At 31.4% G+C, this 72,089-nt stretch overlaps 1 protein-coding gene and 1 long non-coding RNA gene across 7 annotated transcripts; one reads left to right on the top strand and one right to left on the bottom strand.

The window, feature by feature from the left end:
* Window positions 1-13,381: 13,381 nt before the first annotated feature.
* Window positions 13,382-18,329, top strand: LOC143064221 (uncharacterized). The gene is made up of 3 exons (XR_012975205.1): window positions 13,382-13,452; window positions 16,312-16,399; window positions 17,518-18,329. It is a non-coding gene; the product is annotated as an uncharacterized LOC143064221 (long non-coding RNA).
* A 6,780-nt stretch (window positions 18,330-25,109) lies between these two features.
* LOC143064220 (ral guanine nucleotide dissociation stimulator-like 1) lies at window positions 25,110-70,996 on the bottom strand. Of its 6 annotated transcripts, none has more exons than XM_076236880.1 (16): window positions 70,834-70,996; window positions 52,286-52,378; window positions 45,045-45,250; window positions 43,511-43,579; window positions 40,808-40,992; window positions 40,243-40,376; window positions 39,617-39,838; window positions 39,133-39,236; window positions 36,721-36,805; window positions 36,179-36,268; window positions 35,411-35,652; window positions 34,667-34,735; window positions 31,420-31,534; window positions 31,005-31,148; window positions 29,635-29,746; window positions 25,110-28,746 (listed from the first exon to the last, which is right to left on the bottom strand). In XM_076236880.1, exons 1-16 carry the CDS (start codon window positions 70,858-70,860, stop codon window positions 28,601-28,603), a joined length of 2,043 nt encoding a protein of 680 aa, XP_076092995.1. In that variant the 5' UTR covers window positions 70,861-70,996; the 3' UTR covers window positions 25,110-28,600. The 6 variants fall into 6 exon arrangements, with proteins under 6 accessions (XP_076092995.1, XP_076092997.1, XP_076093000.1 ...); XM_076236882.1 differs by having other exon boundaries at window positions 52,291-52,378; window positions 70,834-70,995; XM_076236885.1 differs by lacking the exon at window positions 70,834-70,996 and adding an exon at window positions 59,128-59,293 and having other exon boundaries at window positions 52,291-52,378.
* Between the last annotated feature and the right edge of the window lie 1,093 nt (window positions 70,997-72,089).

The raw sequence follows: 72,089 nt of genomic DNA, 5'->3' as shown, positions 1-72,089 counted from the left end.
CTAGCACCACTGTTGAAAAAGTTATGCCCCTTTTTTCAACAATTTCCTCAGAGGAAAAGTACTTTTCCTCAAGGGAAATCAAATTTCCCTACAGGAAAAAGATTTTTCCTCAAGGGAAATTGTTTTTTCCTCAAGGGAAAAAGATTTCCCTTAGGGAAATTGCTGCATAAATATTTCCTTTGAGGAAATTCTATTTCCTTTGAGGAAATTCTTTTTCCTTTAAGGAAATTTGCATCTTCAAATTTTCTTTTGAGGAAATTTGCGGTTTCAAATTTTCCTTTGAGGAAATACTTTTTCCTGTGAGGAAATTTGTAGCTTCAAATTTTCCTTGGAGGAAATACTTTTTCCTGTGAGGAAATTTTTGACAAACACTTTTCCTTGAGGGAAAAATTCAAGACAACAAATTTCCTATAAGGAAATTTCTGAACATCAAATTTCCCTTAAGGAAATGTTTTCCGCTATTTTTCCTCTATGGAAATTTCATAACAGTACAAACAGTATAAATATAATTTTTTCCTAGACTGAATTATTGATACAAAAGATAACTAAAACTTTAATACAAATTTTCATGGTGAGTATTAAACATACAAAAACAAAAGGCTGACTGTTTAACATGTTTAAGACAATACAATAATAAGCAAAACGCTATGAATATCATACCATTTGTGATGTTATTAATATTATGCTCATATTTGCATATTAAATAAAAAAAAACACTTTCCATATTAAATTAACTTGTCTTTTGTTTCAGCTGCTGTGTACAATTAATCGACCCCCTAAATAACAGTTCAGTGCATAAATAGTTTCATCCACAAGACATCTTCCTTCAATTGGTTGAATAAATTTTGGCAACTTGTTCTTCAAACATCTTCTCTGTATACATGGTATATTTGATATGATGGAGCCATGTACATGAATGGATAAAGCAGGTGTTTATTTCAACAACAAACATGACAAAGATACTATTTTTTTTCTTAATTTCTCCATAATCCATCAGTGAATATGTAGGTTGTTACATTTTACACAATTGTGTTCTAGTGCATCTTTGATAGTACTCCATTTTGTTTATAGCAATTTTGTAGAATTTTTTCTTTTTCTTTTTCCAGAAAAACACACAGTTCATTTCACATTAATTAATCCAATTATGTAGAAAACTATTAACAATTAAGTGTCCTCTTCAGTATAGACCTGCAGGTTGATGATCATAAAAACCGATATCTGACCTATAAATACACAAAATTAAAAAAAAATGTTATAAATTGAGAAAAAAACAGCAATATAGATAAGCTTATTTTATCATGTTTTAATGAAAATTTTGAGAAACTTTCATTTGATATTCTTACTTATGAGTTCTCTTATTTAGCATGTTTAGTGCTTTGTGTCCAAGATTTATTATCCGTTGTTTAGTATTTTAGTGCCTTGCAGTGATATTTAAAGTTGAGCCACTTGCAATAAGTTGTTATAGAATGTTCATGACATATGTTGTGTTATTTAAACCACTGTCCTATATTATGGTAAGGTTGATTGTTGTTGACTTTGAACATGTTGAACTAAATTGGATTGTTTAAATCTTTTCATGTTGGGATCTTTATTGGCTGACCTATATTTGGAAGTGTTTTCTCATTATTGAAGGCCAGCCCATCATTGGCCTTTAATTTCTTGCATCCACTTCATTGAACTCTGGTGGATATTTAGTCACTCATTTACCATACCACATCTTCTTATTTTTATATGAGTCATCATTCAAAGGCAATTAATTTTATTACTGTAATTCAGAAATTATCGAGAGGTTTTTAGTAATGCGAATAATGTGACTGGGTGAGTATCGCAAAAATAAGAACTCATATTTTGATAACAAAAACATAATTATATATATATTTATAGATCTTTATGCAGATTTTTGTTTGTAATCACAATAAGTTGTCCATTCGTGAAAAATCACAATAATAAATGCAAGCAATAATTTCTGAATTTACATGTGCAGTATATAGAAGTGGTCTTACCATTTAGGTCTTGTTGTTCTGTTTTTCTTGTTTTGCCGCTCAATTCTATTGTAACTGTTTATATTGTTCATTATTTTTCTATATTTCTTGTTCTAAACATAAAAAGGTTAAAAACTATTATTAAACATCAGTATGTGTTTTTCTTTATATATACAATAATATTTAAAAAGATTGGAATATTTGTGCTATTTCATTTTACAGACTTTCTGCCAGTCATCGCTTTCAAAGACTTTCACCCTGGTCAATAGTTTAAAAAACAAACATTCCCATACTTTTTCTTCGTGTTCGTACTAACTTTTCATTGGACAACAAAGACATGATTCAACTATTATTCTATGATTTGTTCGCTTGACAACGTTAAACTCTGAAATATTGTTTACAGTATAACCTGTGTGTCTCACTTGTCAAAATTTCAAATTAATATATATATTACTTACAGAAGCAATTAAACAAGAGGCTCTCAAGAGCCTGAAGTGCTCACCTGACATGTATGTTCCATTTTAGCCATGTTACTATAAACATGATAAACATGATAAAGTGACTATGTTTCTTGACGTGAAAGGAAATAAAATACAAACTTTATACTAGTTACTCTGAAACTCATTTAGTCCAAGTTTGGCTGTAATAGATTCCGTCAAAGGAGAAGATTCTTTAGAGTATTAAGCAAACTAGATGAACAAATTGTGAAAAATTGTCTTTAAAAGGCAATAACTCCTGATGGGGTCAATTGACAATTTTGGTTGTATTAATATCATATTTGTAGACCTTACTTTGCTAATTATATTTGCTGTTTACAGTATATCTTTATCAGAAATAAGATTCAAGATAATAACCAATAAAAATGCTATGCATGGCTAAGCTTGATACGACCGTACAGGTTGAACCCTGAACAGTTGGGGCAAGTATGGACACAACATTCAAGCTTGATCATGTGCGACATGTTGATACACAGCTCTGAATTTTAAATTTGGATTGTGATTTAATAGTTGACACAGCATAGGTTTCTGACACAGAATGAATGTGGTCCAAGTAATTAAAAAAATTAAATTGACAATTAACCTCTAATATGGTCCAATATTCAAAATCTTAATACATGGTTAGATGCAGCATATCAACATGATCAAAGAACCCCAACAATTCATTTTTTGATGAAATCAAATAAAGTTCAATTTTGGACCCTTTAGACCTCAATGTGGACCAATTTGATAACGGGCCAAAATATTAAAAATCTAAATGAATGGTTAGATTCAGACAATCAAAAAACCCCATATATTCAATTTTTGTTGAAATCAAATAAAGTAAAATTTTGGACCCCGATTTGGACCAACTTGAAAACTGGGCCCCTAACAAAAAATGTAAGTAAATATTTAGATTGAGCAAATTAAAGAACACCAGGAATTTAAATATTGTTAAAATCAAAATAAGTTTAATTTTGGACCCTTTGGACCTTAAGGTAGACCAATTTAAACAGGACCAAAAAAATTAAGAATCTAAATACACAGTTAGATTTGGCATATCAAAGAACCCCAATAATTCAATTTTCTATAAAATCAAACAAGTTTAATTTTTGACCCTTTGGCCCCTAATTCCTAAACTCTGGACAAAAACTCCCAAAATAAATCACAACCTTCCTTTTTGTGGTCACAAACCTTGTGTTTGAATTTCATAGATTTCTATTAATTTATACTACAGTAATTATGCGAAAATGAAATGTCTTTGGACGATGACTACATGATACCAATATATGATCGCAAAAAACTTTTTGCAGTTGTATAAAAACTGCAATGTTTCCTTAAAATTACCAATCTAGTGGCAGCAACCCAATAATAGGTTGTTACATTTGTCTGAAATTTTATTGTTGATAGAACTTCACCTATATTGAACAATTAACTCCGTGTCAGATTTGCTCTAAATGCTTTAATTTGGGTTTTGAGATAAAAGCCAAAACTACCTTTACTCCTATAGATGTTTTTATTTAGCCATGATCACAATGTTTTTTGACGAAACAGAAAGCAAAACAAAGACTTGGTTCAGTAGTTTTAGAGGAGAAAACCAGACAGACGACAACGAACAATGACAGACACCAAGTGATGGCAAAATCTTACTGTTCCACTAGACATGCTAGAACAGTGAGGTAAACATGGTAACATTGCACTGGCTCTATCCAAAAAAAATTTTTTACAGTGCAGTGTACTACTTTTGGGACAGAACCATATCAACATTGGCGGATCCAAGGGGGGGTCCAGGGGTTGGAACCACCCCTTTTCTTTTGTCGAGCAATGCATTTGAATGGGAGCATACAGTTGGAACCCCCCCCCCCCCTTTACTATGGGTTGGGACCCCACCCTGTTAAAATGGCTGAATCCGCCCCTGATCAACATTATAGAAAAATCTATAAGCTATAACTCAAAATAAGAATAATATTATTTTTAAAGGGTCTAAAATTAAGTTTGACAACTTCAGACATACTAATATTTTACCTTTTCAAACTTTACCAAATTACTAATTTACCTGTTTACCTTAAACATGTTAAAAAAATTGCCACATTTCATCCAATTTAATTTCATCCCTTAATTACTTGCTATTTCATTCATAATATTTAAAGAAATAAATTTGGAAGGAGTATGATTTTAATTTGCAAGTTATACACTATCCAAACTAGAGACCTAATAGAGTATATATATAATACTCGACTAATTTTAATCAAACTTGGCTTGAACTAAAATTTAAGGGAATAGATGACAGTTTACCTACAATGACCTAGTTGCATTGCAATAGCATATACATTAAAGACTATATGGTCATTCTTATGTTTAACTTTAAACTTTGGGTGTTCATTTTTTAATGTTTAAAGCTAACAATTTCAACTACATGTATCAAGATTTGATCCTACATTATTTAAGTATTGCAAAAAATAGCTTTTTAAATGGCTCTATATATAATTGTGTATGTCACATGTATGTACATGATGTATATTAATGTAAAGCATCTGAAACTCATTAGCCGTATCATATTTAATTCAGTTCTTCAAAAGGCAAATTTATATGAGCCTATGCCTGAAAATAGAGATTTCTAATTAAGGGGAAAGCCCCCATCCCCCCCCCCCCCCCCCCCCGCCTCATCCCCTGTCGTGTGAAAAATTTTGTTGATTATATAGGGAATCACTGAAGCATGACTGGAGCAAACACCCCCCCCCCCAAAAAAAAAATGAAAAGTTCTGGATCCACCCCTGTCAATCTTACACTCAGAGTTGTCACACAAAATGAATGATACCAAATATTCATATGATTATATTTTAGGTAGTGTAGGTGTAAGGAGGAAATCATTTGATTTGTAGGGTGAAAAAGGTGAATAATCTTGCTTTGTAAACTTGTGCTATAAATAAAAATTACCAATCCATTAAAAAATCCGTCAGCCTAATCTCTTCCAGTATAATAAATTATTGTCTGTTTTCGAAGTTATAGTGGGAGTAGTTAGTAGTCCAGATAATTATGACGCATTGCAAGGCATTTTTTCTATTAAGGAGAAGTGTTGACTTATAATTTGGGGGAATGGAACCAATAAATTGATCGGATCCGATATGATCTTCCCAGTAACGGAGCACCGTTGAACTTTGAGGTAAATTTTATTAGTGTCGGTGGTCTCACAAGTAAATCAGAGTGAATATTGCACATTAATTAGCAGAGAAGAGACAATTATCAACTTGTGTATTATTCATTTTCTCGCAGTTATTTACGTTAAATTAGCTTAATTATATATCCCAAAACAGGTGCTCGGATCTAGTACTAGTATGTGCATGACTTTTAAATAACAATTATATTTATATTTTGTGGCGGGTCGAAGGGGATGGAATCTGGGGGTTGGACTCCCCTTTTTGTGAGCAATCATTGCATTTAATGATAATCTCGGGAATCCTCTCAAGGTCTTATATGCAAGCTCAGATACAAGGTGAAAGGACGTACGTGCCGTTGGAATAGGTCACCTTTTCAGGCTTTAAAATATGTGAATAGGTCGAAAACGGGAAAAGATAATATTTTAACCTACACAATATATGAAAAGGTATACACTTTTGAAATCTAAATTATATGAAAAGGGTGGGGTAATAGAAACCCAGCGATAACGACACCCCTTATTAAATGGAGACATGTAGTTGGAACCCGGTGTGTAGAAATACCGCAAAGGACTTCTTAGTGCACTAAGAAGAAAGTTTTTGCACTAAGGACACGATGTTTTAAGACCACAAAGAACATGGATATAAGAGGATATGAGTATATAATTTTGAAGTAAAATTACTTTTTCAATCAGCACGTGCCACTCGGCACGTGACCAACGGCTTATTGCAAATTCCCAATCATCAAGTTCAATCAACCATATCCAAATAACAATCGTCTTCTGATCGTTACTAAGGTGTGTTCTCATTTCGCCTTAACTGTGAATTCCAGGTAAAAAAGGTAAAAGAAATATACTAAGGCCAGATGGGAATTGAATTAAGGTGAAATGTGGATTTAGATAAAAATATCGGCGTTTTGCATTTGCGCCGATTTTTTCTTTCATTTGCGCCGATTTTTGTTATCATTTGCGCCGATTTTTTTACAGGTAAATAACAAGTAAATTACAGGTGAAATGATATAAGAAGATGTGATATGAGTGCCAATAAGACAACTCTCCATCCTAGTAATGTTATTTTCATTTATCATTAAAGAACTTTTCCGTTGTATATATATTATGAATTATCAATCATAACATGTATATAACTGTTGTCTCCTGCTTAAAATCAAGAAGTAAAAACCTAAGATAAAAGCACTTTATTTATACTAAAATGACGAATTAAAAATATATGTACAGCATTCAAATCCATAAAAACGGAATACATTCAAATCATAAATCTGTTCTTGCCGAGTATGTATAGGCAACACATCTAATATATTTCTTTCTTATGATTTCGTCTCTTCTATATTTGGCGTAATTGTCGATAACGAAGGCCATCTTTTCTTTGTCTGGCATACGTACTGGTGGGGGTATTTCTAGAGTTCGCATTTTCTCACAAGGAAGCTATTAAATCAAGAGTTACAAATGGTGAAGTTGAAATCATCCCTTCGTTAATTTTATGGATGCCATCAAGAATTGGTTGACCGTTATGGAATGTGTACTTGTACGTTGTCTAAGAATGTATGACATTTGTCATCAGAAGGAGCGGAGCGTCAGACAATGTCAAACGTGAAGCAGTCATCGATTTCATTTAGGGAAAGGGATGGTAATCCGAAACATTGGGATAGCCATTTACCAAATGCAATGTCACTTGATTTGTCTTTATACTCTGTGCTCAGTCAATATAAAAGTATGAACTTACCTGTAACTAACCTGTAAATCCAATTAGGAAAAAATATAAAATCGGCGCAAATGAAAAAATGAAATCGGCGCAAATGAAAGAATGAAAATTTTCAAAATCGGCGCAAATGTCAAACGCCCAAAAATATTAAATAAACAAATTAAACCTCTGTGTTTTTATAGCAATTTAAACAACATGTAATCAAGGATTTGTATTACTATACAAATCCTTGATGTAATTAGGGAATTGTTTCTTTTGAAAAATTATTTTTAATAAAAGTCACCATTTTTATGATTTTAAAAGTTGTGAAACCAGGAAAAATCTACAATAAAGGCATTTTTGAGTAGGAAAGTTGCATCTCTTGAAATATTGTTTGTTTAACATTTAATAAAAGTTAAAACTTTTTTTTATTTTAAGCAGTTAATGTAGAAAAATTCTGAATAATTTAATTATCCTTTACATTATGCAACACATATACAGTTTAAAAAAACCAAGGATTAAATCCTTGAAAAAACAGAAACACATGTTTTTCCACAGACTTGTTTAATTATATAACAGAAACTTTAATAAAAAAAAACCGCAATGAAACAAAAAAAAAAACTGTGCTAATTACAAATGTATATATTAATTGTTTAAGGATTCAGCAGAACCTGGTGTCTTGTCTACTTTAAAAAAATATTTAACTGCAGACTATATATAATATGTAACTGGATGATATTTCTATGTCCATTTATAAGTAAAATACGGAAAATCAAGAACAAAATTTTAACTAAATTTCTTTCTCGATACTAAGCTTTTGATCATAAACAAGCTTCTGTCCAAATTTAGTACAAATCCAGGATAGTTAAAGAAAGTAATTAAAATTTTGAAAATTTTAACCACAGAGAGAATGTTATGTTTCCTGGCAGAAAAAAAACTAAGTCCATTTATAAGAAAAATACTAAAAAAATGGAATATTTTATTTTACAAAATTTACTTCTGTATACTTACTATCTTATGATTATAAACAAGCTTCTACCCAAGTTTGGTACAAATCCAGGATAGTTAAAGAAAGTTCATATTATATTATTTTTTTATAACTTTAACCACGGAGTGAATGTTATGTTTCCTGGCAGAAAAACTAAGTCCATTTATAAGTAAAATACTATCACTATAGTAATATTTATTTATATCTATGTAAATAATTCTTGTGCTTAAAGTATAAGTGCTTTTCTCTTATGAGATTCTTTTTTAGTTTGCTAATTTAAAAATGTATTTTTTAAAAGGTGAGCCACTCTTAAACGAATTATTCAAAAAGTGAGACATTGGTAAGACACACACAAAAAAAACCCATCTTTTAAAAAGTATTTCAAGGCAGATTTTGACATTAAAATAAGAAATATCAAACATAATTGCAATACAAACAAAAAATAACTGAATTCCATTGTTTACACAAGTCAGGTTAAAGTCCGAGTCATCTTTTTCCCGCAATATTTTAAATCTCAAATATCTCGACTAGAAGGTCCATAACCGATCAATATTATTAGGTTATTTTATTCTTAACATATGCTCTTACATCTTATAGTATCAATTTTAAATTCTTGATTTATTAATTTTAACCTTACCTCACCTAAATGTATCCTTAAGCTGTATTGCTTTCAAATAAAACTCTTATAATCTTTTATTAGTATTTCGGTTGAACAAAATTACTGTTCTATAACTAAAATTTGACCCAGATTTCAGATTTCAGAGGAGAAAATTTTTGTAAGAGCTAACGACGACGGACGAAAAGTGAGTTACAATAAGAATAGAAAATACGCTAATACATAGAAGTAAAACATATAATCGCCAGAAATATAAAAAACACCATATAACTGCATTGATCATGTCTATAAAAATATTTCAGGTCTGTAAAATCATCACTTTCAATCAAGCATATAAAAAACAATTTCTTCTACTTAAAATATTACATCAGGTCTTGTCAACCACACCAAAGCAGTACTTTTACTTGGTTTTTTTAAGATATATAAAGAGGGGGGGCAAGGGGTTTAACTGTTATGCTGTTATGGGGCAATTTAATTCTTTGTTATCTGTTATTTTGAAAATATATTTGCTGTTAGCTGTTATTGTCTTATTCTTTGTTAGCTGTTATTGGGCTTTTAGTTTTTTTGTTATCTGTTATTGTGATAATGTATTTGCTGTTAACTGTTATTGAAAATTGGAATGTTAGCATTTTTTTTTGACAGTCAATATTCGGTATAAATTGAAGAACTTTGGCCATTGGGGTCTACCACTACTAATATGTTTGTCCCGTATTCAGAGAAGGATGCCATTAACATATACCCATCACAGAAGTGAGGTCCAGGACAATTCAAGTATATCTTATGATTATCCTTTGTAATAAATTCCATTTTTTTTTTTTATGAATGTGTATTTAGAATTATCTTAATTTTTTGTATGAGAATAATGTTCCTTGTTTTCCGTACGAACATATTAAATTAAAACAATTCTTAATATGACAAAAAGGAAAACATATGGCCAGGAATATCTGACAAGGATCTCAATTAATGACTAGGTCCTAACAACCACTTAACCTTTTATATAATATGGTACATAGACTCAGCTCTGTAATTCTTTTCAAAGCAGAACCAAATGCATTGTACAATGAAAGTTCCAACCATGTTCTTGGGTCCGAAGCTGCACATAACTCATTACAAACAAAGATTTATTTCGTTTCAAGCCATTGTTTCCCTACTAAACTATGTATTCTACTTACTAGTACACTTGGTACAATCAAAAACCTCAGCTGATAAAAAATTGTTCAAATAAGGCCTTTGAAAATAGTGGAATAAATTGCTTTTAGAGTGTCAAAATTCGTTCAAAGTACTTGATAAATTGAATGCTTATAATTGGTGCTTTTGATTTTTCTACCCTATATACCACTTTGCCTCATAGTTTTATTAAGAAAAATTCACACACCTCATTAAATGGTCATTTAGAAAAAGTCAGAATATTCAAACTCTTTTAGGTCACTTTTTTTATTAGCAACAAAGGGAGCTTCAGTCAATATATATAAACAATACACCAACGTTTCATGAGAACTGCTGAAAACATTTTTGTGTTAATGTCTGAAAACTGGAAAATCACACCTTTTTAATTAATAAAACCTGTTAACTCGGAAACGTAAAATCTAAAATTTATAAAAATTGAAAGTTACCTCATGTTAATAGATATAAAAAATTCACCAAAATTCCTTGCTTTGTGAAAGCATTTTTGAGATATTATCAGAAAACTGAAAAAAACACCAATTTTATTGAATAAAAACCCATTACCCAGAAACTTAAAATCTAAAATTTATAAAAAAAAAAAAAAAAAAAAAAAAAAAAAGGGAGCTCACGTCAATAGATATAAACAATTCCTCAAAGTTTAATGCAAATGGTTAAAGAGTTTTTGAGTTAATGTCCGACATGTTGACAACAGACGGACAACAGTATACCATAATACGTTCCGTAAACGAGCGTATAAAAAATATTATAATATATTGAGTAGTAATTTAAACACATTCTAGATACATAAATTAATACTAAAAACATAGTCATAAAAAATGGAATGCATTACAAAGGATTATATCGTAATAAGAAATACTGATTTGTCAAAGACCGAATTATTTTAATATTTCATTTACTGTTATCTGTTTTTGTCGATTTTAATTCCTTGTTATCTGTTATGAGCCAAATCAATTTGCTGTTTTGCTGTTATTGGGACCCCCCTTGCCCCCCCTCTATAAACTTATCATCATCAGGTAAAATACTAAAATCACCATTACTTCTTTTAACTTCACACTGAGACTACTATAACTACTATAACACATAGTCTCAGCTTCACAAAATAAACTTTTACTTAAATCTGCATATATTGTCATGTTTATAATAATATTGTCTGTATGCTATATGCCCTTCTGGGGCCTTAATTTGGTAAATAAAAATATTCTATTCTAATCTATTCTATTCTATTCTAAAGGACAGTCTAATATAACATGTTTCGCATCTTCAATTTTACATGTGTAATCAGTATACAAAGTTGAGCGAACATGAATTTCTATCGATTACACAGGTGACAATCATCTGATTGAGGCACGTGTCGATAAAACAAAATAACTTTCTAATTACAAAAGATATGATCATAAAATTTGAAATTATGTATTTTTACAAAGTCTATTTCTATATGTCATGTCCTTTGTGACAGTTGTATCATTCCATCAGGTTCTTAGTGCACATTTTTCTTCTTCAAGTAGTGCACTAAAGAGGTCATTTGCGGTATTTCTACGGACCAATTGGAACCCTTTACCATTGCTGGATCCGCCCCTGATTTTACATGAACATCAAGTCCCGGGTTTCTGTTGGCATAACGGTAATCACGAAGAGGGGTAATTAAAAGCACGAGGAATTATAAATATACAACAGGGGTCGAGTGTATGGAGGAATGGGAATTAAAATTGTCACTTCACGATGATCGAAAAAAGTATCTTTCACGTTATTCTCATCATCATGTCTAAAACACTCTGTATAATGAGGTTCAAGGCGAAAACAAGTACTAATAACATACACGTTGTATGGACAAACCCTTAGATCCCTCAACAAAAATTGTTTAATTCATGTCAAATAAATTATAGCGCGGAAAGGTGAATTTAATTTAATTTCAAAACTAAATATTTGTTATATTTTTAAATAAATTTATAAATCTTAATTAGGCATGCGTGAGTCAGTGGCGGATCTAGATTTTTTTATAAGTGGGGGCCCACTGACTGACCTAAGAGCCCCGTCACGCGTCAATGATTCTCTATATAAGCAACCAATCTTTTTCCCCAAAAGGGGGGGGGGCCTTGCCTCCCCCTAATACCGCCTCTGTGAGTTCCATTTCATGAGACCTACAAGGATTTCTATAAAATAAATTTAAATTATAAATACAATTTTCAATTTTTTCCCGGTATAGATAAAACATATGTATATAATCTTTTTGGGAAATAATACGATTTGGTTGAATTATTTCACTTCATAATAATGATAAATCCGGTAGTTCTTAAATTTTTAATTAAAATGAATATTTCGATCTCACGATAAACTTTTTAAAGTGTAGTGACATGGTCAGTCACCTGATTAGTTGCATGGCTGATTACCATCTTACAGGTGACCCAGTAATTTTCCACATGACAGTATAGCGTGTATCCTCGGTGTGTGTATAACTTATTTTCCCGGGGAACATCCTGTCCACGTGTAATACTTATTATATATTGCAACAGATAACATTAAACCAAGGACGTATAACTAATATACGTCCTTGATATAATAGATCATAATACATTCACAGTAGCAGACATAGATCATACGAGAAAATAAGCTCTTCAAAGCTCTGTCAGATTGGCGGCACTTTTAACAGTTTCTCGACGCGTGCCAAAAAAAAAATGCAGTACCGGGTTACAGGTGCTCATTGACAAATAATCATTTTTCGATTAACATGATCAAGGACGTATAACTAATATACGTCCTTGACATGATTAAATGATCTTAATTCTACATTGTCGTAAATTTTAAAGTTATAAAATCTAAATGTTTAAGTGATTTAAAATGTTCATTAATAATGAGTATTTTCGATTTTTCTGTGAAATGAATGAGGCTTAGGTCGTCTAAAAGTATATATACATGTGTATTTGGCTACTGACTGCATAGTAAACTATTTATGTACCTATTAGGGGGGGGGGGGGGGTTGAGCGGGATGCGGGATTGTCGAGGTGGATTTTTTGTAAGCGTGTCACATGAAAGTCAAATTATTGTGCCGTAAGAACGGAAAATGAAGTTTAGCGGGACACGGGAAATTACAAAAATATCAGAATTTCTTACTTACATAGTGTAAGCGGGATGCGGGAATCTAATAAAAAAAAAAGTAACTAAGCGGGATCCGTGAACAGAACCCCCAATGAGACCCCCATTAGTTGTGGCTTATTTTGGTCTTTTAAGTTAGTTTCTTTCCCCTACATTACTTGATCGTTTTTGTAAATCAACAGCACTCCAGGCAGGTCTGACAGTATTTTACCAAGAAATGGACAAAATATTCAAAAAGAAGGCTTAGAAAATTTAAATATTGGTATGCACACATACTAACCTGTCAGCACAGACAATTATATTTTTGTTAACGCGCCAAACTTGTTTCTTCCACAGTGCGACAATCTTTACAATGTTGATGGTGGTGAAAACCTAGTCCAAATAATTGTGATGTCTTGCAAGAATATTTTATTTCTGGGACGCTTTCCTCCGACGAAGCCGAAATGTGAAACCAAATCAACAAGAAGTCTAACATTTATTATAGAACTGAAAATAAAATGGAAAATGGAAATGGGGAATGTGTCAAAGAGATAACAACCTGACCAAAGAGCAGATAACAACCAAAGATCACCAAATGGGTCTTCAATGCAACGAGAAAATCCCACAACCTGAGGCTGAGGTGGATCCAGCCATTTAAAGGAGGGGTTAATAACCTAGGACAAATGGGGGGGGGGGGTCCAACTACATGTCCCCATTCAAATGCATTGATCGTCAAAAAAAAAGGGTTCCAACCCTCGAACCCTCCTGGATCCGTGCCTGTGAGGCATGCTTTAGCTTGCCATTAAACAAAAATGTATACTAGTTGAGTGATAATGGACGTCATACTAAACTCCTCAATATAAAAAAAAAGAAACTAAAATAAAAATCATACAAAGGTCACAAAGGCCATAACTTCTGGCTGCTGACTTGGGAAAAGTGCAAAATGCAGTGGGGTTAAAAGCCTTTACTGTAAATTCCTGAAATTACAATTATATAAATCATCTCACATCTTTTTGCATTTCTTAAAATTGGTCATATTAATAAATGCGTGCAATATTTTCAGTCGCACAATTAACACATGTGGTTCTCAAAACTAAGAGGTGTCTATGCTATTTATGACAACATTTTAATCAAGTATTTACAAAATATATTTAGTACTCTATGATTTTTAGGTTTTTAAGCATAAATATAGTGGGTCAGGATCTGCCAACTCTCACTGACTGACTGAGTACATGAATTCAACACTAGTTTTTGGGTGATGTTGGTGTTGCTTAGTGTTTTGTTTTTCTTTTCTGCATCTTATGTTTTGCCTTGGCATTGTCAGTTTCTCTCTCTTTTTTTTTTGTAATGGTTAAATAACAAGAGAGAAAAAAGAAAACAAATGTGAAAAAATTTGCTTAGTTCAGTAGATATTAAGGACAGAGATAACAAATAGTTAAATAAGAAAAAGAAAATTCCTTTTCTACAGTCAATTGTCTGATAATCTAAAAGATAGCCTGATTTGCTCTAATTCTCCAGTGGCGGATCCAGAAATTTTCATAAGTGGGGGCCCACTGACTGACCTAAGAGGGGGCCCACTCCTGTCACGCTTCAGTGATTCCCTATATAAGCAACCAAATTTTTTCCCAAAAAGGGGGGCCCGGGCCCCCTGCCCCCCCCCTAAATCCGCCTCTGTTCTCCTGAATTCTAGTAGGTATTTTATTTCAACTTTTTTGATTCAAACAAACCATGTCTTAGATAGTCTTGGAATTAAAATACATTATCCATAAATTTTTTTATAATACTTTGGTGAATTATCTATTGATATAATTAAGTTTCTTTTTTTATTTTTAAAGATTTTGAATTTTGCAACTTAAAGTTAGGGATTTTATTCATAAAAGGGGGGGCTTTTTCCAGTATACTATTAATAATGCTTTGAGCAATTTTCATGAAACTTGGTGAATTATTTTTGTATAACATAATCATGATAATTTTCCTTTCAATTTTAAAAAATTCTGATTTATGTCATTGTACTATTGGGATTTGGATAGTCTCAAGAATGCTTTCACCAATTTTTATGAAACTTTGGTGAATTGTTTGTATATCTTGACATAAACTCCCTTTTCATTTTCATGACCCATAGTGGAGGGGGCATTAAGTTTAACACTTGATCGTCTGTCTGTCTGTCCCAAAGTTGTTTTTTGTTCTCTTACAGTACTTTAGTTTGCCTCAACCAAATTTAATTACCCTTTTACAAAAGCTTGTTATCACAATACTCAGATCAAGTTTGAATTTTGGTGATGTCAGTATTACTGTATTAGAGTTATGCCCCTTTACAAATGGGGAAAAAATGCTGAATTTTTGGTTTCCCGTTCTCTAAACTTTAGTTTGTCTCAACCAAATGTTATGAAACTTATACAAAATGCTTATCACCACAAAATACAGATTAAGTTTGAATTTTGGTAGTGTCTCTTTATCTATTCTAGAGTTATGTTCTTTAAAAATGGAAAAATGATAAATTTTTCATTTCCAGCCTCTAACTTAAGTTTACCTCAACCAATATTTATTAAACTTTAAGACAATACTTTTTACCACAAAATCAGATCAATTTCAAATTTTGATAGTAAAACTTTTACCGTTCTTCAGTTATGTTCCTTTAAAACTTTGAAGAATATGCAAACTGGAGTATCATCCACTATTTATCGTGTATATCTTTGTATAAGATGCAGAGTTAAGGAACTTTAGTTGTTGGAAAGTTATTTAAAATCTGTCTATTTTCAAACTTTGGAAGGTTTTAGAAATGTATTTGTTAAAAAATCACAGCCATAAACTTATCATGCTTATAGTCACATGAGATATCTCTAAATGGAGCCAAATTATCTTCATGTTTTATGCCAATGAATACCACTTTGTGTGCATGTCCTTTTTGTTTGGAGGGGGGGGGGGGGGGGGTCTTATTTGCGCAGTGCTCATAGTTGTTCTAGTTAATCATTTAAATTCATTTAAAGCATAAAGACGAACTAAAAGGGCAACAAGCTGATCAAGCACTCATGGTACAGATTTTTATTAAACACACATTAATATACATCATGTACATTAAACAGCAAAAAAAATATTGATGCAAGATGTCATTCAATAATAACTTTTACTCTTTTATGTATAGGACAAGAACTATAGAAGATACAGAGAAATTATAAACAGCAGAAATGATAGGCAATTTAAAATTTGCAGAAGCCAAGTAAACCTAAATGGTAAGGCCACTTTTATTTTTAAAAAAGTTATTGAACTTGAAAGATGATTATCATGATTACTATAAAAATTAAAAGATGTGGTATATTAAATATGAAAACTATTGATCATGGCTTTGAGAAAGCAATTGTAGGCCCGTGACGACCTTCAATAATGAGAAAATCCGTACCCTATAGTCAAAGTAGGCAGCTATAAAAGACCTTCAGATGAAAAATTGAAACAATCCAAACTGTAAAACTAATTGCCTAGTTTATAACAAAATAAATTACAAAAAATAAATATGACCAGTATGAAACAACAACAACAACCACTAAATTTTAGTGTCAGACTAAACTGACAAAAACTACAGGCTCTGAACTTTGGACAGGCACAATCATGACAATAGGAATATGGCAAGGTTATATAAAAATAAGATGTGGCATGATTGCCAATAAGACAACTCTCCACCAGACAACCAATGATGTAAATTTCCTGCAAACACAGACTGGACTACTGTAAACCAACTAATTTTTCACGATTACTTTATTTTGCGTTTTATACATTCTAGTCTACATCACATATATTTATTTTTTTCGTGATTTTCAAGTTTACTTAATGTGTTTTAATAAATGAATAAGGAAAGATACATATGAAAAACAGTCCCGACAATTTATATGCACATTATATTTCTAAATGCGAAAATAAATTGCTTGTGAAAATAAATCGCTCGTGAAAATTAGTTGGTTTACAGTAAGCAAGAAATTTATACATTTCCCTTAATTGAAAAGACACAAAGTTAAGTACTCACAGTAACTGACAGCTTAAGTTAAAAATCCATAAAAACTAATGCATGTAATAAAAAAACAGGTTTATGAGTACTCAACCCTACCCTTACTTTAGACAGTGGTTTAAAGCTCAACATATATATATACACTGTATATATAATATAAAGAACAAACTGTCTCAACTTGAAAGATTGATAAATGCACAAAATCAACTAATATAAGAACTATAGACAAAAGCATTCACAAGTAGGAAAGGAAATATATTTAAAATGTTAATAAACATGACAAAATAAACTTTTATTGCTGTTTCTCTCTCCATTTATAACATTTTATTTGTTTATTTTGTGTATTTATAGGTGATCAGACATCTTGGTTTTCATGATCAATAGGTCATTACTGAAGAGGAAACTTAAAGTTGAAATTTATCTAAATAGTGCGCAATTGGATTAATTTGAACTGGAATGTGTGCTTTCCTGCAAAAAAGAAATAGGAAATTTCATCATAATCACATGACAATGCATGATAATGGCCTTAAACAAAATGGAGTTCTATCATAGATACACAAAAACACTATTGTATAAAAGCAACAACATATTATATACTGATATATATTAGTCGAAAGAAAGGAGAAATGCAGAAAAAATACTATTTTGTTGTTGAAAAAAGGAACACCAGTTTAATCCACACATTTACATCACTCCCTTATATCAAGTATATGGAAGAATATCATTGAAGAACAATTTGCAAAAATGTTTTCTCTTAGAATTGAACGAAAATGTTTAGTGAATGGAATAATGTATTCACTGAATTCTTACGTAGTGGATTGAATAACTGTACACAAGCTGAAACAGAAGAAAATTTTAATTTAAAATAACAGGAAAAGACTTTAAAGTGTTTATTTTATTATTTAATCTGCAAATATAAACAAATTCTTTAGAACACCACAAATGGTATGACATTCAAATTGGTTGCTTATTTATGTTTTCGATTGAAACAATTACAAAGAAAACAAATTCCTTTGCTACACATTTTTTTTATAAATCAAAGTTAAAGTTATATAAAAAGTAAGAACAATACCTGTCATACCTAGACCTAAACAAACAGGCTGTATTAATTTTCAATGTCATTAAAATGTTGAGTCAAACATTTATTAAAGTTTTAAATATCATTTGTATCAATTATGCAGTCTTGTAAAATTATATTCATACTGTTTGTATACATGGTATAGTGAAGAAATGTTTAACTAGTAAAAATAAGGGAAAACATTTCCTTAAGGGAAATTTGATGTTCAGAAATTTCCTTAGAGGAAATTTGAAGAACAATGATTTCCTCAGAGGAAATTTGTTGTCTTGAATTTTCCCTCAAGGAAAAGTGTTTGTCAAAAATTTCCTCACAGGAAAAAGTATTTCCTCCAAGGAAAATTTGAAGCTACAAATTTCCTCACAGGAAAAAGTATTTCCTCAAAGGAAAATTTGAAGCCGCAAATTTCCTCAAAGGAAATAGAATTTCCTCAAAGGAAAATTTGAAGCCGCAAATTTCCTCAAAGGAAAAAGAATTTCCTCAAAGGAAATAGAATTTCCTCAAAGGAAATATTTATGCAGCAATTTCCCTAAGGGAAATCTTTTTCCCTTGAGGAAAAAACAATTTCCCTTGAGGAAAAATCTTTTTCCTGTAGGGAAATTTGATTTCCCTTGAGGAAAAGTACTTTTCCTCTGAGGAAATTGTTGAAAAAAGGGGCATAAGTTTTTCAACAGTGGTGCTAGAGCCAAAAAATTTTAGGACAAATATCAGGGAACCAATACCAACCAAGTTATCAACTTCATTTTGACTTAACTCCAAAATTTAAGGTGACAACTTTTGCACTCAGCGGAATTGCAAACTTGTCCCGGAGACTGTTTTTAGTTCATTTATATGTTCATGAGTTTATAGTCCGAGATTACTCTGACGTCCAACGGCTGTTTTGCCAGACAACCTGGGGCCGTAGTCCGAGATCACTCTGACGTCCAACGGCTGTTTTGCAAGACAAGCTGTGGCCACTGTGACTACTCTACATATGAGAAATAAAGGGTGGTAGGTAGTTGAAACTTACATAAATGAAGAAATGAAAAATGAATAAATTAATTCCAAGTATGTTAGTCGGCAACAAAAGCGACGAAGCAGCTCATCTATCAGTATGGACCGGTAAATATCCACTTCTTTATATGGGACGAGCTCTGACATCCCACGGCCCAGCTTGTCTGGCAAAAATGCCGTTGGATTTCAGAGTATTCTCGGACTAAGGAGTTCATTTTCACTGAACTAGTACACAATTTTATTAATCTCCGGGTGCGGAATTTTCTCGGTGCGTTGGAGATCTATTTGGCTGTTGTCTGCTCTTTAGTCGGCTTGTTGACTTGTCTCTTTGACATATTCCCCATTTTCATTATCACCGAATTGTATCGACTTCATTTGAACTTTGGTACCGTTGAGAGTTGTCTCATTGACAATCATACCACATCTTCTTTATTTATGTCCGATAGAGTTTTTACCGAAGGTTGTCATTCTGTATGTCGAGAGAAAAAAATATCGTGAAAATTCGTGATGACGTCAGGCTAATTTTAAAAGTAATGTCGACTTATGACCGAGTTTGAATGTCCCTTTGGTACCTTTGGCCTCTATTTTACCATGATAATTCGTCTAAAATAATTTTATGGTCCTCGCGTATATACACGAGGTTGTCGTGTCGAATAGTTAATTTAATTTGTCGTGCGAAAGAGGACTTCTTAACCAACAATTAAAGCTGTTGTATTTCCAAGTGAGCTAAAAGTAGGCCAACCAATTACCCGACAACTGAGAGTCAATCTGGGACATTCTTACTACTAATTTCTAGAGTTGTAGGAAGTGCTCTGTCAATTAGAGATCTCTGAAATCAGAAGCCCGCCGCCAGGATTGTCTTGCTGTGTTGAATACCCATTGGTGGCTGTGTGTTGTGTTCTGTTCTTATGTCTGGATGTTGTCTCTTTGACGTTTTTCCCGTTTCACTTCTCAATTTTATTTACTAATGAGCTCATGACTAAAATCATTTTGTTTTTGATTTTGTATTGCTTCTAATCTTTCTGTTAATCGTCCTGAACATTTAAGAAATAGCTGGCATTGGACGTTTATCAACCAACATTCAAACAATCTTTCTTTTTATTTAATATAGTTTATCCCCATAACACAAAAAAAAAATGATAATATCAACATGCAAGGGCAATAACTTATATAAGAAGTTAACTGGCAATTTCGTAAATTTGTTTTCCAATATATAGCTATTTCTGGCAGATAATTTTTGCTGCCAAGTTTGCACACTTTCTCTCTATCTTTTATATGTTTTGCTCTAGACATTCAAATAGGTATAAAAAAAAATGGTATTAAACAAAGGACAATATCTCTTATAAGGAATACACTTGCTATAGTCAGTAGTTTTACATTATTTTCATTTTGTCAAAATGGGCAGTATTATTACTGTCAGATTTTCTCTATTACAGTTTTCAAAATGAGACAAAACTTGCAATTTACCCATACATTTAATTTTAAAAGTGTGGACACAGATCAGTGTGGATAGTATGTTTGGATGTTTGACAGTGTTTTCTGACAAAAGGAGTTCTCTGGTTTTTCCCATAGGGTTCTTTACCATTAACTGTGTTGCACAATGACAGCCAACCTGAGCATTAGGAGTGTTGTTTATTTAATATTTAGTTTTTATGTTCAAGACTGTAAGGGACGACATCAAAAGTTCAATGAAGGATAAAAAACTTAATTCATATAATTTTTTCACTGACCCCCCTACGGTACCCCCCTATTAACTTAATTTGAGAAAAATTGATTGACCAATAAGGATATATGTAAAATCGATGTCAATTTATACAAAACTTGCAATTTGACCCCCTACCCCCAAACTATTTGAATTAAGTTTGTTTATCCTTCATTGATTTTTTTTTTATGTCATCCCTAATGAAAGAGACAATAATTGCATTGACAACCAAATGATTATGATAGAAAAATATCATGTTATGAGAATAGCAAAACAAAAAGGTACAATAGCAATTCAAGGGAAAAGTCTATAATAACAGAAAACTATCCATTTGGGCAATATTGTAGCCCTTATCCTGCTTACAATTTTTACTATTTGAAGTTTCTCTCCATTTACTCTAGTTTCCATATTTTGTTGCTTTATCACACCACCACAACACTAGTAAGAATCTGAATTATTTAGTACATAGTTTTTCAATTGGTCCTGCATATCTGTTGTTTTGGGATATACATAATACATTGAAGTCAATCAGACATATGTACTGAAAGTTTTTTTTTAAATGTAACTCAATTGTATTGCTTTTGACATCAACGACGAAAACTTTTCAAATAACCATTAAGGGGAAATATCAATTGATATAAATTCGGGTGGAAATACTGTGGAGAGGCAAATGTCAACCAGATGCTCCGCTGGGCACAGCTTTTTACGATCGTAGAGGTCAAACGCTGTTCGGAGTTTAGTAATACGTCCATTATCACTGAACTAGTATAGATATTTTTTTAGATGCCAGCTGAAGGAAACCTCCAGGTGTGGAAGTTTCTTGCTCCATTGAAGTCCTATTTGTAACCTTCTGCTGTTATATGTTCTATGGTTGGGTTGTTGTCTCTTTAACACATTCCCCATTTTCATTCCCAATTTTAATGAACTTAAATATTAATAACCCCCCCCCCCCCCCCCCCCCAAAAAAAAAAAAAGAATTTGAAGAAATTTTCTTTTTAATTACTGAAATCTGAAATAAGCAAAAATGTACCTCCTCCTTTCCCTTATTTCAAAAATAATCTCAATTAAAATTTCTAATGGAGTTTGCATCAATAACTACTCATTCAAATACGTCATAAAATATTCAAATATAAAATGACATACAGTCATGATTAAAATTTATATTAAATATAAGTAACTTCTAAAAATAAATTTACAGCTCATCATCTTAGGACAATCATCATTTCTAAATAATTTTCAAGCAGTGTAAGGGAGGTAATCAAACATATATATAACAGTATTCATTAAATTGAATTGGCTTACCTCCCTTACATTGCTTTTAACATTTTCTAAATTGTCCTTTAGCCAGACAAGAGTGCACAGCTGAAATGTCTCGCCTTCTTAACTAATCATTGATATTATGTTGATAGTCTTAAATATCAAGCTTTATTACAACTGTCACATAATCTTAACCAAGAAAACTAAACATTGACCAATGAATGAGGAAAATGAGGTCAAGGTCAGATGAACCATGCTATCTGATCATATTTTTTCATTGAAATCAATTATTGAACAATACAAGACTAAACATAGGAAAGTTTATGCTGCATTTATTGATTTAAAAAAGCCTTCAATTGGATAATTGGATTATTTCATTTACTATTAACACATGGTATTCGAAAGAAAATTTTTAACATAGTTTTTCCAATGTATACCAAAACAAAGAATAGAATAAAATTTAATGATGGTTTAAGTACATCTTTCATATCTGAAAGAGGTGTTAAACAAGGCGATGTTCTAAGCCCTTTGCTATTTAATATTTTTATTAATAACATTGTTGAAAATTTAAAAAGACAATAGCACAGACCCTGTGCTAATTGGTGATAATAAGATTCATTGGTTTTTTTTTATAGGCCAATGACTTGGTACTATTGTCAAGTAGTCCAGAAGGACTACAATGTAGTCTTGACACTCTAGCTCAGTTCTGTACAGATTGGAAGCTGGAAGTAAATTCTACAAAATCTTTAATTCTAATGGCAAATCATTTCAACTATCAACAAATATTATATTGAGACAGTTGATAAATATTGTTACCTTGGGACAACTTTAAAATGCAATGGTAAATTTAACCTTGCCTCCAATTTATTGCTGGAAAAGGCTAGAAAAGCTCTATTCAAAATAAAGAAACCTCTTAGTCTTAACAATGTAGACTTTTAGAAAAACTTTTTGATACAATGGTACTTCCAATTTTATTATATGGTAGTGAAATTTGGGGTATTGAATCAATTAAAAAAAATACTGAGAATGAACCATATGAAAAGTTTCATATAAAATTTATCAAAGAAATTCTTGGGGTTCACTGTAAAACTTCCAACCATGCATGTCGCAGTGAGCATGGTAGACTCCCCTTAAAAGCTAAAATTTTGTTGTCTTCCATGAAATTTTTAGATCATTTAATCTCATCTAATAAGATCTTAGCTCATGACATATTTATTCAAACAAGAGAAAACAACCTATGGACAAGTAATATGAAGAATTGTATTCTCGTATTTAACATCTTTTAATGTACCTATTACACCTATGCTTGCTCAAATAAAACAACGAATTCATGACCAAATTTTACAAGAACAGAATTCATATATTTGAGTTAAGCCTTTTTCAACTGATTTTTATAGTTCGTTCTTATGTTGTACTGTTATACCACTGTCCCAGGTTAGGGGAGGGTTGGGATCCCGCTAACATGTTTAACCCCGCCACATTATTTATGTATGTGCCTGTCCCAAGTCAGGAGCCTGTAATTTAGTGGTTGTCATTTATTTATGTGTTACATATTTGTTTTTCGTTCATTTGTTACATTAATAAGGCCGTTCGTTTTCTCGTTTGAATTGTTTTACATTGTCTTATCGGGGACTTTTATAGCTGACTATGCAGTATGGGCTTTGCTCATTGTTGAAGGTCATATGGTGACCTATAGTTGTTAATGTCTGTGTCATTTTGGTCTTTTGTGGATAGTTGTCTCATTGGCAATCATACTACATCTTCTTTTTTATAAGTTTAATTTTGGACCCTTTGGACCTTAATGTAGACCAATTAGAAAACAGGACCAAAAATTAAGAATCTAACTACACGGTTAAATTTGGCATATCAAAGAACCCCAATAATGCATTTTTTGATGAAATCAAACAAAGTTTAATTTTGGACCCTTTTGGCCCCTAATGCCTAAACTGTTGGGACCAAAACTCCAAAAATCAATCCCAACCTTCCTTTTGTGGTCATAAACCTTGTGTTAAAATTTCATAGATTTCTATTTACTTATACTAAAGTTATTGTGCAAAAACCAAGAAAAATGCTTATTTGGAACCTTTTTTGGGCCCCCGCTTCCTAAACTGTTGGGACCAAAACTCCCAAAATCAATCCCAATCTTTCTTTTGTGGTCATGAACCTTATGTTAAAATTTCATAGATTTCTGTTCACTTATACTAAAGTAATTGTGTGAAAACCACGAAAAATGCTTATTTGGGCCCTTTTTGGCCCCTAATTCCTAAACTGTTGGGACCGAAACTCCCAAAAATCAATCCCAACCTTCTTTTTATGGTCATAAACCTTGTGTTTAAATTTCATAGATTTCTATTTACTTATATTAAAGTTATTATCTGGAAACCATCTGTCTTCTGACGACGATGACAATATAATATCAATATACGACCAAAGTTTTTTTTAATTATGCAGTCATATAAAAACATTTCATTTGAGTATTCAAGATGATATTTGCACTTAAGTTTTGATCTTCAGAGCAAGTAGTTATAATACTCCAGTTTCATCTAATAAGATATGATGCCTTGTGAAGGGAGTATGTCAAGCTTTCTGAACACTATAGAACCCTTACAAAAACTATTCAAGGGGTCCGCAGGTTGTATGTTGCATGGAAAAATTCTGCCCCTATCCAACATACCCTTGTATAGAAGAAGAAAGCTCTTGCCCTCCATTTCAACCAATTATTGTCAATCTATTCAACTCCTAGATATGCATGAATTATTTGCCTCTGAACATTAAGTAAACAACAAATTAATTAAAAGGCTGAAGGAACACACAGTTATCAATTGCTATGATGAAATTTTTGTTTTCTTAATGTTATTTTGCAAATATGACAAACTTTTGAATCAGGAACTTTTCAGAATTTATGATCAACAAAGCTTCAATAATGATTTTTTATTTGCTTGTTTTTACATAACATTTATATGACAATACACAAAACAATGTAACATATATAAACAATCTAAATCCTACCTTGTCTACTGTTATCACTCAGACATCACAGAGAGTATTAGAACAGGAAATTTAAGTATAACTGCATTATCATAGAAACAATAGAAAGGACAAAGAGCTGCAATTTTCATTTGATATTTTTGGACAATTTTTCCGAACAGATTTGTTGCGAATATCAAACATTTACTAGGAAATGTAAATATAATAACTCATTAAAATGTCTTAGCTTCAAGATCAGATTGAAAAACAACAACATTAACATGTAAACTCAATAGTATTTATGCATATCAATAACATATCAAATAGTATGTTAAAATACATTGTTTGGCAATTTCTGTATAAATAAAAATAAAACTAATTTTTATTTCTATGACAGTTTTTTTTAGATTGCTTCATGAGTTATTTTAAAGAGTGAAAGTTATCAAATCTGCCTCCTAGAGACTAACATGAACATAAAAATAAGTCACCTGACTATCACAGTATCACATGATCCATCTTGATTTTAACACCATACAATTTCTAGTATAACAACTGGGTAAAACTCATCATTTGCAAAAGCAATGTTTTTTTTTTTACTTCAAGGTATATCGGAATACAATGAAACAATTTTAGGTATCACAATTATCAAAAGAAAGTAGAAATAATGCTTTTTGATATGCTTAAATAAACTACAATGCCTATTGAATATTCTTTTACAGAAAGGTAAATCATCTATTATTAATTATTATTTATATTACAATATCCCTAAATGAAACATACAATGACTTATACCACAGAAATGTTGTATGCATACTTGGGAAAATGTTACAAATAACACAAATAAATACAATTGCTGCCTTAACAATATATTTTATAGTATTACTTGGTTTTCGGATAATTCACAATTTTGATAATAAGATATATAATATAGGATTTTGCATCCAAGTGAGCTACTTATGTAGAGTGTTGTAAGTTTGAAGACATTCTCTTTCACCTTTTAAATTTTTCAAAAATTGTATTTATAGTTGTTAATTGTCAAAATTGGTTTTATTCAAAATGTCTTGATCAATGCATAAAAATTAGCAAAAACTAAAATTACGTATTAGCAGTATTGTTTTTCTATTGTTTTTTTTTTTAAATATTGTGCTTATTTTAGAGAAAACTTTAAAACTTGTTTCTACAAGTGTATTTTCCTAAACTATTGCCTCATATTTTGCAGAAAAATTACTTTCCAATGTTAGGAAAAGTTAAACTCGTCTACTAAAAACTGATTTTTAAATGCAGAGCAAAATAACAAAATTCTGCCAAAATAAAATATGTTGTATGTTATGGAATACTTTTGCAATATTACAGATTTAATTTTCTGAGATAAAATTCTGTAATTATGAAATCATAAACAAAAAAAAATAGTATAAAGCTGAACTTTCATTATCTTGTTAATAATTATGTCACCTGAAAATATAAAGACACCCCTTTTTTAGTTCAAAATGTTGAACCCTGCAAGTAATCTTAAGTAACATGATAAAATGATGATTGATTGTAAAATAATATATAAAAACTAAATGACTAGATAGAAAGCAAGTTATTTCATATGTTACATCATATCTAAAAATAGTAAAAATTACAAAAAGTCGGGACAACTATATAAATATCACAACCACAAAAATGGCAAGTCAGGCAGTATAAAAAGAGCTCAAGTTTCTAAAACAAGGTTAATCACTATGGATTATACCATACAATATTGCAATTAAGATTTAATAAAACAATGATATTATAAGTGTGTGATTCGTACGAAATTCAAGATAAGGACAGACATACCTTGAATTAAAATTGATTTTTTTTGTAATGGAAAGTATGATAAATCTACATTACCCTGTATGAAGGTTATTATATCACTAAATAAGAACTTGTCTTTCACTATAATGTTAAGATAAAATGTGCTCAGTTGCCTTACCAATGCTTAAAAAAAAATCAACACTTATATATAGGACATTTATAGTATTCAATAATTGTTGGTTCAATTAACATGGCCTATTTTAATATGGGATAATATTATTACAGAGACAAAAGTGTGATTAGTATATAAACCATCCATAAGCTGAAACTAAACACAGATACACTTATTATCACCAAAGTTTCACAACTGTTACCTAGTAACAAAAATAAAACAGCACCACATGTATATCATATTGCACTAAAATTAAGTAGAATGACCAAAGTTTTATGAAACTTAAGTAAGTCAATCAGCACACATACTTTAATAATATTGATCATTTCCATCTGTGACATTTGACACAGGTGAGACAAAAACTGATGAGTATACAGTAATGAGACAGCTATTCAACAATTAGAACTTAACTGAACAGGTTAAGGTCACCAAATATTCTTCAACAATGAACAAAACCCTCACACCAAATGAGAATTTCACCATATTTGATATAAAAGTTATTACATATGACTTTAAGGAGATCATCTACGGAATTTATTTACAACATCCAAACATTTTCTGCCATAGTTGATGTATAATAAGGGGATACAAATTTGTCACAAGTATACTGTTATTTGTGACTTTTTTATTCCACATCATACCTGGAATGACTTACAAGGGAAGTAACTCATACATTTATATTTGATTACCTAAGTGCAATTTAACACTGCTGTCTTCAGTTCTTTTAAATGCACATCCTTGTTCAATCTGTCTTCTTTAGTTGAAGGTTTTGGACAACTTGAATAAAGATTTGATTAGAATAATATTAAGAAAGATTGATCGTATATAGAAATTCTAAACAATTTTCAGAAATAAACAGATAGAGCATCCAATATGGACTTTTTCCAAGTCTTAAATTGTGCTTAAATTTATTTTGATTACCAGTTCTCATTCAGTTTCCAAATGTTAACCAACAAGTAGAAAATCGTTTTCATATTTGAATAAACCATAACCCTATTATATTTTTGGAACTTTTAATGTAGATACTTAAACAAAAGATATCAAAAAACATATTCAGCATATCATTATTGTTGGCAGTTACTACATTTCCATCGGTTTTAAATAACTATAAGTTCATTCTAAATTGCTTTATATGTTTATGCAACAAAAAGCCATAGATATCATTATGAACACATTAAATTGTACATAATGGTTTATATAAGATGATCTTGAAAAAATTAATGTACATGAACTGCATTTCGTCTGTTTTCCAATTAAATGACAGAAATTGATAGGAGGATCTATGTATGGATCTACAAAAACACCTCTGTATCCTTCAACATATTTCTTTTAGTCTGTCTGTAACTAGACATCTCCCAGAAAAAAATACCAAGAAGAGGGTATGATCTCTACATCTTTGAGAATAGAGCATCCTGGGAAAGTGCAGCATCCATTTTCTTCTTTTTGTAATGAGAATATTTCTAGAATATTATTCACTGTTTAATGTCAACTATCAAGTAATTCTGAATTTCCGTCGTCCTCTTTTACGATGTAATGACCTAGTTTGTTGATCTTCTTTAGACCTTGCAATAAATTTAAGTTCACTTTCTGTATTGTTCATTGCATAAAATACATTTGCTTTATCTGGTATAAGAAACTCTGCAAAAGAAAAAGAAAACATTAATCTCTGTTGCAAAAAGTTATCAATACTATCTGATAACCTCAGGTGGACTTATAAATATATTATCAATACTATCTGATAACCTCAGGTGGACTTATAAATATCCATTGCACAATACAGATTATTGGATATAGACACTCTTTCTATAGTGATTTTGGACAAAAGTACACGTTCAAATTGCAATAGAATAAATTATTATTTCCAGATGTATCTCAATTTTACAAACAATGCCATATTAACAGGTGGATAAGATATGTATGAAATAGAAATGGTAGTGAAGTTGTTACTATAATGTGATAAAACATGTTGAAATTGGCATATTTGACCTAAATTCATTTTATTTTTTTCAGAATTAGAAATGTGCCCTGTTTTTCCCAAAAAGATATTTTACCCACATTGACATCTAAATATAGATCATCCTGTAGAAATTTTTTTTGTTGCTACATTGACTTTTGACTTTTCTTCAAATTCAAAGAACCCAGAAAAATGCATATCTTCTCCCCTTTTGACAATTATCCAATTTTCTAAATGGGTATAAACTAGTTACAAATATATTTCTAAATCTTACCAAATAAACTCTAATGCAATGTCAAAGGTGGTTTAGTGTGTTTTTCCAAAGTTATGTAAATTCAAAAATTATAACACGCATTTATAATTTTGATTTTGTCATTTAAGACTAAATTGTGATTTAAATTTTTGCTATATTGATAAAAAATTGTGATTAATTTATATAAAAAGTTTCAAAATGAGAGTTTAAATTATTGAGATTATAACCCTGTCACATTTTCGCCATAATAAAAACATCACAATCATTTCTGAATTTTCAGTATTGAATATCATTTTTTTTAACTTTTGTCTAGGCTTACCTCCATCAGATAGTTGTTGTAATAAACAGAATTCATCATGTCTACCATGAATTATTCCATATTTGTCTAGCACTTTATCTATCACAGTATTGGTATGGTCTGTATTTCTTAACTGTCAAATAAAAGACAAAAACATGTATTTTAATATTCACTTTCACAAAACCATTTCCTTATATTCATGACGAACATTTTTATTGAAAATCAGTTAACAAATAAAAATCTTATCTTATCTTTTAATGTCTCAATTGTATAATACTTCAAATTACTTATCAGACTTCAGTTTTATAACGCCATCTAAAAAAGATAACACAACTTATAATAAGACAGGACAGGAAGATGTCGAGTGATTAATCTTAAAACAAATCACACGGTATAGCTGACATATATAAACTCTGAAACCAAATTTCAGAAATCCTTGTATTGTAGTTCTTGAGAAAAATGTGACGAACTTTCTACTTGGCTATCATCTGTAAAATCATACATGTGTTTGGTAAGGCCAAAAAAAAATATATGTCTGTTTCCTGTTTCCCGACCAACCCTGACTCAAGGCCCCCAACCCTAGATCTTTTTATTCAATTCCGGGAAAAAATCGTTTCAGGTCCGGAAAAATTCGTTTCCCGTCCGATCCTGATCCTTATTGTACTATAACCAAACAATCAAAATGGCTGCTCCCAGCACAAATGTGATACAATTAAAGTTTAAAAAATGTCGGCACTGGAAGGATTATTCAATTAAAGCTTCTTTAAAGAGATTAAATGATTTTAGGGTACAGGACCCTAACCAAACATGACATTTAACCATCTGCAAATCTGACAGGGAGTACAAAAAACATATTGTAGTTCCTTTGGAAAATGTGACAAAAAATTTCAAGAAATGATACAAATGTTTGGTAAACAGGAAGTTGTTGAGTGATGAATCTGAAAATGCATTAAACGGTATAGCTGACTTATATAAACCATGAAACCAAATTTCAGAAATCTTTGCATTGTAGTTCCTGAGAAAAATGCGACAAAAATATTCATGGGACAGACAGACTGACAGACTGACGGATGGATGGATGGACAGACAGAGGTAAAACAGTATACCCCCTTTTTTAAAGCGGGGGTATAAGGGGGTATAATGACTGCAACAAAATAGCACAATAAACACCAATCGAATCAGGTATTATACCCTAATTTAAGTGCACATACTGATTCTGTTTCAAGCTTATGAATGTGTGCATCTCAACTGCAAATAGTTTTAATTAAACAATTTTACAGCAACTTGCGTGTTAAAATAGATGTTGCAGTCATTATACCCCCTGACATATTTTTACATAGTAAACAAATCTTATTCTAACTCAAACAAAAATCAATTGTATGAGTACTTACCATAATACTTTTATAAACATGAGTATTAGTATAAATTCCCGATTCTAAACTGACACGTATCACACATGAGTCAGAAGATTTAAATGGAGTTGGTGGGTCACTGTCGTATGATACTAATGATGAGGTTGATGATGAATGAGACATCTGAAAATAGAGGGGACATATAAATTAGAAATATATTATAATTAAGGCAACTTTTATGGGCTATTTCCTTAAATTTCAACCATAACATATATCATATTTATTTACAATATTAAAACAGTTTCAAAGTAATTTTTGAATATTTTCATCCAAAGTACTATTCAAGTCATGAAAATCAAAGGGATGCAAGTTTAGGATATTCACTAGGGCTTCTGTAGCTTTTTTGAACATTAAAGTATCAGAGGTCAAAGGCAAAAGATTTAAATAAACTTACCCCAGGAGTAGGTGAGACAGGAGAATCTAATGAACTACAGATACTGGATTGATCATCAAGTCCACAAGAAAACATAGCTAATTTTGATCCGTCTAATTTTGGAGGACGACTAAGACTGTAAATGTAAAATATGAAATATTTGTCATTAAAATATCAAAGTATCAATCTATCAGAGAAATAAATTATGAAACTATATTTCAATCTTTTTTGTGTAAATCTACATTTTTAGAAGTAGTATGTTAAAAACTGTAAAAAAGTTGCAAAATTTGCGAGTAATAAATTTAGAAAGTTTATACTGCAGTTGCAATTACATGGAAGGGAAGAAGAATTTTTCCTAAATATTTAACAAGATAAAGAATAACAGGAAGAGCTATGCAACTTTGATATAAAGTTATTTCAAAATTTATTGTGAAAATCAGAAAACAGAGGGGAAAATTTGCTTTAAATGCTTTAGTTTCAGAGATATAAGCCAAAACAGCATATTACCTCTTTGTTCTATTTTAAGCCATTTTAGCCATATCGGTTGGACAAATTTTATAAACTGGATACTGTTACACTGATGATTGATGCAAAGTTTGGTTAAATTTGGACCCATAGTTTCAGAGAAGAACATTTTTTGTAAAAGTTAACAACTACAGACACAAAGTGATGAGATAAGCTTAATAGGCCTGGTGAGCTAAACAAGAGGCTCTCAAGAGCCTGAATCGCTAACCTTAATTCTTTTGGTTAAATCTCTCATCAATGATTATTTTGGCTTTTCAATTTATTTAAATGTTTTTTGGATCGTCCTATTTTCTTCAAAAGCCAAAAAAAATAATCATTTTCTCCTATGTTCTATTTTAGCCATAGGAGCTATGTTTCTTGACATACAAGGAAATAAAATATAAAATTTATACTAGATACTCTGAAACTCATTTAGCCTAAGTTTGGCTGAAATTGATACAGCAGTTTCAAAGGAGAAGATTTTTTAAAGTAAGTCAACATGATGAACAAATTGTGAAAAAAGTCTTTAAAGGGCAATAACTCCTTAAGGGGTCAATTGACAATTTTGGTCAAATTGACTTAATTGAAGATCTTACTTTGCTGAACATTATTGCTGTTTACAGTTTATTTCTATCTATAATTATATTCAAGATAATAAACAAAAACAGCAAAATTTCCTTAAAATTATCAATTCAGGGGCAGCAACCCAACAACAGGTTGTCTGATTCATCTGAAAATTTCAGGGCAGATAGAAATTGACCTGATAAACAATATTACCCACGTCAGATTTGCTCTAAATGCTTTGGTTTTTGAGTTATAAGCCAAAAACTGCATTTGACCCCTATGTTCTATTTTTAGCAATGGCGACCATGTTTGTTGATAGATCATAACTTCGGATACAATTTACAAACTAGATACCCTAAGGAACATTCAGTTAAAGTTTGGAATTATTTGGCCCAGTAGTTTCAGAGGAGAAGATTTTTGTAAAAGATTACTAAGATTTACGAAAAATGGTTAAAAATTGACAATATAAAGGGCAATAACTCCTAAAGGGGTCAACTGACCATTTCCGTCATGTTGACTTATTTGTAAATCTTACTTTGCTGAACATTATTCCTGTTTACAGTTTATCTCTATCTATAATAATATTCAAGATAATAACCAAAAACAGCAAAATTTCCTTAAAATTACCAATTCAGGGGCAGCAACCCAACAACAGGTTGTCTGATTCATCTGACAATTTCAGGGCAGATAGATCTTGACCTGATAAACAATAATACCCCATGTCAGATTTGCTCTAAATGCTTTGGTTTTTGAGTTATAAGCCAAAAACTGCATTTGACCCCTATGTTCTATTTTTAGCAATGGCGACCATGTTTGTTGATAGATCATAACTTCGGATACAATTTACAAACTAGATACCCTAAGGAACATTCAATTAAAGTTTGGAAGTATTTGGCCCAGTAGTTTCAGAGGAGAAGATTTTTGTAAAAGATTACTAAGATTTACGAAAAATGGTTAAAAATAGACTATAAAGGGCAATAACTCCTAAAGGGGTCAACTGACCATTTCTGTCATGTTGACTTATTTGTAAATCTTACTTTGCTGAACTTTATTCCTGTTTACAGTTTATCTCTATCTATAATAATATTCAAGATAATAACCAAAAACAGCAAAATTTCCTTAAAATTACCAATTCAGGGGCAGCAACCCAACAACGGGTTGTCTGATTCATCTGAAAATTTCAGGGCAGATAGATCTTGACCTGATAAACAATATTACCCCATGTCAGATTTGCTCTAAATGCTTTGGTTTTTGAGTTATAAGCCAAAAACTGCATTTGACCCCTATGTTCTATTTTTAGCAATGGCGACCATGTTTGTTGATAGATCATAACTTCGGATACAATTTACAAACTAGATACCCTAAGGAACATTCAATTAAAGTTTGGAAGTATTTGGCCCAGTAGTTTCAGAGGAGAAGATTTTTGTAAAAGATTACTAAGATTTACGAAAAATGGTTAAAAATTGACTATAAAGGGCAATAACTCCTAAAGGGGTCAACTGACCATTTCTGTCATGTTGACTTATTTGTAAATCTTACTTTGCTGAACTTTATTCCTGTTTACAGTTTATCTCTATCTATAATAATATTCAAGATAATAACCAAAAACAGCAAAATTTCCTTAAAATTACCAATTCAGGGGCAGCAACCCAACAACGGGTTGTCTGATTCATCTGAAAATTTCAGGGCAGATAGATCTTGACCTGATAAACAATATTACCCCATGTCAGATTTGCTCTAAATGCTTTGGTTTTTGAGTTATAAGCCAAAAACTGCATTTGACCCCTATGTTCTATTTTTAGCAATGGCGACCATGTTTGTTGATAGATCAAAACTTCGGATACAATTTATAAATTAGATACCCTAAGGAACATTCAGTTAAAGTTTGAAAGTATTTGGCCCAGTAGTTTCAGAGGAGAAGATTCTTGAAATAGTTTACGACGACAGACGACGACAGACGACGACGGACGCCAAGTGATGGCATAAGCTCACTTGTCCCTTCGGGACAGGTGAGCTAAAAAGGGAAAAAGTTCCTCAAACAATTCCATATTAGTAGGTGCACAACTTCATTATATGTGCATTCTTCCTGTGGAGTTTCAGCAATCAGGGTAAACAATTGTAGGATGAGTTGGTAATAACACATCTATTCAGAACCACAATACTGTAAGACAAAATAACAGTAATTACATGTTACACTTACCTGGATGACTTCTTTTTTAATCTAGTGGCTCCCTCTTTTGGTGGTTCAATAGAACAAGATAAATCATGACTGAAAAAGTAAAATAATAGAATCACTGAAATGTCAACATTTGTTGCATTATAAATCATAATGTGCAAATGATCATATCTATTATGGTATATGAACAAGAGAGAGGAAGTACAGTAAGTGTCATATTTGGTCCTGAATATTAAGTTTGTTGTGTCAAGTTGACAAACAGACATATTAATAGTGGAACAGAACTATGTTTGTCAAACTTTTCTTACAAAGCCTGGTCACTCACACATAAAATAAGCCAAAAATAGAAAAGGAGTATGGATTTCAACAAAGTTTAAGTTAAGATTGATTGATTTATTGATTGGTGTTAAATGTTACTTTCAAAACTATTACTATTATGCTACTTTGAGGTGGTCAGTTTTTATTGGTGGAAGAAACAAAGAGTTCAGGTTTCAAAAAACTAAATATTCAAGTCAGATATATAATATGTCATCACAAACAATTTTAAAAGTTCTTTTTTTGTGGAATTATGCGGTTTCCAGTCCTACAGATTTCTGGTCCAAAATTACCTTTTTATTACAACTAGTGGGTTGCCCAGTATTTTGAAATATCAGGTTTCAAACCGTTCTTTTCCTTTTTTAATCTCAATCACCCATCATATGACATGTGAACTATAAGGCTATGGAAAACTTATTCTACATAATTTTTCACTGGGATATTATTATTTACCTTTCAGTTTCATCATAAACTCGGACGGCATCAAACCAGATCCATACTTGTTTATCTTCTGTGAAATTATAAATCTGTGCAGCAGATTGTAAAAGTTTGATTTGGGCAAGAACTTCAAATTCTTTCCGTCGTTTATCAAAATTGATTAACCCATCTTCAGTTTTGTCTGATATAGCACTATCTATCATTGTTAAGTCAGTTAAAAATGTTCCTAAGTATGGGACCGTTCCTTGTACAATACCCTGAAAATCAATTCATTTCTTTACAGTATATTCAAGAAGATGACAAAACAGATTAATTATATAAAACTGTATTAGGAGTTACTAAGATTACATTTAAAATTGTATTTGTAATCAGACTGAAATGGAATCTAGTGTAAATCCACTTCATTTAAATTTTAGTCTCATTGGCAATAATACCACATCTCCTTATTTTTATATTGTGTTAAGAGTCCTTAAATACCTGTGCCCTGTTGCTCAAAACTCAAAAGCTTTAGATCTAGTTCTTTTCTTCAATGGTGCTTAATACTTGAAATTGCCAAAGATGTCATTTCAGTGTGTTACTGAATCTTTTTGTTTTATTTCTTTTGAAAAATTATTTAAGTTTTGACATGTTGCTTTTTGAACTTTGAGCCTTTCTTGAAGTTGATAAAAGTTTGATTTTTTTTACAAGCATCAATGAGTGCTATAACATAATCTACAATAGATATTTTAAAGAGTACCGGTGTGACTACTTTATCTGATACTACATGACTTCAGGAAACCTTACATTGTCAATCCATGATTGTCTTTTCTGCATATTCCTTCTCCTTGTTGTTTTACTACTGGTATCTACCTCAGGGAACTTGGCTGTTGCTTCCTACAAAAAGGAGAACAATATTCAACCAATTGTTATTGAAAAATAAGAATAATATTAAAGACAATTGCCAAATAGCAGTTGCAGTCTAACATGAGACTGTACAGAATTGAAAACTTTATAATCTGTACTGATTAATTTGATGTTTTATTTTTCAGAATATATATAGATTGGTTTATTACAGTTGAATAACATTATCATGCCTCATCTCAAAATAATTCATAAAAGGCAAATCCATGGTGTCTTCAAAACAACTCAATTGAAATGATTTTTTTAAGGAAAAGTTTGACTTAATTCATTTCTATTGAAAGTGATGATACAGTGCTTATAATTTTGCTTCAATTTCTGAAAAGTTATATTAATTTATTCTCTTACACAACCTGTCAAAATATGAGATAAACTTTAAATTTTTTGAAATGCAATAACACCTGACTACAATTTCAAGCAATTCTTACTTTCATTAATAATTCTCTGGAGGCTATCTGATTGTTTTCACTAGAAAAAATTTCTGCAAGCCTCTGGAATAACTCTATACTCTCTCTGAAAAGCAAGATGGATTAAATAAGATTGAGGGTAAAATAAAAGTAAACCACTCACACCACAGCTTCCACTATCTATATAAATTTAATCATTTCTAAAATGTCTTAACCAAAAATGTGAAGATATTCAAATTAGCAGAGGACATTTCAATGAGAGGTTTCTATCAATAATATTAAGAATTATGTATGTTTGAAGTATCCCTTGTTTATGATTTAAGTTTGGTACTGACATGTAAGGGCATATGATACAGTTTAGATCCTGTATTTACATTTTGATAAAAATTTCCAAATAGACTATTTTTTACCTGATTTAATTAAGGAATGACTGTAATATTTTTTCTGTCTATGAAGAAATAACATAAAAAATTTGGTGCACACTGAATAACGCCCGTAGCAGGTTATTTAACAGTGTGAACCACATTTTTTATGTTATTTCGTCATAGACAGAAAAAATATTAGTCATTCCTTAATTAAATCAATAAAAATCTATGAAAAAACGTTGATGACGTCACGGTCACATGACTAAATTATGTCTATGGGCTCATAACAAAATAACGTCAGCCAATCAGAAGACGCATTACATCCAAAATTAAATTATTCAAATACAGTTAACTCTCGTTGTCTCGAACTCGGTTGACTCGAAATTTCGGATGAGTCGAAGTTTTCACGTGGTCCCGAACTTTATTCCATACAAAAGTATATAATTCGACTCCTGATGAGTCGAATTTGGATGAGTCGAAATTTCGGTTGAGTCGAACTAAATTTACGGTCCCAAGGTTAGCAAAAGCATTCAAAATTCATTTTTTATCTCGAAGAGTTCATCTGACAATACACGTGTAATTAAATTTCCGGTCACTGACCACTGTATTGTTTTATGACATGCTATTTCCATGAGTGTTTACCTAAGATTATCTTTTATATAATTTTTATAAGTAATTAGTGATACATTGTTAATGTTCATGAAAAAGTATTTAAATTGTTTACAAAACAATTAATTTGTGATTTACACTAATGAGCTTGGGTGTGTATAAAGTGAGGATTATGGCTTCCGTAGATGATCACCTAAAAACTACTCAAATGGCGTCTTTAATCTTGTTATATATTCTTTTGAAAAGAAAGAGTGAGATAAAACAAAATGAATAGAAATCAAAATTTTCTTAAATCTCTTGTATCCGAAAGTAAACAATTTTGTCAGCTATTAGCGACCTGAATTACGAAACTATCGATTGGAAATTACTCTCTTGGAAAAGCCAAAGGATTTTTTTTTTAATTGAAACAATTGAATAAGTAAAAATAAAAGTCATTATAATAATAAAAGACTGTGACATACAAATACATCGATCTGATACTAGAATATCGATCCCCTTGCCATATTCACCCGGATTTATTTAAGCTTTACCAAGCTAAGCAAGAGTTGTGTCCCTTAGATTGTCGAACTTCCGGTGTTCGTTTGAGTCGAAATACGTGTATCTCAAAAATATTTCTCTGGTCCGGCTGACTTCGACATAACGAGAGTCGACTGTATGTAATAAAAAATATACCTTCATGTGCTACTTTTTGAGTAAAATGAGGTCGAAATTTCAGATATTTGCTCAAAGTTCTGATTTGTGGACGTATTTTTCCTTCAGAAAGAAAGACATAACTTTTTTATTTCAAAAGATAAACACAAATTGTTTTTTGTTAAATAATTTGTAATTTCTGTATTTTATAAGTATCCTAAAAATTTATATATATTTTTTATTCAGAAATAACTCATATTAATCAAATGATCATGAATGTATAAAAAAAACATAATTTTTTGCTGTATGTTTATCAAATTAAAAAAAATTGCACTATTTACGTTTTCATGAAAATTGGCACACATAATCTTCTTGCGTAATCAAACCAAATGGCATTTTAAAAAAGAGGGGTCTATGAACGCGATCGTTTTCAAATTAAATCAGTTTGAATGATAAAAATCAGTCAAAAACTGCATCTTTTCCCGAAAGTCACAGTTTGACTTAGCGAAAATAACATTTTACATTAGCAATGTAATTACCTCCCCTGTAACTGTATCGTATGCCCTTAACAGTATTGACAGTACAAAATCAAAGGATATCAAGGATACTGGTTTTTGGTGGGTTCATGTTGCTTAGTCTTTTAGTTTTCTATGTTGTGTCTTGTGTACTATTATTTGTCTGTTTGTCTTTTTGTTTTTAGCCATAGAGTTGTCAGTTTGTTTTTGATCTATGAGTTTGAATGTCCCTCTGGTATCTTTCGCCCCTCTTTTTTAATCAATAATATGTAACGTGATACGTTTATATGTGCATATAATTACTAATAGCTTACTTTGGAAGAGACGACCAGCATCTCCTTAACCTGTATATAGAATGAGCCTGAAGTCCTGAGATTATAGCCTTTAGAGAAGAAAAGTTCTTCAAATTTCTCAACTCCTGTCAAAAGAAAACACTTCAATTCAGTCACAATTAAAATTATAGATATACCCTTGCAATTGCAAAAAAAAAAAAATTGTTCTTTACAGTAACAAAACAATTCTTATGGGGTGTAAAATATATTCTAGAGATATTTCTGAATCTTTCATATCTTTCTTAAACTCTTTTTTATCAAAGAGAATGAATTAACTTAGTTGGGAACAAGTGTGTAGAAACAATTGTTCAAATATCAAAAGTCAGTTCCAAGGTTCTTGAAATATATGGATGTTAAATTAGAAAAGATCACAGCTAAAAAGTTGGTAGTATAAGAAAATTAGGATATGAATTTTATGTTTTATAGTTGAAGGTTTCTGTATTTTATTTGATAGTGAATTTCTTACTTGAGCAGTCTCTATCCACTTCTGTATAATCCTAGCACGTTGTGAGGCTCTGAGCTCAGGATTTTTCAGAATTGTAGCAATAACCCGTAAAGAAACTCTGTTAAACTGTTCTATTGTTGCCAATACACTTGAAGCCACATTACCTCCCCTACCATGCTTCCTGTCTCTACGAGCCCACACAGCACCTAGACATTGATGAGGCACAACCATTTTGAATAATTGCTGAAATACGAAATAAAAAATCTATTACAGGTATAGTCAATTGGAAGCCAACTGAAGGTCATTCAGAAGTATTTCATTACAATTTGGTTTTCAATGTTTAAAATTGTTTTGTCAATCTTATTCTTCTAACTTAACAAACTTTGGCTGAGATTTTCATAATTTTGTAATTTCCAATTGATTCATTAAGCCAGTTTAAAATGTGACAGCAAGCTACTAAAAATTTGAATAATTGTTTAAATAGATTCATGGTGAACAATTCTGATTTAAAAAAGTCCTCAAGAATAAACAGACTGCAGATTAGTTCTGGTGTTCTAGACTTAGCTCTTTAGAATTTATCTGTTTGTTTGTAATATTTGCGACTGCAATGAACCCTTATCAAACCTACTAAACTGCCCAATACTTACTGCATCTTTATATGTCAACTGTTCTGCTAGTCTCTGATTGGAGATATCCATTAACTGTAATGGCTTAACATAATCCATATCCATCATGTGATCTACCTCATCACATAAAGAGAACCGGAATTCTATACCACCATCTTAAAATACACAAAGTTACAAATAATTCAAACTTATTTCATTTTAATTATTCAAGTATCTTGAAGTAATATAATATACAAACTGGCATGCACATTTAATAAATCACGACTGAATCATTTTAAAATAGGACAAAAGACAATATGTTTGTAAGCTCAAATTGATCTCTTTCCAAAGTTACAATCAAACTCCAATTTTCACTTAGAATCATTATCATCAGCACAGGGATACTGTTGTTGCTACTTCAGGTACATGTATTTTCACTAAACTTCTTTAAACAGGACAAATCAAGATTAAGCACATTCATATGTTCAATAAAGTAAACTTTGTAAAAGACTATATGGTCTTAATGTATCAGACCTGCAGTTGTCACATTTTTTTTATCCCTATCCTTTAAATCCTAATAAGACTGCTAACATCACTTAATAAATACCTGATCTATTTGAAGCCTCCTTTTGGAATTTTTCTAACTTGTGTTTGGCTCGTGATGACAAGTCACTGTCAGGTAGGTGGCGTTCTGAGAATTTCATAAGAGTATGTAAGCATTGATAGTCTGGATCTTCTCGAAAATCATCAGGATATGTATCCAACCATACTGATATTACAGATCTTATTGTTCTGGAATGAAAAATACTATACATTATATTATGCGTTGTGTCAATATGAGTAAATATATGATCATATAAAAAAATACTGTAGACCATTGTAATTTTTTTATTTTTTATTTATATTTCTGTTATTTAAAAAATTGCAATTGGATAGTTTTCACAAAAAAAAAAACTGAAACCAAATTTGGGATGTACAGACGTTTGGATGGATGGACGGATGGACAGACATATAAGGTAAATGCCCCCTCTGCTAAAGCAGGGGCATAAAAAATAAATAAAGAAGAAACTGTTAAAGAGGGGTATAAATTGTAAGTCTTACAAATCTAACAATCAGATCCTCCAAGAGATGACAATATTATCTTTGCTATCAAGGTAACAATATTGTTGGTTATACACATGGTATTTCTATCAGGTGTAATGTTATCTTAATTCTCACCATACACACACACAAAATATCAATTTAAAAACATTCAACAGCAAACAAATGGCCTCTTTGTTAAGCTAGAAACCCCATAGACAAGTGCTACCATAGGATTATCACAATATATGGGTAGACAATTCATAAAACGAAATGTTAAAGAAGGTATCAATTTTTGTAGAAAACTTACATTTCAGATTTTATTGAACTTATAAATAAAAGTAAAAATATTCCTACTTTTTTTGTAAAAACAAATTTCTTTAAGCAATCTAAATGGTGTATACAAAATAGATGAAATGGGAAACGGCATATTTGTCCTATCTGATACTTAGGTGTTTAAAGAATCGGAAATTGAAATAAACCCTTTGAGTTTTTTAATCTTACATCATAAAACACATAAGACTCAATATTCAAACATGTTCTTTAAAGTTTTCATGTTTCAGTTCTATAATGGATAGAAAATGCTTTTAACATCCTTTCTGGAACTTTTGAAGTGATCTTCAATATAGAAAGGGTTTATATTTACCAACAAAGTAACTGTGATAAACATCTTACATTATATACTTATGTAAACACAAGCTTTGTACATAAATCTCAGAGGATTCATTAATTAATCATTAATTTGAAAGTGTAAAATGGTACTGGTATTGCCAATAGAAATAGGTAGTGATGAGTTATAATGAGTAAGACATTGAATCATCACTAACAGGCTTGTAGCATCTGCTGGTTAATACTATCTGTCAGTGATTAATATTCATAGGCCACACAAATAAGTTAAGGATTATGTACCCTTCTGTTGATTCAATGTTAAACATATGGAAATTTTATAGAAAATCCACAGCCTTTATCCTTGTACTTTCATATTTGGCAATTTGATGACTGGTAGCTATAAGATTAGTGCATGTAGAGCTAGCATTGATGTCCTTAAAACAAGTATATTAATGTAGTTATTAGTTAAAACAAATAAAAATATGGACCAAATCAAGTACACCTTTGAGGGTGCACTCGACTTTAGTGCCTCAGCACGATGTATTTTGGAATTTACAGGTTGGTTAGAACATTTTGTAGAAAATGAACACTAGCACATAATAGAAAAGCAAGAGAGTAATCTATGTTTCAAATCTTATAACGAAAATCTCTGTATTAAAGGCTGTGGATTTTCTATAAAAATCTTGGTTTATTTGCCACAAAATATTCTTTTTCTAGTAAATGCAATGAAACAGTAATTACTTATGCTTTCCATCAAGTTTCCCCTTGGTATATGTACTTAATGGCCTATCTCTTTTATTCATTATATCTGTAGTTTTGATACAATTGAAGTTTGAAAAATTCGTAAGAAAAATGGCTACAGAAGGGGTCATAAACCTTAACTTCTTTCCTGTTTAATACTACCGGTACTTTAAATTAATTAAGTTTTTTTGGTAACAATTTTCATGAATTTGCATTTTCGTGGGTATTCGATTTAATGGTTTTGCCATGTCTGCATACATTCCTAATTTGTAATTGGTTAGACATTGGAATTCATAGCTCCCAGATATCCACAAAATCTATGAAAATTGTATCCAGCCATTGAATAAAAATGAATTCACAGTATCTGTCAGTGATTAATATTCAAAGGCCACACAAATAAGTTTACTTCCTATCTATCACTAATCAGTGATTAATATGTCAAGGCCACACAAAAAGGTTTACGTCCTTTCCTGAAGTACAAAATGAGGAAATTTCTACTGTTTAAAGATGATAAATCTTTATTGAAGTTTCACTTTTGTTTCATATACTTGAAATTATGCCTGATCACATACAACACAATAATACCATTCATAAATCTATAAATTCTTAATGTTTTCATTGGCGTTTGTTTTTAACTTCATCTAAAAACTACCTCGACCAAAACATTTAACCTGCCCTTTTGTTGACTGTGAAAGTGGGGTCAAAACTTTGCCATTAAATTTAGAAAGATCATATCATAGGGAACATGTGTACTTAGTTTCAAGTTGATTGTACTTCAACTTCATCAAAAACTAACTTGACCAAATGCTTTCACCTAAAGCAGGACAGACCGACAAACAGACCAAAAATCATAATGCCGGTAAGTGGTGGATAAAAATACCTTTGCTGACTGTCATGTAATTCCTTCTTTTCTTTGCTATCAGTACCAGTTTTTCTCAACCATTTAAATCTATAAAACACAGGTTAGAGTTTATATTTTCGGATTGTACATACAAATGTATAATGAATGTATTAAGGAAATTCAAATTCTAATTCTTTATTAACTAATCACAGGGCCATAGTGACTAAATTATGAGTAAAAAATATTCTGTGTACTAGTAGCTAAGTAAAATATAATAGATTCTATGTCATGACACTTTAAAACATGGATATAAGTAAATGTACAAGAACAAAACAGAGGAAAATTAAACAAAAATAACAAAAACATCTTTCAATAGAAATTAAATTTAGCTAGTTTACCATATGTACTGGTGCCATTACACAATAACAAACAGGTGCAGCTTGAGAGTAGATACATTGTTAACTTCTCTAGATGTTTATATTATTATGTAAATAAATATACCATCTCTTGGTATATTTATTTGTTATCATGGAAACAATTAGGTTGCCAAAACACAGGAAATATTTTTTTCTGTTTTGAATGTTTGTCTTGATATTGTTACTATGGGTTTGTCTGTTTGCAATGGCATTAAGTAAACAACAACAAAACGTTAAAACAGAAATGATGACTGATGGTATCATCCTGTTTATAAAACATTTTTTTGTGTTTTTTTTTTAAATATTACAGCACCAGAGTCATTAGTTATTATTTTGAATAATGTATAATTGAATTTATATGATGCATTGTAGTGTTAATTTATTTTAGCAAATCAAGCAGACTAAAAATGTTGAGTAATGCATGACATTATAGCGAAAAAATGTGAACTACCAGGGGACATTTTAGTGCAGACATTATAGCACAGGATTAATACTTAAGCGCTAAAACTTAAAAATTTTTCACTAAAGTGTCATGACAATGCACTCCTACATGAACTTGTTGAAGATAGGAAGTATAAAAACAAAACTTTTCTTTTCTCTTAAAAAAACTTTGGTCTACCTACTCAGTAACAATTGAAATGTTTTTTTAGATACCTCCCATTATAACAATTCATCATCTTTGGTGTTAAAAAGTTTAAGTTTCATACTGGGGGTTATTGGTGGTAAAACATCTAAGAATTGAATGCTTCTTTTGTAACTTCATTGGGTGTAAAAGCATTGACCGAAGAACATTTTGTATAAAGCCCCAAGTGTTTCATTCCAAAAATGTGCACACGGTCAACGCTTTTACAACCCTATGAAGTTACAAAAAGCATTCAATACTTATGATTACTTTTTTTAGCTAGGATCATGAAAACAGTTTTCATTAAGTTTACCTGTGCACTTTATTGTGGGACCTCGTGTCATCATGAATGATAAATTTCAGTGTAATGCAATTGCTTAAGGAATAAAACGAGATTGCAGTGTAGCCAATCAGAATAACGCATTATCATGAAACATACATCTAATGTAATTATATGATAACAAATGACAATGTTCTGGCCTTTATATGGTTATGTACACAATACACAGTGAAATAAATGGTTTTGGTGACTTACCTGTCTATAAGTAAATCTAAAACCTGTTTGGGTGTTGCAAATGTGCGGAAAGTAGCCAAGAAAACATTAACATAAGTCGAGTCCAGCTCTCCTTTTACTGTCACTAAGCTTTCCACTAGTTTTTCTAATCTCCCTGCTTTAATAACTCGTATTTTCTGTGTCTCCCACATGAGATGTGAAAATTCTTTACCTTTTTCATTTTCCAACTGAAATACAGTATTTAACAAAATTATTATATTTTCAAAATACAAGAACTATGAGATTATTATTCAAGGTACTTGCCACTTCTTGTACATTTTGTTCTCACAATCACTTAGAAGAGTGTTCATTTGATATGTAAGCAAAAATATCTTTGGATTCAACACGAATCAAATTCAAGTTAGGGTTCCCTTTCTATTTTAAAAAGGAATATAAAACTTATTATGTATATATGGAAAGGAGTTTCATAAAAATATTCCATAAAATGCTAGGAGATATAATTAAATGTTAGAAACCATCTTTTAATAGATACTGAGAGATGCCCCCCCCCCCTTTTTCCATGATATTTTTACAACTATTTAATTATAATTAAATCATGTAATCAACATGATAAGTTAATAAAAAAAATTTTTAACTTTTAACTATGCTTACTGTACTTATGCAATAGACTATATAAAACAAAAGATGTGATCTGATTTACAATGAGGTAACTGTCTAATGGAGTCCAAATAAAATAGATTAAATGTAACTATATTGATCCCCATACATCCTTCAATAATGAGCTAGACATAACAGTATATTTTTTTTGATTTTTAATATTTTAGACAAACAGGTAACATTCTGGATCATACAAATGTACCTGTTACATTGAGAATGAAAACGGGGAACGTGTACAAGAGACAACATCCCGACCAAAAAACAGAAAACATATTGTAATGAAAAACAATAGATTGAAGATGAACAGTATGTTCTATCTTAATTTTCTCTGACATCGTTAGATGCAAGAATAGAATCATCTTGATAACAACCACAACAGTTATTTTGATTTAGAAAGTAAAAAAATTAGATTTCTGCTGGAAACTGTAAAACATTTTAAGAATAAAAAGAATGATTTAAAGCATTTAGTGATGAGGTTATCATGAAAATCAGAAAAAAAGGCTGCATTAGTGAATGTAAATGATGTAATTATCACGTAGACAAGATCTGTACCCAGCAACATTGTATGTTACTTCCAAGGCTGCACCTAGGTTTAAGTTGCACTTCATATTTACTACAAGAAAGTATAGAAGAACTCAGAGCTTATTTTTTGGGGAAAAACTGGATAACCTACTGAAAAATTATATTCTCAAAATTTATTTTCTGTTGTGATGTTAATTTTATAAATCAATCTGACTGGTAAAGTTAGTTGAAACTTGAGTCAGTTTAACAAAAATACTGACTACTAAGACTGATAGTAAGCGATGAACTTACAATCAATCTTAGTCATAAGTTTTTTTGTGAAACCGACTCCTGGTATTTAGAATAAGATCATCCAGCAAAATCAGGTTTAGTTGTATAGACATGATAGAAGACCTCAGTTAAAATTTAGGCTACTGTAATAATGACCATGTTCTTGTGGTTTATATATTAACACAGAACAAAATGGCTTTCTTTTGCTTTCAGTTTTATTTTGATTGCTTGTACCAGTTTAACACAAGACTTAACAATACCAAATATTTAATCTAATAGCTGTATGCAGAGCAAAATCTGAATTAGAAATTTTATTTTTCACAATTCATCATTATGTACTGCTAGTTTAATAATGATTTCATAATTTTTCACGATTGTAATACTTCCATGACTTTGAGGTTTATTTTTATATTTTCTTTATTCGTCTTATGAAAATGATATGCTTTTAAATAAATGGAAAAAACTCTTACTATGTAAATACAAACCTTTGATCATTTCAAGTTCAAATTTGTATAGCAACACAAAATTTTAATAACAACTTGTTTACTTTTTAAAATAACTTAGGGCATCTTGTTAACTTCACAATGCCTGTAGTTATAAAACAATTATATGTTAATACAAAGGCTACAGTCCTCCATTTTGAAATACCTCAGAAAACAAACAAGTCTTGGTCTTGCCCAAAGCAGTTTATCTCCACCCATGTGTTGTTTGCTATTAACTGTCTTTCATTGTTTTAAATTGAGATTGGAAATTGGGAATGTGTCAAAAAGACAACCCGACCTAAGAGCAGAAAAAAGCAGAAGGCTTCCACTTGGTCATCATCACAGTGAAAAAAATTCTGAATCCAGAGGCTGGCCTTAGCTGGCCCCAAATAAAACTAGAGGCTCTAAAGAGCCTGTGTCGCTCACCTTGGTATATGTGAATATTAAACAAAGGAAGCAGATGGATTCATGACAAAATTGTGTTTTGGTGATGGTGATGTGTTTGTACATCTTACTTTACTGAACATTCTTGCTGCTTACAATTATCTCTATCTATAATGATCTTGGCAAAGTAGTTTCAGTGGAAAATGTTAGTAAAAATTTACAAATTTTATGAAAATTGTTAAAAATTGACTATAAAGGACAATAACTCCTTAGGGGTCAATTGACCATTTTGGTCATGTTTACTTATTTTTAGGTCTTACTTTGCTGTACATTATTGCTGTTTACAGTTTATCTCTATCTATAATAATATTCAAGATAATAACAAACTAGAGGCTCTAAAGAGCCTGTGTCGCTCACCTTGGTCTATGTGAATATTAAACAATGGACACAGATGGATTCATGACAAAATTGTGTTTTGGTGATGGTGATGTGTTTGTAGATCTTACTTTACTAAACATTCTTGCTGCTTACAATTATCTCTATCTATAACAGTACTTTCTGTGGAAAATGCTATTGAAAATCTTCAAATTTTAAGAAAATTGTTAAAAATTGACTATGAAGGGCAATAACTCCTTAGGGGGTCAATTGACTATTTTGGTCATACTGACTTATTTTTAGTTCATGGACATCACATTAAACTTCAAACCATATAAATGAACTGAAATTAAAAAAAGATTCAAAATTAACAAAGAATAGAGACTCCAGACTATGATAATTATTTGGGGGCAAATTCCTGTTAACCACATATTTTTTTTCAAAATATCAGACAAACAAAACCTCTCTACAGTTTTATTGTAGGTGTAATCATACTCAAGAATCAGAATATTTTCAAATTAAATTGAGTGTAACAGTGGAAGGTGTAGATATATCATTTCACAATTAAGGTGCTCTATGCTTTAATTTTCTACCCTGTTTCTATTGGAAATGAATTTCTCTAAAGTTTTGTTTAAAAATGCCTTGGTTCACACTGACACTGTTGGTTTTTGGGAGCATATATACCATACATATAAGATGTAGTACAAATGTATTAATCTTCAGAACACAAAACGTCTGATAAGTATGATAGGAAATTTAATTCAATCCTTATCAAACTTGCAATAGAGGAAAATATTAATCATTTTTTTCAGATAGAAGGAAGTGGAATGAACATCTTATCTCTGAAATGAATCAATTCAAACCTCTAAAATCAATGACCTTGTGCATTTTGTGGTTATATAACTATAGAAGTTAATGCAGACTGCCATTAAAATGTCAAAAAAACAACTTTTAAATATAGCATTACAGCACTAAAAACAATAAATCATGAACTTTTACTAGTTCAAGGTAGAATAAAGTGGCTTGTACTCTAGCTAAAAATATCTTGCAGTTGCCAAACTGGCACTTTTGATTCTGTTAAACCTTTTTTCCTCAAAATTTCTTTCTTCACACAAAACATTCAAAAACCCCCAAAAATTAGGCCAACCTTAAAAATATGTTTGTTTGCAGTTTTCCGACTGTACCTTCAGACTGAAGGGTCGGTAGGTAGGAAAATATTTTATTTTATCGGCCAAAATACAGTTTAAACAAGCAGTTACACTAAACCAAGTTTCTTGTGAAGAAAAAAAAACATTTTAAAACAACAAACACTGGACATGCTGAAAACCAACATCAAATGAACAGGCATTTTCAGATAAAAAACTTTTTAACCAAAACTGAAACTTTAACATAGTGTCATTATCCAATTTATGACATAAAATATGGTATAATTATTAAATACTGGAACACTTATAAACAAGGAATGTCATTATGACTAGAACTGATTTAAAGAAATATATTCAGACATGTATGCTTCTTGACTAGAATGTTTTCATGAGTAGAGTATTTTCATCAGAAAAATGTATATATATTATAGATTTATAAGACAATTATTAAAGAGTGTATTTTTAATAAAAAAAAAAATAACCATTGAATCTTCCTCAATTGAAAAAAGGCAACTTGAAAAAAAAGTATTAAGACATCCGACTGTTTTCATATTTCTAACAATATTTAATTATATGTGATAAGGTTATATTTTTGCCAGGCTTTAATGAAAACAAAAGAAATCTAAAGTTTGGGGTGAAATCCATAGCACCCCATTAAAAGTAAATGGTATGTACTGAAATGTTTTTAATGCATAAAAAAATTGGCGGCATAGCTCATAAGGACATGTTTTAATTGAATTCACACAGTTTGGGTATATTTAATATTGTAAGAAAGAGAATAATTGCAATGAGTGGGGCAGCCCCCCTTATGCCAAAGGAGCATACTCATTGCAATCGAAGATAGATTTAATATAGAGAGAGTATATTTATTTTTCAAGCTAACCATTCATTTTCTCTACATCTTTGTGTAGTTAGGGTTGCTTCTTATTGATTTGGCATGAACTATATCCATTAACATTTCAAATGAGCCCTTCCTCCGTACAGGCGTGTTTACAGATATCCATGAAGATTTAAGTCACGGAGGAGTGGTTTCATCTTTGTCGTCTTCACAACGATTTGTAGAAAATATGCCATACTTCAAGCTGCTGTCGAATTATTTAACCACTGAAATTGGTTCCATAAAGTCAGGCTCCACAGATTCTGAACCCGATTTGTTTGAGACAGAATGGTTATCGTGTCAGTTATGAATATCCGCTGCATCATCGTCAATGATATCATCACACATCATTACATGTGCCTGAATCTGTATAAACAGTTTACTAATAAACTTTTTTGTTTGTTATTTGTCTTAAAATTGACACGAGACGACAGCGTAAAGTACTCCTCTGTGACTTCATGGATACCTGTAAACAATTTCCATGTGCTTTATCATTAAATGGTCACATGAACGCTTGACGGGAAGCTAAGAAAAACCGAACTTGAAATGCGTAATTGACCCAGACTTTAAATCATTTCCGGAAAGGACCCAAAGTTCCGGATCGCGTCAATAGAGGTATTAAAAAAAATTTCTTCAAATTTAAAGCAATAAAATTTTCACACTCGGGAGGATTTTCAAGGGTCGGTCGGTAAACTGCAAACAAACAATATTTTAATTTAAGCCTTACATTAATTGATTGGTGTTAAAAGTCGCTTTACATTTCAGTACCATTGCACTATTTCGTGACAGTCCTACCTTTGGTAGGAAAACTGACAATCTTAAGTCAATTAAGACTGGAGTCAAACGCACCTGCCAAGTGCCTGATTTTAACTCACAACCTCAGTGTTGACAGGTTAGTGATACAGTTGTTCAATTATTACTTAGACCATTAAGCCAATAAGGCCTCTAAATTTACATTAAAAAGAACCATTAAGAATATTTGGAATCAGATGACTATTTTTGTTTCAATTTCATCAGCAATCATCCTTAATATAAATGCATCATATAGTATTATTAAATTTTTGTCTTATTTTGTAACTTCCAATCTCAAATATCAATGTAACTTGCTCAAATATCAGTTACATCTTGTGAAAAATAAGATGTGAGGAGGTCAACTAAAAGATGTACAGACAACATCCAAAGCATATAAGACATAAGCACTAGATGCTCTTAAGAGCCTGTGTCACTCACCCTGGTCTATGTGCATATTAAACAAAGGAAACAGATGGATTCATGACAAAATTGTGTTTTGGTGATGGTAATGTGTTTGTAGATCATAATTTACTGATCATTCTTGCTACTTACAATTTTCTCTATCTGTAATGACCTTGGCCCTTTAGTTACAGAGGACAATATTTTGTAAAAACTTACCAAAATTTACCAAATTAAAGAAAATTGTTAAAAATTTACTATAAAGGGCAATAACTCCTTAAAGGGTCAACTGACCATTTTGGTCATGTTGACTTATTTGTAGATCTTACTTTGCTGAACATTATTGCTGTTTCCAGTTTATCTTTATCTATAATAGTGTTCAAGATAATAACAAAAAAACGGCAAAATTTCCTTAAAAATTACCAATTGGAGGACAGCAACCAAACAACCAGTTGTCCAATTCATCTGAAAACTTCAGGGCAGATGGATATTTACTTGATAAACAAGTTAACCCCTTGCAAGATTTGCTTTAAATGCTTTAGTTTCAGAGTTATAAGCCAAAATCTACATTTTACCCTATGTTCTATTTTTAGCCATGGCGGCCATCTTGGTTGGTTGGCTAAGTTACCGCACACATTTTTTATACTAGATACCCTCATAATGATTGTGGCTAAGTTTGGTTAAATTTGGTCCTGCAGTTTCAGAGAAGATTTTGGTAAAAGTTTACAAAAATTTACGAAAAATTTGAAAAAAATGACTATAAAGGGCAATAACTCCTTAAGGGGTCAAATGAACATTTTTATCATGTTGACTTATTTGTAGATCTTACTTTGCTGAACATTATTGCTGTTTACAGTTTATCTCTATCTATAATAATATTCAAGATAATAAGCGAAAACCGAAAAATTCCTTAAAATTACCAATTCAGGGGCAGCAACCCAACAACCGGTTGTTCGATTCATTTGAAAATTTCAGGGCAGATAGATCTTGACTTGATAAACAATTTTACCAAGATTTTTGTAAAAGTTAACGACGACGAACGCCAAGTAATGAGAAAAGCTCACTGGGCCCTTTGGGCCAGGTTAGCTAAAAAAGACAAAAATTTAAAACAGAAGACAACAAAAACGTGACAAAGCAACATTAACATTAGTATAAAGAAAAGAGGATAAACAAGTATGGTCTGAAGGGTAAGACTTTCCTGCTCCACTACTGAGTCTGTATGACATGTACAAATCTGATGCTCTGTGAACTCCATCTTGATTGACATTTCTTAAAAGAAATGTTGCTGAGACTTCTTCAGATACAATATTAAGTATTACTTTTTAATTGAGTAAAATTATAATAAATAATGATATTTACCGCACCGAATGAGTGGTATGTGATTTTCTTGAGATAAACACTGTACACTGCTCCTTCTTCTCTCTCCTCACGCCAAAAACGTGTAATGTCATCCTGAAATAGATTTTACAACATAGTTTTACACAAATGCAAGAGATTAATTTGGTTTTAACTGTACAGTTATATATAATTAGACCTCAACACTCAGACCTCCGTCACCTGTTTATGAAGTTCACCCTCTGGATAAAACAAAACTTACCCTATAAGAGAGGTGACATTTTAATTGTGGAGGTTTAAAATGCAAAGGTTCATGTATTACTACTGAATGACTAGAAGAGTCTCACCAGACGAGATACTACAAATTATTTTATTTTCATGGGTACCATTTTTTATGGATTGAGGAAAACTTGCATTTTCATGGATATTTGATTTTGTAGTTTTGCTGAAGTCTGCATAAATTCCTAGAGATAATCTGTAAAGCTTTGGACATTGAAATTCTTGGTTCCTGGGTTACCAAATAATCCATGAAAATTGCCATCCAATGAATAATGATGAATCCCCAGTAGATTTTTGCCTAATAGATGTGACCTTTATGGCAGGTTTAACTGTATTCTTAAGTTAAATAGACCTGTGAATTAAACTAATTGTGTCTTACTGCAAGGATCAAAACTGATGGTAAAATAAAGACCCACAGAAACCCAAATGTAACTTTTGGCAGTTAAGTTGTAGGTGTTATATCTCAATATTCAAATACAACACACTAAAACAAATTAAAAGGAACTTTAATTTCTATTTACATTATGTTTTAATTAATTTTTAGTGATTTTCAAGAGAAAGAAGATTTTCTACATACATTAAAATTTATTTCCATAGACACTTATATGTACCATATGTATCAAGGTTCTCCTTGGCAGCTTTTTATTAATTGGTATATTGCCAAAACAGTCTGCATTAAGTAAAAAGCATAATAGGAAACCTCAAAATCATAATTGGTGTCAGTTGCTTGATAAGCTCTCAAAAAGAAGATTTTTTAAGTATGAAGTCAATGTATGACCAAATTTGTTATCAGAACACTCATTTGTAGAAACTTCCAAATAAACATATCTCTTCCACTTGAAATGAGCACTTCGGAATAAGATCAATAACTGAATAATACAAATAAACTGTTGTCCTAGGAATGCATGATACACCTTTCTTTTGCATATTGAAATTGATGCAAGAATAAAATGAAATATAAAAGTAGTAGCGGATCCTTTTGAACAATCAATGCATTAGAATGGGGACATGTAGTTGGATCCCCCTTTGTCCTGGGTTAGGAACCCCCTTTTTAAAATGGCTCCGCTCCTGCAAAGGGTTTCTAGTCTGAATTTGATTAAATACTTATTGTTGAAGGCTGTACAGTGACCTCTTGTGAAGAGTTGTTTCACTGCAGTGATATTGTTTGCCTCAAATTACAGCCGAAATTCGGCCTTTTCCCCTAGAGAAATTTCCCAATTACTAAAAAAAAATGGCTTAAAATTCCTCCCAAAAAGTTTTACATTTTCCCCAAACAGTGATGGCATTGGTAGTAATGTTTGTAAATATCGTACTCATGTTATTATTTTGATAGTAGAAAGCACTTTTGAGATCCGGTTTTCTGATCAGAATCATCATGGTGTTTGTAACACATGAAGTTTTCAATGCATTAAGTACCATCATTGCTTCTGTTTCTTTCCCCTCTCCGAAAAGTACCTTTCAGATTGAAAATGTCTGACAACCAAAATATACATGAAAAAACAGTGCAAAAAAGACAGCAAAGGTCAGCAAAAAATCGGAGATGTGTTAAGAATGAAATATACAAATTTCCCAATTTCAATACAAAATATTCATTTTTCTAAATAAAATACGGTAGAGGTAGTTTTGAAAAAAGACAACAATATCACTGCACTGCCAATCATACCACATCTTCTTTTTTATATGTAGACAAAGATGTATTAACATAACCTAGTGCATATAAATATTGCCTAGGAGATGGTAGTTACAAATTTTAGCTTTGGAAAATTTGTATAGTAAGAAGGTTAAGGTTCTTACTATACAAATCCTTGGAAAATCAGACCAGAAAATTTAACACTGTGTGCTAATGAATAAATTTAATAAATGAAATTATGACTGTCTTTATATGTGGTCTTGTTTTTTCTGGGGTGGGGGAATTAGAGTGAAGATACTAACAGCTAAGGGAGAAATCTAAAACCACAAGTCAGAGATAAGAGCCTACACTATTTTTCAATAAACTGAATCAATTACAATTAACATAAAACTGGTAAAGTAAACAAGTGCATTAAAAAGTAATTACACAATGAGTTAGATTCTTGTCTGTGTATAGTATAAGTGTTTGTGTAGGAGTAACTCACTTTACATACAGGTGTAAAATCTTTTGTATGAATAAAAATTTATAGGAAAACATGGGTTGACTCATATAAAATTAGACATAGGTATTTGTACCTAATAATACTTGTATTATATTAATTTAAATAACAAACTGTGTGTAGACGTATTATGTATCAATTTTCAAAATACATCACCTTCCTCAGTTTAAATGATATGTAAATAACTTTTACTTTCAAATTAAAGCAGTAAATACCATATACCACTCAAACCTAAATGTGTATATCATACTGCTGAAAATTAAGTTTACAAATATTAAAGAGATATAGCATATGATTTCCATTGATATTTTGTTTATTATTATTGGAAATTCTCAATTTTTTAAATGATATTTTATAATGGATACCACAAAAATAAGAAATGACATTTTACTAATTGTGATATAATTGTTTAAAGTATTATGCATTTCCAATCACAATTTTGTCAATTTTTCAATGATCACAATAAAAAATGCAGACAGAAATTTCTGAATTTACAGTACAAGATAGTTGTACAGAAAACTAACTAAACCAAATAATGTTGATGCTCTCTTTCATAATTATTGTAATTTATGTATATATGTTATCTAATTTTTCTGCGATAAAGGGTGGATTATTATACACCCACATAATATGCAAATTGAAGTGATAAACTTATGTTAAGTGGATGGTTAACTTTTACTACCATATTACTTAATTCAAAGAAAGACTGTAACACGTCACAAATGATTATTTTTGCCACATGTCATATGTTTACTAAAGAAATTGATTGTATATAGAGTTTCTTTGTCATGAATGCATAAAAAGACCTGTTTCTAAATGCTGACTAACAATGCCAAGAAAACAGTAAATACATAAAAAAAAAAGTTTCTACCCTCTCCTCCCCGTTCCCTGACCCTAACCTATCATTGTCTATATTATTAACTTGATTTCAACCTTGAGCAAAATATCTAAATTCTGCATATAAATAGATAAACATGAAAAAACATATTAAGATGTCAAGGGGGATCTAATCCCTACCCAAGTCATTTCAAATCTACTGAAATAAACTTACCAATGTCATTTTATCCAACTTACAAACAACGTCAACAATGTATTGGTATTTTTATTTACTCTGTGGTTGTTTGTGCATGTGACTTTCAAGTGTCAAATTGTCGTTCTCCCTTCTCAGGAAGTTTCAACAAATTAAATTTGTTTCATTTTATCATATAAATTCCCCCATTTGATATAGTGTTATTGAATATATCCACTTCACACAGATTATTTTTCCCACTTCTAATTTCGGCTAAATATCACTAAAATTATAAATCCTTAGTATTAGTGTAATAAATCACTACAGTACTTCCTAATTTTTTATTTCCAAAAGATATTGTAATCTGACACAGGGAAACCCTCAATTTTTTGGCTTGTCTTTATAATTCCTTGTTTAAAAATAGACATCATTTATATGAATGTTAAAAAATCATTCTTGTCAATATATACTTGAATTTCATATTTTCAATCTGTATTTCATTTTTATGTTCAGAAAAAATGATCCATCTTGATCCTTCCACGTAGGGAAGCTAAGTCAGCAGTTTTTAGATAGATAATTATTTAGTAATCAAAGAATCTCAAAGTTGCATCTGACGTAAAAGAAGTTGAATTACTAAAACACTGATACAAGATATGATAAGTATTAATCCAGACAAAAACAATCAACTATATAACATCACATTCCAGCTATAAAACATCCTAAACTGTTGTTTTTTTCCTTAAATTTTGCAAACGATGTCACTAGTTATATCCAAACAAGAAAAATATCCCATACATTCTCCAAATATTATCATAAAGCACTTTCAATGACTTTCAACTTGAAAATCTCTTCAGTTATTCAAAAGATCATTCAAGAGTTAACTTCTCATGTGCAAGTTTTCATCAAATATTCATCTCTTCAACTATGACATGTTTTTAAAATTACTCCATGAAATAACTAATAACACTGGTTAAGATGAGAAATTCTTACAATACAAATTTGTAAAATAAAAAATAGCTAATGTTCTATAATTCTCAGAACAGAATACAAATTGAAAAGCCATAAATTGTAATGAAGTTAGTGAGAAACTAGACACATCCACTGGTTGATCATCCCTTCAAACTTATCTGTTTTGATGCATCAAGATAAATACTGATTACTGACCTACTGTGTACATGGTACTGCTTGTTTATAATGTAGATATAAACATATACTAAATTACCTCTAATGAACGTATTGTAAGAGTTGGTGGAGGGAGATAAGGGGCCTGTGTTCATTGTAATTTATTTGTGTACTATAATTTAATACTTTTGTGATATTCATTGATGTTAAGGAAACCTAAACTGTAAAGCAGGTTTTTAAATAGCCAAGGCAGTAAAAAAGTAACACATCAAATCAGATTCATACCATTTTGGTCACCAAAATAGTTGAAATTTTGAAAGTTGACCAGAAAAAAGATCACACAAGCCCTTTTTACAAGCTTACGGTAAGCTGAAAAGTGTTAACATTGACTCAACACATGTGCAGCAGAATTAATACCTTGTACATGCTTTTATTAACAGCAATCAATCTTTTAAATTCTATGGCATCATTTTAAACAGAAAATCCACCTTTTGTGGACACACATGACATAAATATTTCCACAGATTTAACAGTTATTTGGCAGAACTTTGCAGTATGGACAAACAAAAAAAATATTAATACTAAGCTTGACTAAGTTAAGGCAAGTGTGGAAAAATTAGTACAGTGTATGTTTTTATCAGTTATGACATGGATATACCAAAGAATAACAAAACTAATCATTTGAAAAAATGTCGTCTTTCCAGACCAAAATATAAGTCCATGAAAACAATATTTTTACTTGACCCCTTTGGACCACATTTTTTGGTAAAACCACAATATTTATTGGCAGTGCAAAACTTTCTTATGTCAATATGTTAGCCTAATGCAAAACTATCAGTTAACCTTGTTTTCAAAATTCCAATAGGGAACATATTTTATATAATTGTATCAATAAATCAATTTTTTATTGGTTTATTGATACAATTATATATCAGTTTACCAGAAAAATGTATTGCACAAGTACCATTGCATCCAATATTTGGAGATGGAGACATCTAAACATACATATACCTCATAGGCAACACTTATTGATGAAGGAAGAAGGAATAGATAGGGTCAGCATGAAAGCACACTTATTGTGGATATTTTTAGAAATCAATTCAAGCTGTACATCATCGAAAAGGTTGCATTAATAGTCTGATATATATCCAACCAGCACATATTCATGACATGAATGTTTCACAAATTCTAAATTACTATCAAGTAATTGCAATGTTTGATATTTTAACTCATCAACAGCTAATTGAAGGCTAAAAGGAGAAAAAAAAAGAACACATTTCCTTTAATAACAACAAAATATTTCTAAATTTTTCTATTCAATGATTTTGTCAAGTTATTTTTTTTTCTTTAAAACCAGTGGACACTACTGCATCAATGTTAGTAGAGCTAGCCACATGCTATAGGTAGCTACATGTAGGATTTTCACTAATATCATTATATGTTTTTTTTTTGCCAAATGTTTGAGATTTATAGAATGATTTCACTTTGAAGTTTTAGTCTTTTCAGTAATGGCAACCTGTTTAAAGTTATTTGGGGTAAATTAATTTTCAAACTATTTTTAAAGTAGGTCACAATATCCCAACTGTTTCTATTGTAGATGAAATTTATGGATTTTCTATAAATTTTTTAAATTATGGTCAAATTTTCAGTTTGACAATTTGTTTTCCTTTTCCTAGGAATTCTATTTTTTCTTGTAATAGAATCAAATGTTTTATATTTAGTAGTCGAGTTGATGTATAATGACTGTTTACTTCTAAGTTGACCATTACTTTTTAAAGAGATCAAATGCTATATTTTCCTAAAGACTTTTTTCTGCAATGGATCCTGTTGAAACAAAATTGGTACAAGTAAAACAAAAAAACTTTTTTTAAAAACTAAATAAAGTATAAGTTATAAAAATCATATAATTAGTAAATTCAGAAACTTTGTGTGTACTCATTATTGCAATTGTTTAATATTAGACAACATAATTATTTTGAGAGATATAATGTATTATGATTTCAGGAAATGCTTTAAGCAAATGAAGCTATCATAATCCAAATTTGAAATGGAACTTTTGTTTTTGTAAAACATGTTTAAATGTCACTTTTGCCAAAAATACATCTACATGTATGTCTCGCCTTCAGCAATTTTTTTCATAATTCTGTGTAAATCAAAGTAAATAAATCACATTGATATTGCATGTGCAATCTGACTTATATTATTTTAACATCTAAACATTATGATACCCTATTCAGTGTTTATAAAAAGAAAAAAAAATCTCTTGAACACCTAAGTTTTATTCACTACCAAATTTAAGAGTAAAAGATAATTGAAATATAGTTTACCTTTAAAGTAGGAGAATGATTCCTTACACACATTAGCAATACTTTCATCATCTCTAACATATCTCTGAATACTCTAACACATATATAACTGTCAATACTTAAAATGCAGCCAAAATTTTACACACATAATGCAGCAGTTGGTTAAAACATGTAGCCAAAAATTCTTTATTCACACCTACATATACATAATAATTAATGAAGTAGGTAATTGTCCTTGAGGTGAGAGGCTTTTTAAAAGTAAATGGGATTTAAGCTGTCAATAACTCCTACAGTTTTGTCATCAATCAAACGCTATAATATTCACAGGTATCTTTTGTAAAATGATTTATAATTTGATGGATGCTTCAATAATCACTAGGTATTTCACAAACCAGTGTATTGACTGTAAGGCTATTTTTTACAACTTCATGTGAAAATTTCACTGTTTAATAAGATGTAGACCCTGGTTTGTTTATACCTGTGTATGAATATTCTAAAATAAATAAATGCATATATATTTTTGGTTTTGTTTACTTATAAGTTTAGTTTGTAATCGTAATAAACATGGTAAAAATTTTAACTATGAAATCATAAAATTATTCAAAACTGAGCGAATCTAAAATAAACACATGCTGTAGACTACTTCTCCAATTTTATAAATGTTAGATCAATGTATGCATATAATCTGTCACATTGATAACCACATGAAATTTATATTTTTCTATCATGCCTTGTGGCAATATTGTTTACATATATTTCATAAGGTCATGTCAGATTAACATTTGGAATTTACTGAGTATTCTAAATGTTCTAAGACCTCAAATAAAATGTTATAGTAGTGTTTTCTTTCATGTTACAATGTGTACCTAATTATACAATAACTTGTCTGAAACAAAACTAGAGTGCACATGCTGAAATGTCTCACCTACTAATCCGACCATGAATATTATTTTATCAATCTTTTAGATAAAAGTAAAAAGTAAAAACGAACCTAACATGGTCAATGATTCACGGAAAAAATGATGTCAGTTACAAATTGTACATACACTTAATAGTTATCCCAAGATGATGCGGTGTGTCAGTGTAAGATCAACCCGATGGCCGGAGGCCAGAGGGTGATCTTACACTGACACACCAAGTCCGAGTGGGATAACTATTTTACATCCCAGCTGTTTTAGATTAGACGAAGAACCATTTACAATTCATAAAATCTAGTTTAGAACGCCACACAACCATTATCATACACTTTATACATTACTAAAGGATTAATACCCTTTTTTGACCCCCGAACACGATGAGTAGATATCAAACAATGTCAACTCGCCCCACTGGCCAATCGGCCCAATCTATATCGCCACTTTATGAAAAAAATTGCCCCACTCTTGTTTACCGACTCGCCCCACTTTGGAAAAAGTGTAAAATCAAACTGAACAATCACTGACAACTCACTTATTAACGAAAAGGGCTTAAACCCCACTGAATAAAGGTCTGCCAACTCGTCCCACATATAAAAATATCTTGCTTCCTTTAAGTATGTTAAATTACGGACAGTTTGTATCAAGTCGTCCTGGTGTAGTGGTTGTGTCGTGGCTTGATATGCTAAAGGTCTTGAGTTCGAATCCCAGCATATACACTGGATTTTTTCTACGTGAATTTCGATAGATAGTCTTTTCCGTATAATTGTTTATTTAATTATAAGTTTTATAGTGGATTTGACATTCCCGCCAAAATGTTACAGAACAAAGGAAAGCATGCATAACAAAGAACCTCAAACTGGGGTGATCTGGTAGGGGTGATCCGGCTCAGATCACCCCTGTAAGAACAAAGGAGCTGGGATGTAACTTTCAATCAATGCAGACACAAAATACATTTGTCCTTTAACTCATAACAAAGACAAGAAAATACTTAAGGCTTTTCTACCTCAGGCATAGATTACCTTAGCTGAATTTGGCAAACTTTTAGGAATTTTGGTCCTCAATGCTCTTCTACTTCGTACTTTATTTGGCCTTTTTAACTTTTTTGGATTCAAGCGTCACTGATGAGTCTTTTGTAGACGAAACGCGCGTCTGGCGTATATTATACAAAATTTAGTCCTAGTATCTATGATGAGTTTATTTACCTCAAAGACTTGATGCTGATGATAAGCAATGAATCATTATATATAATTATTAGCTTAAATTTGTAATTTACAGTTTTTCTCTGTATATAACAAGTATCAAAGTTTAAAAGTCATTAAACATTTGTTCAAGAGCATTTTTTTTTTTAATTAATGCTAAGCCTTGAAAATTGTAAATTTTGCAAAGTACATGTATGCAGAATTTCAATTAAAAAATACATGTGTTTTAGAACAGAAGACTGTTACATTTAGATGTAACAGATAAAAATCACTCATTTGAGGAATACATTGTAGATATTCATTTAAGGAACTATTCCCCATTTAATGAATTGTCCCAAACCTGCTTAAGTCTAGTAGCTCTGGGAAAATTGCTTTATAGGTGACTGGACCATGAACTAGGAGACAGGTTCTAGAAATAGCTGTCAAAGTGATATGAACTGATAGCATTGTAACTCTATAGAAAATATCTATGATCTATCACAAGTAGTTCATATCGAATTATCTTTAAGCAGGAAACATAACATTGTAATTGCAAGTCACACGACCATACACAAGGGGACTTGGCCTCAAAATAGTTGTCATACTGATCTGAACCTACAGTATAGTAGTTCAACTACCGGTATATAAAATATATCATTAATTTATCACAACTTATTCCTTTCAATATAATTTATTCAGAAAACTTAACAATTGATGCTGCTGCCAACATCGCCTTCAGCAACTTATGTTGCTAATGGATAAGAGAACCAAATAAATGGAAAATATGTCCATTGGAAATAGATGATGCCCCTTCTTGCATATAATGTTATGGAGGGACATAACTCACAAACAGTAAAAGTGATGCTACCCAAATTCAAAAACAAAAAAAATTCTATCTGAGTTTTGCGTTAATATAAGCATTATGAATATAGGATTCATAACATTTGGTTAAGGTAAACTAAAGTTAGAATTAAATGCTTCGCTGTGCACAGCCTGATATGACTGCAGTGGTCGAACCCTGAACAGTGGGGGCAAATTTGGATACAATATTCAAGCTTGATAGTTGATTAACTGTCTGAATTTTGATTGTGATAAAATTTTTGACATAATAAATATATAAAAGAAGATGTGGTATGATTGACAATGAGACAACTGTCCACAAGAGACCAAAATGATAAAGGTTTGTGACACAAAATAAATGTGGTCAAAGATCTTACAAATCTATTGAGCATTACTGCGCAATTGAAGATTTCTTCTTTAAACTTTTCAAAAATTTGAAATTTTAAAAATTGAAAAATATTAAGTCCATTAAAAAAATTGAGAAAAAAAATCCCCCCACCCCAAACTTTTGGAAACCCCCCTTGGAGCAGTTACCCTAAGACTCATTCCCTGTGTAGTATGGAACCTTGTATTAAATTTCAGAGAGATCCATTCACATAAACACAAGTTATTGTCTGGAAAATAGAAAAATGCTTGTTTTTGCCCCTTTTTTGGCCCCTAATTCCTACAAGTTTAGGGCAATTGTCCCCAAACACAATTCCAGCCTTACCTTTGTGATATGGAACCTTGTGGTACAATGTCAGAGAGATCCATACACTTACTTACACACAAGTTATTGTGTGGAAATTACAAAAAATGTAGTTTTTTCCCCCATTTTTGGCCCTTAGTACCTAAACTGTTGGCCCCATAACCCCGTAAATGAAGTTACCTTCTACTTGATGTATTAAACATTGTGGTACAATTTCAGAGCAATCAAAATACTTATACACAAGTTATTATCCTGAAACTAGAAAAATGCTTGTTTTTGGCCACTTTTGTGCCCCTAATTCCTTAATGGTTGGGACTATCATCCCCAAAATCAATCCCAACCTTCCTTTTGAGGTATTTAACCTTCTACAATATTTCATAGAAATCCATTCACTTAAACTAAAGTTATTGTCCGGAAGCCAATGTGTCTTTAGACAACGACATCATACCATTATAAATATGATCCCAAAAAAATGGGCATTTGTATAAAAAGGAAACAAAAAATTCAACACTTTTTTCATTTGTAAAGGAGCATAGATACGCATGTAACCCAAAGTGTAAAAGTGACATCACCAAAATTCCAACTTGATCTGCGTTTTATGGTTAATAAGTATTGTGTATAAGTTTCATAACATCTTGTTGAGGCAAACTCAAATTCAAAGTTATGGAACGAAAACCAATTTTGGGAAATACATTGTAAAGGACGATCATGTACAGATGTCATGAACATGGGTTAAACTCAATGCCCCCTTCACTACAGTGGGGGCAGAAAAATTTCAAAATAACAAGAATTCTGTGAGTATTGCATGGCAATACATAGTCCCCTACCAGTTAAAAAAAATCATTGTAATGGAACGAAATTCTAACTTGATCTATACGGTAACTTGTCATGGTGTAAACTACATAAAATAAAAGACACAAGAGTGCACACGCTGAAATGTCTCGCCTTCTTTACCAATCATTGATATTATGTTGATAGTTCTAAATATAAAGCTTTATAACTACTGTCACATAAACTTAACCAAGAAAACTAAAAACCTTGACAAATGAACCATGAAAATGAGGTCAAGGTCAAATGAACCAAGCCAGGCAGGCATTTATAGCTAACAATTCTTCCATAGAACAAATATTGTTGACCTATTGCTTAAAGTTTAAAAAAAACAGACCAAAACACAAAATCTTAACACTGAGCAATGAACTGTGAAAATGAGGTCAAGGTCAAATAAAACCTGCGCAACTGACATAAAGATCATAAAATATTTCCATACACCAAATATAGTTGACCTATTGCAATAAGTAATAGAAAAAAGACCAAAACTCCAAAACTTAACTTTGACCACTGAACCATGAAAATGAGGTCAAGGTCAGATGACACCTGCCAGCTAGACATGTACACCTTACAATCATTCCATACACCAAATATAGTTGACCTCTTGCATACAGTATAAGAAAAACAGACCAAAACACAAAAACTTTACTATAACCACAGAACCATGAAAATGAGGTCAAGGTCAGATGACACCTGCCAGTTGGACATGTACACCTTACAGTCCTTCCCTACACCGAATATACTAGACCTATTGCTTATAGTATCTGAGATATGGACTTGACCACCAAAACTTAACCTTGTTCACTGATCCATGAAATGAGGTCGAGGTCAAGTGAAAACTGTCTGACGGGCATGGGGACCTTGCAAGGTACGCACATACCAAATATAGTTATCCTATTACTTATAATAAGCAGTCTGGGGTACTACTTAAACAAGTGATTTCAGAATCACTTCTTCAAGTGATTTTGGCTGTGAAATATTAAAAAAAAAATCTATAAATAGACACAGACTTTTTAAAATCACTGAAACAAGTAATTTGACAAGATCACTTTAATAAGTGTTTATAACTTTTTCTTGATATTTTTCTCACAAGCTTTGATTTTTTATTGGTAAAAAGAAAAGAATTCCATTGAAAAAACAACTATGTACAACTAGAAATTGTCTTTTGCTTGATAAGTCTGTCAGTCCAATCTGGTTACCTAATATTGTTGACCTTTGTCTGATAGTCAGAGTAGTTAATGTATATTTGATAACAGAAAATTCCCAATGGTACTTTTATAAGCTTTAGCGCACTAACTTACTGCCCAAGCGCACTGGTGAAGTTAATATCCATAGAAAAAGGGATAATTGATCTATGTGGGAAAATTATAGAAAAGTTTGTGAAAATATGGAAAATCAATGAAATAAGCATTTGAAGATCAAAGGAAACACCAAAATCACGTAAATAGGTGATAACTGAATTTATCAAATCTCTGAAATAGGTGATAATGAAATCACTTCTTTAAGTAGCACCCCTGACTGATAAGAGAGAATTTAACATTACAAAAAATCTTAACTTTTTTTTCAAGTAGTCACTGAACCATGAAAATGAGGTCAAGGACATTGGACATGTGACTGAAGGAAACTTCATAACATGAGGCATCTAGGTCTTCAACTTTCTAAAATATTGAGCTTTTAAGAAGTTAGCTAACCGCCGCCACCGGGTCACTATCCCTATGTCGAGCATTCTGCATCAAAAGTTGCAGGCTCAACAAAACATACCACTTAATCAATCAAACACTCACTAAAGATAAGGAAAAAAATCCAAATTGTCATTTATCTTACTATTATGTATTTTACAAATCTTTTAAAGAATGAGTTATTTCCCTTGGAACAGAAATCTAGTAATCAATAGGTATTTCATTAACAATTTAATTTAAAATTCTAGGGAAAGGGCTTTAACTGAACAAGGAGAAAAGCTGAAATAGTAAAAATAGAACTTGACCTGTTATTTGTCATGATAAAACAATACACCAAATATCAAATCAATATCTTCAAGCATGAAGAAAAAAAGTCTGGAAAACTAATTTGCTGGACTGACTGATGGACAGACAGACAGACAGATGGACAGAGTACAACCTAAAGTCCCCTTCGACTTCGTTGGCAGGGGACTAAAAATCATTCATTCTTCTATCAAGGCATTAGCATGTAATGTATTTATATTTCACGAACATTGGTTTTATACAAATTTGAGATATTGCAGGAAATCTTTTCCAATATGAGAACCAACAAGTTTAAATTTTAATCTGTTGATTAAATGATTACTTTGGAATATTGTTAAATTTTAAGGAGAAATTTGAACCCTAACAAACATTTGTCTTAAAAAGGAGTGAAAAATTGCTCATCTTTATTAAACTGCTAAAATAAGATTAACACTAGTGATGTCAAATTAAACATTTTTACCTAAATGGTTTCTCTGAAAACCTTATAGATATAGGAAGATGTGGTAAGAGTGCCAATGAGACAGCTCTCCATCCAAATAACAATTTATAAAAGTAAAGCATTATAGTTCAATGTATGACCATTTAAACTGCTATGAATTTAAATGTTCAAAGAAAATGTACCATAAGGATGACTGTTGTAATGAAATATGGTCACTTTTGATCTTCTTTAGACATGTAAATCATTTACCAAGTGGGGCTTCTTTTTGGCTGTGTTGGATGTATTGATTCATGTTTAGTCAGAAAGGGGACATAACATATGTAAATCTGATGCCTCATAAAAATAGAATGTTTGCCTGGTGCAAGGCTCAAGTTTTATCACTATCAAAAATCCCCTGAACTTCCAGGACCATTCTATATGTTTGACCCTCCATCCTGGAAGACCCCTATTGCAGGAAATGTTAATTTGTTGGGTTTTTTTGTGTTTTTTCCACTTGTCATTTAAGTTTACAAATATATCAATAATATAAAATATAAACTGAATTTTTTTCGTACATTGTACAGCAGAAGTGTATTAGTGTTGATCAAAGTATAGTGGTACAAATAAATGCAAAGCACAGCTGCTATTATAAAATTGTCTAGGGAAAACACTGGTACATGTGTCTTATTAACACTCTGTAATTCTAAAAAAAACATTAACGCTTTTAATATTCTCAATTTCTCCATTATTTATAATTTATAGTATTTCCCAATTTTTTTCTGTTCGTCATACAGGTCTGGTCTTGGGGTCATAAAACTCTCGAGCACGATTTTTGTACTCAAGAATCAACCAATCAAACTACCGGATTTTGTGTTTCAAGCACTAATTAAAGTACTCCGAGTACTGAGTAAAGTTTTCTGACCAAGAGCCCAAATATTGTGTTCATGGGACATAGATGCCCCCCTAGTAAGTATGCACGAGTCAATGATTTTGTCAAAGAAAAACAATTTAAGATAAGATAAGATATTTCTATTCCAATTAATCTAAGGTGCATTTTTTACATAATCTTTGGGATTTATCTACATAGGTTTTAGCATATCTATCTGTCTCTACTTTTAGGGGATGTGCACTTATTCTGATCTTGCCCAGTGCTTGTCTATCTTTAAATTCTTTTAAATGCAGATATTTTTCTGTACCAAAAAAAAAATAATTTAAAAATATGTCAACAGTTTACTTCTACCTGATTTAACAGTATTTTCTCTAAATTCTTTCCAATGGTTATGAAAACTTGTACATAATTTTTTCTGAACTTTAGTACATAAACGGCCAATGTTCACTTACAACAACTAGAGTGCAGAACCTGCAAATTTGCCAAATTTTCTATTTAACAACATAACTGGACCATTGCAAAAGCAACTCCACCCATATTAAAATTGAAAACCAAATAAATACTTTGTGAAGCATGACATGTTAACCATGGGTGTTGAAAAATTATACCAGGCGCCAAAGTCATTAGAATTCTATTTACAAACATGGGACTATAATCATACTGATAGTATACATCTTATCGCTATTTGGAAATCTGTGACAGTTGATCTGAGAAACTGTGCAGCTTGAACTATTGACATGATTGATGTCATATAACAATCACTTTTCCATTGTGGAGTCAGGTATTTTGTATTCTGATGTCAAAATTTTACAGGAACATTTGTGATGTCCTGCAGTATAAGTAGCAGACAAATAGTGATAAGGTGTATAAAGATCCCATGTCAAACACCTAATCATGCTAATCCAAACTAGATATCATTGAGATGGGAGCCATCTCTGTGGGCCCCGCTGTGAATAATGTGCATTAAAAAATTGTATCTTTACCATAGGACATGGGTTTGTCAACTGAAATCAAAGTTTTTGACCTTGACCTTTGACCTAGGAAGTTGTAAATAAATTATGACACACCCTTTGGTGTTGGTTTATAAACATGTCAAGTATAAACTTTGAAATGATAACGGTTCTCAAGATATAGAGCGGACACGATCTTTACCATAGGACACAGGGTTGTCAACTGAAACCAAAGTTTTTGACCTTGACCTTTGACCTAGGAAGTTGTACATAAATTATGACATACCCTCTGATATTGGTTTATATACATTTCAGGTATAAACTTTAAAATGATAACGGTTCTCAAGATATAGAGCAGACACAATCTTTACCATAGGACATGGGGTTGTCAACTGAAACCAAAGTTTTTGACCTTGAACTTTGCCCTAGGCAGTCGTTCATAAATTATGACACACCCTCTGGTGTTTGTTCATATACATGTCAAGTATAAACTTTGAAATCATAACGGTTCTCAAGATATAGAGCGGACACGATCTTCACCACAGGACACAGGGTTGTCAACTGAAACCAAAGTTTTTTTTACCTTGACCTTTGACCTAGGAAGTTGTACATACATCATGACACACCCTCTGGTGGTGGTTAATAAACATGTAAAGTATAAAGTATGAAATCATAATGGTTCTCTAGATATGGAGCGGACACGAAGTTATTACAAAGTGTTACGGACGGACGGACGGACAGACTGATCACTATAGGGCGACCCGCCTTTGGCGGGGCCCTAATAATTATGACGTCTTACAGTGTCACCTCAACGCATCAAAGCATAAGTTGGTTAAGGTGGTACCTATCACTACAGGGAGATAACTCTGTAAAGTCAGCTAAACGTTTTAATTATGTTGTGTTGTAAAAGGAATATTAAAAGCTTCTCAATGATCAAAATTGGTGTTTGTCAAACTGCTATATAACCAGTGTAATTTTTCTGACAAAACGGTTGGTTCAAACTTTTTGAAATTTTTATATTTTTGTTAAAGGGTCAAAGTAAGAACTTTGACAAAATTTTATGAAAATTAAACAAGCCAACTTAATTTAAGTGCAAGTGTTGGGTACCACCTTAAGAGCTCTACAGAGCTCATGTTTACCTTGTTGAATCGTACATATCATGCCAGACTCTAAATAAAATTTACTTACATTGTACTTACTTACTTAAAGCAAAAAATAAAGTAGCCTTTCAAGACTCATTTTCATTTCAGACTCATAGCCCAACTAATCGTGAAGAGCCCTATTCAAAGTGGGTCTCATTGGGGTCTAAGCGTGATGCAGGATTGCCGATTTTTTGTAAGCGAGAAACGTGAAAATCAAAATATTGTGTCATGAAAATGGGAAATGAGGTCTTGCGGGACCTAGGAAATGACAAAAAAAATGAGAATTGCTTACACACATACATGTAGTGTAAGCGAGATACGGGAATCTAACAAAACAGTAAGCGGGATCCAAGATCGGAACCCCCCCCCCCAATGAGACTCCCTTCAAAGTCTGTAAGTTGGCACCAGAAGCGACAAAGCAGCACATCTATTTTGGATGGGCAAATATCTACTTTTTGATATGGGACAAGCTCCACTGCACCCCATGCTTGTCTGGCAAAACAGCCGTAGGGCGTGAGAGTAATCTCAGACTACACTGGGAAGGCTAAATGAAAATTATAGGCGGCTGTACATTTTTAACATGCGTTCGGCAAAGCCAGAAGCCCTACCAAGCTTAAGCTTGGTGCCTTACGGCAGGGGGTCTGGGGGCTGCTTAAGGCCCCCATAAGCTCTGGCATAAAAAGAGCAAAATCCTGCATTCTCGCAATCTCCTGGTACCTAATTTCATCTTTCAAATGACCATTTTTTATGTTTGAAATTAAAGAAAGAAAAAAAATCTCTAAGAAATTTCATTTTTTTTTATGTAAAAAGTTTGTTTTCTATTTTCTTTACCTTATGCTTAAAATTCATTTGCTATAAACTTTATACAACAGCAGAAGGTCACCAACAGGTCTTTAATGTAGCGAGAAATTCCCGCACCCAGAGGCGCCCTTCAGCTGGCCCCTGTACCTGTATTTAAATCATACAATTATTTCTCAAGCATTGACAGAAAAATTGATATATCCTCCGATTTTCTCCTTTTTTTTGTAAACTGTTCATTAAGTCGGACACATAAATCATTGGGAAATTATTTTTTTGTGGTCGAGTCTGCAATATTCTTCTTTAGTTTTTAACCTTGATTCTCTGAACACCACATGGGCTTAGAAAAATGAACTTTAAAAGATACTGTTTTCCAGATTCTGAACAACATGCTCTACTACACTTTCTTGTATTTGACAGATATTATTCCATAACATAAGATTGTCATCCTATCTGATTGTCTTCACGTTCTAAAAGCCAGAACCAACGAGTTAACAACCATCGGAACTTCTCTATTTTTATCATTCAATGACCACCGGAACGTCTCTCTTGTTATCTTTGAAAAGAAACGATGCATTCTGGCTTTAAAATAGAAAACCAATCAGTGACCTGAATTCGTGTGAACTATATTTAGCCCAAGGTAAACACTGACTTTCATCCTTGTTTATCATGACTGCGACTTTGCGACAATACGTCTCTCGGCTGCCTGTAAACATTTGCAAAAAGATTTTTTTTTCTTTTTGAATTTATATATTTGTCAGTGAAGTAGCCTGCACTTGAAGCCACATTAAACGGCGGAAATCCGCTGTCTACCTGCTTCTTGGGAAAGCCTTGCACCCAAACCTTCACAGTGTTCAGCCAAGTTCAGGTAGCATCTCCCCCTTATAAGTTATTATAATTGAAAGTTGTATGTTAATGTCTTGATAGAAACCTGTATTGATTGGTTGCTTCCTGTCCAAACTTTTAAGTTATATCAGTGTTTACAGTTACACCACTGGTACAGACACAGTGACATATATGATATAATACGAAAAATTATGAAAACATTGTACAGACGGTCATGATTAAACAGTGTTTAACAACTTATAATGATTTACCTGGCCTTCTTGGCGTCCTAAGGCCATTCCTTAGACATCATTCTAAAACTGCATGTTGTAGAGGAATTCAAAGTTCCACATACTTTACATTTTAAACGATAAACTTCAACTTAATTTTTGGTCCAGCAGATGCTCTACAACCTACTTCCGGTTCATGGTAATAATTAATTTCCGGACCTTATCGGTATTTTCCGGGAAATGTGCTTCTTTTCCATAATTTAAAACTATACAAATCCTTGTTTAAAATAATATTCACTACTTCGTAACGTTGTTATTAATGTACCAACCGAGTGTCTAAAGTTTAAGATTTTTCAAATTCTAAGAGCTATAATTTTCCAATAATTTATCAATATCTAAATGATTTTTATATTTTTATTAGTTGTTAAATCTTTTTTTCATTGAATTTTGACCTTTTTTTTTTTTTTTTTTTTAAATTAGAGCATTTTTCCAAGAATTTAATTAATTTACTGGTAAAACTAAAGTGGAGTGCATTCTATTTTGAAAACATTTCATGTATCTAAACATACATTTTCCATATACTGTATAAAAGACAATAAATTAGGGAATAAATTATAATCAAAGAGCTGAATAGCTCTGAGGGGAAAGACGGCCCTTGTTTCTATTCAATTTTTTTTTGGGGGGGGGGGGTATCTTTTGATAGTCTTCATATAAATAATGAAAAAAAGAACAGCTAGAACATGTAGAAAGGTTGACAATATTGAAATCAATTGTTGTTTAATGTAATTTCCTTTCCTTAGTTTATGATTCAGTTTCAACCAATGGAAGAGATCTGCATCTTCTAAATCTAAACATTCGATTAAAGTTGATAGTTAATTTACTAAAATTCAACTGAATTCTGTCATTTAACAACAACTACAATATTTTTGGAAATCTTAATTGTGTACCACTAAACTGCAGGCTAGTGCCATTTTCCATTTTTTGTGACAGTACTCTAAGATTTTAAAGTTTTTTCTATGGAAAGTTTGGACTGAAAAATCTATTCAGTTTTAGATTTCCATTGATAAAGTTCCCAGTTACAACTCTCATCACAGGGATACAGGTACATGTATATATAGTAATAAAAAACAATATGATTGATGTAAACTGTGTGAAGCTTGTTTCAAAATCCTACATTTTGAAATATTTCTAAATTTCATGAATAAATAGGTACGCACAACAAAATGCAACATTTTTAATTTTATTCAATTTATTTTTACCATTACAATGGTTATGTTGGTACACAAAGATTTAGTTTA

This window comes from Mytilus galloprovincialis, chromosome 2 (genome assembly GCF_965363235.1).
Source record: "Mytilus galloprovincialis chromosome 2, xbMytGall1.hap1.1, whole genome shotgun sequence".
Taxonomy (NCBI): domain Eukaryota; kingdom Metazoa; phylum Mollusca; class Bivalvia; order Mytilida; family Mytilidae; genus Mytilus; species Mytilus galloprovincialis.
The sequence above is the reverse complement of the archived record's forward strand: the minus strand, read 5'-3'. Positions and strand labels throughout refer to the sequence as shown.

What these genes read in the sequence shown, in the direction of transcription:
- LOC143064220 (XM_076236879.1), bottom strand. Translation starts at nt 59,187, where the DNA reads ATGTTAGAGATGATGAAAGTATTGCTAATGTGTGTAAGGAATCATTCT. An exon ending in TTAGATTTACTTATAGACAG is followed by an intron (nt 43,580 to 45,044) that starts GTAAGTCACCAA and finishes TGTGTTTTATAG; the next exon opens with ATTTAAATGGTTGAGAAAAA. An exon ending in AGTTGACATATAAAGATGCA is followed by an intron (nt 39,839 to 40,242) that starts GTAAGTATTGGG and finishes TTCGTATTTCAG; the next exon opens with CAATTATTCAAAATGGTTGT.